Below are 60,948 nucleotides of genomic sequence, written 5' to 3' on the forward strand. Positions count from 1 at the left end.
AGAAGGCAGATTTAGCTGCCGAAACAGTTGAGGTGAAGTTAGAGAGGAGGTGGTGGTAGTGAGCAAGGTCCTTGTGCTGGCCCGATTTCTTCCATTTTCTCTCTGACGCTCGCAACAATGATCTGTTGGTTCGCAGAGGTTCAGACAGCCAGGGAGGGGATGGAGATGATCGCGCAGGTCGTGAGATTGGGGGACAGAGAGTGTCCAAAGAAGAGGAGAGTGAGGACATCAGGATGGAGGAGGCTTCCTCAGTAGGCATTAAGGAGAACTGTTCTGTGGATGGTAGCGAGGAGATAACAGTTGAGGAGAGAGCGGAGGGAGTGAGGGATTTCAGGTTGCGGCGGCTGGTGACCATTCGAGGCGTAGAGGAGAGGGATGTGGTGGGCTCCATGGGGAGGGAGAATATATATATATATATATATATATATATATATATATATATATCTTCCCAATAATATATTTATATCTATCTCTGACTTCTTTAAACTTGATTTTGCTAAACAGTCCGCTATTTCATTTCATTTACCCAGCAGAACTTGACATTTCCACCAATCTCTGTAATTCTAAATAAAACAGCTAGAATTTCATTTATAATATCAGGATGGGCTTTTGATTTACCTCCTTTCAAGGCCATCACGGCAGCTGCAGAATCAGAGCAGATTAAGGTTTCACTGATTTTCACATCCTCAACCCACCACAAAGCCCAAAGAATTGCCAGTAGCTCTGTTGTAAATACAGAGCTTCCGTTTGCAATTCTTTGACTGATCCGAAGGTCCAGATGATTTATATATACCCCAAAACCTGCTTTACCACTCTCTGATTCCCTAGCACCATCTGTAAAAAATTTCAGATATGATCCCATACCACTGTTCAGATTTTGTTCCAATGTTAAAGCAATCTCATGTTTATTCTTCTCTTGTAATAAAGTTAAATCAATATTCAATACTTGCATTAACCAATAAGGAATAGGTAATCGGATTGTGTAGAGTGCCGTGTTTTCCTGCTCCACATTCAATTTCCTTGTCCACTTATTTATAGATTCAAAAAATGGTTTATTTCTTATCTTTCTATAAGAATCTAGTGTCCCTTGCATAAGACACCTTGCTGGGAAAGCTAAATTAGATCCACTCAATTTTACCCAATACTGCATTCCCAACTTAAACATAAGGGCATTTCACCCATTTCAATGAGCAGAGCTGGGATTGGTGATGTCCTGAAAGCTCCACAACAGAGTCTCAATGCCTTAGCCTGCAGTGTCTAACTTCCTTAACACCGACTGGGCTGCAGAACCATAAACAAAGCACCCATAAACAATTGAAGGTCTTATCATTGCCTGATATACTAAATGCATAGACCCCCTCTCAGCCCCCCAGTCACAACCGGCCAGACTTCTCATTATATTTAACACCTTGTCACACTTTAGCAAAATGTTCTTAACATGAACAGCCCAAGTCATTCGTTCTTCAAACCAGATCCCCCAAAATTTGAATTATTTTACTCTCTCTAGGGGGGAACCATACATACATAATCCAAAATCAGGTGCCTTTCTCTTGTATCCAAATATCAGAAATTTAGACTTTGCCGCTGAAACTTTAAATCCCCATTTATCTGCCCAGTCCTCCACATTAACTAAAGCAGGTGCGGATCTAGGATTATGGGAGATCCAAGGTTTAGCCCAGAGGGACGAAAGATGTATGCGCAAAGTTCTGGCTTATATTCTGCGTATGCTAACTGTTATTACAACTGATGGTAATGAGAACCATCTAGTAAAAACTGTAACTTTAAATATTTTTTTAAAATATTTTTTCTAGCATAGATGCCTTTTATTAGCAGTGGACAGATAGGAAACACAGCAGAGAGAGGGGGTGTTACATGCAGCAAAAAAACTCCAGCCTGGATTCAAACCAGGGTCAACTGCGTATGCGCGTAAACATGGCATGTGCTCTAACCACTCAGCCACATGCACACTTAAAAGCTACTACTTTGTCAGTTACTAACTTCTCACACACAGAGTGTTAATCTTAATATTCACAGCAGTGTTGCCAGGTGTACGATAATTATCGTATTTGTACGATAATTTTGCCCTCTGTACGATGTACGATCAATAATCCCCAAAGAGACCAAATATACGATAATTTGACCATACAGTGAATGTGTGGTTTTAATTGGTTGTAATCAGCCTGTCGCAACTGTCTGTCAGAGTTTTTTTGTGAATCTGAAGGCATCTGTTTCATGATTGGCTGGAAATTCCAGCCAATACTGCTTTTCTAAATGTGAGCTACGAGTGACGTGTATTCTTTTGCCTCAGAACAACGGCCATGATTGGCTGAATAGTCCGCTTTGCCCGCCCCATGAGTGTGGAAAAGAAAAAAAAAAAGAAATGAAGAAGAAGCAGAGCCAGTCTGAGCTGAAAATGAGTGAACATGTTAGACGCTATTCAACACTAGAGTGACTACAGCGCATCGATAGACATAATTTTATGTCTCTGGTACGATAATCCTACATTTGTCACCTGGCAACACTGATTCACAGATCTAAAACATCGGTTCCGACGTTGGTCGTTGATTGCTGGTCGTTGCGCCTCCGCTGAGAAAAACTTTCTTCTGTCCATCATGTAGCTACGTCCATCTGACAGATGTCGATTTGAACCCGCGGATGGTATCAACACAGGAAAGAGAGAGAGGACACACTTCTTCTCGGCAGGGCAGGCTATGAACGCAGGTTACTTTCCCGCTGCTGCTGCCTCTCTGTTGGACTCCAGCACTGCAGGAAGGCTACACTTCAGACTCCGGTGCGGTCAGGGGAGGGAGACTGACATAAACCGCGCTTTTTTCCCCCTACTGTAAACATTCGGGGCTTTGGCAAAAACATCCCTACTTGAGCCCAAGTAGCCATCCCCTAACCCCGCCCCTGAACTAAAGCCTTTGACTTTGTTATAAAATAAACTCTGTATTTCTACCTCATTTCCAAATAGCCCCATCATCTGCAAATAAAGACTGCCCCATCCCTCTTCCAATATTACTAAATATTTCATTTATCATTATGTTAAATAAAAGGCTGCACGATGGTGTAGTGGGTAGCACTCTCGCCTCACAGCAAGAGGGTCCTGGGTTCGATTCCTGGGTCGGCCCGGGTTCCTTCTGTGTGGAGTTTGCATGTTCTCCCCATGTAAGTGTGGGTTCTCTCCGGGTTCTCCGGCTTCCCACAGTCCAAAGACATGCATGGGGATAGGTTAATTGATGACTCTAAATTGCCCGTAGGTGTGAATGTGAGCGTGAATGGTTGTCTGTCGCCCTGCGATAGACTGGCGACCTGTCCAGGGTGTACCCTGCCTTCGCCCAATGACAGCTGGGATCGGCTCCAGCCCCCCCGCGACCCTGAATACAGGATAAGCGGTAGACAATGGATGGATGGATGGATTATATTAAATAAGACTGGACTTATGACACTTCCTTGAGGGATACCATTTTCTATTCTAACACATCTACACACATTTTGATCTACAGCTACTCAACCTGGTGAATGTTGCGGTTAATATTACTAGGGACATCTTCAATTTGCAAATGTTCATTGACATTAACCGCCATTTTGGGGCAGGTGCACCTCTGAGTTTAGTTTGGGAAAGGAGACACAGTTTAAAGCCGTTTACAAGCACAGGTCGGTCTGTTAATTAGGTTTTTAATTGCTTGCTGACGGTGGTTTGTTTTAACGGTACTTTAGTGTGGTTTCTGAATTGCTGCTAGTTACCTCCCTGACGTTAATGTCAGCTCTTTTCTCAGCGTTAGCGTTAGCATTAGCGCTAACACAGTTTAAAGCCGTTAAGCTTACAAGCACAGGTCGGTCTGTTAATTAGGTTTTGAATTGCTTGCTTTGCGTTGGCTGACGGTGGTTTGTTTTAACGGAACCTGTGTGTAGTTCTAACGGTGCGTTAACTGCCTTTTCTCCGCTGTTTTGAATTGCTGCTGGTTATCTCCCTGGCGTTAGCGTTAGCAATTGCTGCTAGTTACCTCCCTGACGTTAATGTCAGCTCTCCCCGACACAGGGTTGGGGTGGGGGGGCTCGGTAACGCTGTTAGTGGTGTGTGTAGTTCTAACGGTGCGTTAACTGCCTTTTCTCCGCTGTTTTGAATTGTTATCTCCCTGGCGTTAGCGTTAGCATTAGCGCTAATTAAGCATTATACAACAGTTAGTTCCGACCGGTTCCGATCCAGTAATTTGATTGGACAACGAGACATTCCATAGTGCCGATATACAGTATAACAGCACGGGGACTTTTTACAGACATGATCACTCCGCTGTTCAGCTGGACAGGAGCTAAGTCAGAGCTTGATATTAGCGTTAGCTGTTGTTAGCCACGTAGCTCAGCTACTTAGCTCCAATTGTGTTTATATTGATTACATAGCAGATTAACAACTTTAATACGGTATCGATAACGTCTCTGTATATCCTCACGCTGGTGAGGCACCGGAGCAACAGGACCAGCGTGAGGATATACAGAGACGCTTCTGCTATGTAATCAATATAAACACAATTGGAGCTAAGTAGCTGAGCTACGTGGCTAAAAACAGCTAACGCTAATATCAAAACACATTGCTGTCAAAACGTAGTCGCCGCCGCAGCGATTTTTTTTTTTTTCAGTCGGGTTTAGGCTGACAATTATCTCCAATGAGACGGACCACGTCAGGTCCGGGTTTTAATGTTTCATGTCCATTTACAACTGTAGTAGCAGCAGATAGATGGGGCAGCTCCTGTATGGAGAGCATGGCTCTGACTGAGCTCCTGTCCGGCTGAACAGCGGAATGATCATGTCACAGTGCTGTTATACTGTATATCAGCACTATGGAATGTCTCGTTGTCCAATCAAATTACTGGATCGGAACCGGTCGGAACTAACTGTTGTATAACACAGTTTAAAGCCGTTAAGCTTACACAGGTCGGTCTGTTAATTAGGTTTTGACTTGCTTGCTTTGCGTTGGGTGGTTTGTTTTTACTGCCTTTTCTCCGGATAGTTTTGTGCGCGGTTTTGGGGAGAGGGACGTGGGGCTGGCAGTTTTGTGCTTTTCATGCTTGTAGGCTGTGTTGATGGTTCAAATGATCTTATTGTAGTTATGTATTCCTCTTTTTCCAGAACACACGGGACAACCGAACCAACAAAGTCCTTTTAACCACTTCTATGGATAACAAAGACATTTCTAAAAAAATTGTCCATGTTAAAAAAACCAAGGATGTCATCGATCAAAGCCTGGCCGAGCAAACTGGCTGCGTGCTTGACAGGCTTTTAAAATTTGAATCTGATTTCATGGAATATGTGGACTTTGACATAAATGAGGATGAACCGAAGGATCTGGACAAATATCACATCTTCCTGTCAGCGCGAGGGACCCAGGTTGAATGTGTGGAGAAAAATCAGGAGCAGGTACACTTTCTTACTGTATTTCCAAAGACAACATTGCGCTTTAACAGTTGATTAGTAATCAGAATTAGAGCTTACATCCGGCCCGAACCAATCTGAGCCCGTGCAGCCTGAGTTTGAGTCGGAAATTGGGCCGGGCTCAGGCAGAGAATTTAAATTCTAATCAAAATCAGATTTACTTGCCTAGTAGAAAGTACAAGGATATCAATTTCATTCAGTTTCTGAATTGTAATCATGTTGTTAAGATTTTGCGCCAGGTCAATTGGTAATATTATTTTCTTTTTAAGGCTCAACCCTACACCGAAGATGCAGGTGGTCCAAGTGGTCAGTGGGAGGTATGTGTTTCAGAGATGCATGCATGCATATATATATATATATATATATATATATATATAGAGAGAGAGAGAGAGAGAGAGAGCCTTTTAATTGTTGTTGTTATTTTTCCCCAATTGCAATGACATTATTTTCTTTTAAAGACTGAACCATTGAGTGTTGGTGAAGATTGTCAAAGTGGTCTACTGGAGGTATTTACAATATGTATTGGTTACAGATATTGGGCTGATATCATGGTAAAATGTAGGGCTGGGCGATATGAGGAAAAAGTCCTATCATGATAAGTGTTTTTCATGTCAGTCGATATTGATGTATTCCACAAGATTGGTTTGGCACAGCACACCTCTCATTATCATTGGCTCATTGTATTGTCTGTCAAAACATGGATAACCACATCTCACATTTTTATTGAAGAAAAGTTATTCATACACATCTTTATCGTTTTATCGCCCAACCCTAGTAAAATGTGTAGTGACCTAATGTTATGGGTTTTTTGGGGGGGGGGGGGGGGGGGGGGGGTGCATGTATATAATGGAATATGTGCTTTGTAATCTGCTTTCACAGAAGTGTCAAGGACAAATTGATAGTGTCCACAGATTTGATGCAGCCAGTCTGGTGGCGCTAATTAAGAACAAAGCTCCAAGTGTACTCTCCGAATATGAAAAATGTGGAACGCTCTCTGAGACATCCAGAAAACTCCTTGTGAGAACAGGTGTCAGCGATCTGGTTGAGCGACGGGGATTGTGAGTTGATTCTGAGTCATTTATCTAGACTACCATTTTCTCCAAGTACTGCGCTCCAAAATGAATTTTTTTGCATAATAAAAGCTCTGTCCAGTAACATGGAACTTTTCTTTAGATTGAGTCAGAGGTCCCGTAACCTTGTGCAGTTATGGGGAAAAAATGTAAAAGTTACTTAATAGTTATTACAAAGTAATTATATAATATGAAAACACAGTTGAGTTTTCCATTTAGTAAGTAACCAAATTAATTACATTTGTATGCTGTCAATTATACTTTAATGCTGCCAGCTCATATATGATGTATTCTCTGTTAAAAGCCTTGCTGTTTCCATTTTTTTTCTGGGCTCAAAATCCTCCATTTTGCTTTCAGTTACCCCTCAAATGCTGACAAACTGATGTTGGCTAAAAGCATAACAACAGTCTTCCCATCACTCAAGATCAAGATACAAGAAGAGAACGAAGGATTTGTGAGTGTGAACAGAGGTCTTTCAGTAGATTTTGCTTGTAATAAAGCCATTGTTAGAGTTTAGTTAAGATTAGATATCTTGGTTTTAGTGGTAATGGAGATTAACTCCATTGTTTTCGCCATGTTATTTCTCCCTTGATATTTGATTCTAATTGTTTATCTTTCTGTTGAATTTTAAAATGAAATGTAACTCTGGGATTAGATTCAGAGTTACTAATGTGTAACATGTGTACATGCATGTTTTTCCACAATTTTAAACAAATTTATTAGCATCAAGTGGTCAGCATCAAGCAAATTATTCATTGATGTAATTGGTATTGGAAAACATTGTCTGAAATTAGCTTATAATGGAAACAATAGCATGAGACTCGCATAGAAATGGTGGAAATATCCTTTATTAAACCATTTCCTCTGTTTTAAATGTGTTCCAGGAGCACTTTTATGATCCAGTGTCCCACTGTGGATTCATCGAGTTGAAACTGAGGAACCTGCGGAGAAACCTACATGATGATCAGAGACGCTATCGCAAGCGAGGGAGGTCCAGTGAGCCTTCTGGAGTAGCTGTAACATTACAAGTGATTGCAGAAGGGGAAGACGAGTGCGTCAGGGATTGGATAACGGCCACCAAAAGGATGAGACCATCTCCTGAGAACCTTGCATCTATCAAAATGGGCATGGAGAAAACCTTCAACAACCGAAGGTTCTGGATCACAAGCCAGTCACCAACGGTAGAAGAGATTTTCCAGCAGTACCCTCGCTTTGTAGACCTGCCATATTTGGTAAGTATTCAGCATATTGTTATGTAGAATGCACATCAAGAGTCTAGAAAATGGGCATAAATATACTGTTGTATGCTTTAATGATGCATTTAGCTGTACCTCATTTCAATATGAAAGGGGAACACCACATTAGATGAAGAATTCCAATATTTATTACCATGGCCTTGAAAAGTTTAATCAATATTTGTGATCATGAGCCACCATGATTTGCTCCTCTTCAGTTTGATGCTGAGTTTGCAAGAATGTTTCCGGGCAAGGAAGACCTCTTCTTTCGGAAATGGGAAGGACATATTGTTCCAAAACTCCTGAAAGTGGCTACACTTGAAAATGAAAATGACCCTTGTGTCCTGTCAGCTGGTGAGGAGAGCGATGGTAAGTTCAGCTAACCTCCATGTATACTAGATACAATCAGAGTGCGAATCATACAATGACAATTGGGGGGGTCAACACAGTCTTCGTTTTCTCCCTCCATCCCTCCCTCCCGGGTTCTTTTTTTGCACGTGCCAACTTTGATTTGAGCTAGGCATGAGCTGTATTTTTTTTTTTTTTTTTAGACATGGTGTCTGAGGGGAATCCAATGGCCTGCTTTTTCTGTTATGGTGGTTTGGTGGACGACTTATGTCAGAGGTGAAAGTACTTACTCTGCCAATTTGTTTTTGTGCTCTTTGCAGAGTCACTTTGCTTCAGAGCCCTTACGTTACTCACCCGTTACCTACCTCCAACTGCATCAGGGAGGAACAAAGGGTGGACAAAATGCAGTGTCAAAACCGCCCTGTCCTACATCTTGGAAGTGAAACCGGTAAGAAAACTGACGAACGACTGTCAGCAGTACCTAAGAACATTCTTTTTTTCCCCTATGGTTCTGCACTTTCAGCTTAGTTATTATCTTAGTTCACACATAATAAATGTTAAACATCACAATTAAACACAATTAAATCATGTTAAACTTAACCTTTTAACTGTAAAGGTTAACTTGAAACTATTTGAATATAAATCATGAAATATAATGGTAATGGTAATTTAATAGTCATAATGAACAAAGGATACACCAGTATTTGCTTTGGTGTGGAAAACCACATTTTGATATTGATTTAATTCATATGAGTGCATGTGGTGGAGTAATGTGTGACATGCAGTGTTTGATGTATGGATTTATTAATAAATGAATACATAAATATCAAAATAAATTACTTTTTGCATCTTAGATTTCATGACATACTAAATAACTATTTACATACTAAAATACTTTTAAAAATAACATTTGATATTTGTGTTTTCTCAGTCTGGAACGAGCATCCCAAGCCTTCTACAAGGATCGTTAGAAGCAGAAGTGGGACTCAACCAGCCCAAGCTTGTGTGTTTAGGACATCCCAGTACAACAGCTCAGTACATCATTGTGGCAAAGAATGACAAAGTTGCTGTTCCGCTTCCAAATGAAGGGTTGACATGCGCCCTGGACAAACTGTTCAAAATGTTGTGGGTTTGCAACGTAGCCTATCCAGTCCCACTTGAGTCGGTGTATTCTTTTTTCGAGCATGTTTATGACATGCCAAGCTCGGCTGCAAAGAGATCAAAAGTTCTTGAGTTAATTTCTAAGCTTCAGGCAGTGGTTTAAGTTGGCATGTACACATGTCCCAAGTGCAAGAAGGCCATTTCAAACAGAGTTAGGACGCTAATAGGACATCTTAGGCAAGTTCATGGAATTTCAGATGGACAGGACTATACAATTGTATGTAGTCAAAACTACTGTCAAAGAACGTACAATAACTTAAATTATTATGCCAGACATCTCAATAGGGAACACACTCCAGTTGCAAACCCACAACATTTTGAACAAGTCAATTTCAGTGATGTGTTGGAGGATGATTCTATGCCATCTTGCTCTCATGCTATGGATACTTCTGAAAGTAATTTGAACGCTAATTTGGACACTCCTATGGATTTTTCAAACCACCGTGACTGTGCAGCATTGTTTGTTGCGAAAATGTACTCCTCATCAAATTCCACCTTAACTGATGTACAGAAAAGCATTACGTGCACCAAAGAGCTACTGGAAAAGACATTGGACACTTTAAAAAGGAAAACTGCCTCTGTGATTAGTAGCTACTCAAATGATGAAGCTGTCAAGTCTTTGATGCAGGATTTTGAAAATGCACAAAATATGTTTTCAGTGGTGGATACGTACGGAGCCCCTAAAGGGACATGGGGGAAGAAAAAAAAACTGAAACGTTTCTCGTGCGCACCAGATACTTTCTCGTGCTCACCAGATACTTTCTCGTGCTCACCAGATACTTTCTCGTGCGCACCAGATACTTTCTCGTGCGCACCAGATACTTTCTCGTGCGCACCAGATACTTTCTTGTGCGCACCAGATACTTTTCTCGTGCTCACAAGATACTTTCTCGTGAGCACCAGATACATTAGAAAGTATCGCATGCCCGTATGATGTCTGGGAGACCATCCACTGCATTTGGTTTGTGTTTTATGTGTGAAAATGACAGTACAGGAGTTAGTTCGGCTATATTTTAACTTGGGACTTCATTATAAGGACATTTCTGCTTTGCTTGCAAGTCGTCACCGCTATGTTGTGTCTGAAAGACATTTAAAACAAATTTTAAAGTCTTGTAATCTGTTTCGGCGCAAGGGATACGCCGCGTTGGATCGCGTAGTTAATTTCATTAACGAACAGTTACAAACATCTGGCCAACTCTGTGGATATAGGTGGATGTACACAAAATGCAAGGAGAGTGGACTTCACGTAAAGAAAGAAGAGGTTCGCTTAATTCTAAAAGAACTTGACCCGAGGGGTGTTGAACTCAGAGGAAGGAGACGGCTCCATCGCCGAAGCTATTTTGCAAAGGGGCCCAATTATATCTGGCACTTGGACTCTTATGACAAACTCAAGCCATTTGGTATCTGTATCAATGGCTGCATTGATGGGTTTTCCCGGAAAATTATCTGGATGAATGCATTTACTACCAGCAGTGATCCAAAAATCATCGGAGGCTACTACATGGAGGTTCTCCAAGGATTGTCAGAGGCGACCGGGGCACAGAGAATGTTAAAGTCAGAGACTTTCAGCGTTTTCTCCGTCGCAACATTCAAGACGGCTCCAGCATTGACAGCTACATCGAAGGGGCAAGCACAGCAAATCAGCGAATAGAGAGTTGGTGGGGCTTCCTCAGAAGGGAATCAATGGAATTCTACATCTCTCTGTTTAATGATCTGAAGGACCGTGGCTTGTTCGATGGTGCATATTTGGACAGAAATCTAATTCAGTTCTGCTTCATGGCTATCATTCAGGTAAGCTACACATGTATTATATTATTATGTAAAACCTACTTTCATCTTAAATTGTGGCCCATAATTGTTTTTGTTACATTCTCCAATTTGCAGCTGTCCACCTGTCTTAATCACTGTCATCCATGCGGTGTCCTACAATAATAATTCATAATAAAAAGCGAAAATAGCTCTTTTTTGTGCACGTCGTTCACCGGTCTGCCAGACCGTCACATCATTTCATTGTTTGTGTTTACGAGCACAACAATAGGCCTAATGCTTTTTTTAAAAAAAATATTTTACCAGAAATGTATGTAAATAAACAAAATATCGTATAGCAGAAAGCAGGATCAACATTCTCCTTGTTAAATGTGACGTTTTTCCTGCTCTGGATAAGCGCAGACGCGCCACGGCTTCTTCATCATGAGTTATTTTTGCTTACTCTGAACTGCAATTTTACTCGAAGATAAACTTCCAAAGAATACTCAAATGATTGCTCTTTCTTCAATTAATCCAAAAGGCCTTCTTATTCTTTCTGATAGCTTTTCATTTCCTTCAGCCGTCTTCTCAATTTAACATGATGCGATCATGCAAAACACAAAAGAAGTACCATGGAAGGCTGCTCATCCATCTCTCTGCTCTTCGATATTTTGTTTATTTCCTATCATTTCTCCTAACTTCATCAGAAATTCAACATTTAACATGATTTATTTCAAATCATGTCATATCTTATCTAAGGCCCACACCTCATGAGAATAACAAATTGCATATCAATTCACTTGTTTTCTTACTTTCTAATATATAATTTTTTCCAGGACGAATTAGATGAGACCATCCATGTGTGGGATTCACATGTCATCAGACCATCGAAGAATGACAGGGTACCCAGTGGTCGACCTCAAATCATGTACATGTTCCCAGAACTCTACACAAGTGATGACTGCATTTCCCCAGTGGACAGAGCTGATGTACAGTTGTGTCAGAGTAACTGCACATTTCGACCAGCAGTGCCATGTGACACAGACATCTACAGCATCTGCAACATTCTGATGGTGGAGTCACAGCTGCATCTTCCAGCTGATGCTCATCAAGCATTGGATTTGTACCTACATTTGAGGAATGAGATAAGATCTGCTCTCTAATTTGAGATGGTACTACATTTGTATCCATCTAAACTGAACACATGATCAGACAATTCTTCTGCAGTCAACCATGCTTTATTCACCAAACATTCTCAGTTGTAAAGTTTTTCCAGGAACTCTGTAGAGGCTATATTTGGAATTTTGGATTATTTCTCCTGGAAAAAGGATTGATCTGTCACTATGTGCTCACTGACTACACTAGACACACACACAGACATTAAGAACATTTGCAGCAATATTGTGCACACAGTATTTCAAGGTACTTGGCAGATAACTTTCAGCAGATCGTGTGTGGATTTAGGCTGTCTCAGTTGCTTTTGTCTCTTCAGGTAATCCCAGACTGATTCAATGAAGCACAGAACTGTAAATTTTTCAAATGACAGAGTATTAGCTCTTATCAGTCATTTGTGCTAGAAATAGACTTCAATTTGTTGCACAGCATATAGGAGTATTGTCAAAGATGTTTTACTTTGCCATCAGTCATGAACAGGAAACAAACAAAATCACAACAAAGAAAAACACCAAGGCAGGACATGAAAGTGGAATTTCATTTTTAATCAACAATATTGTGCTCCTGACAGTTACTGTCAGTATGTTTAACATATGAGGCTGCAACAAAACAGCCATGGGTAGCCATTTGAAATGTATGTGCCTCGAACAGGTATTACTATTTTGTTGAATGCTGAACTTCCTTCTGAATAACAATTGCAAAAAACATGCACATGAAAATGTGAAAATGATACAGGCCTGAAAAAAAGGGATGTTCACCTATGAGAGCAGACCTTTCTGACTTATCATATTAAGTGTAATAAAGAAATGTCATCAGATAATGCATCTGATCTCATCTCCATTCCTTGTATGAACAAATAAAGTGTTTTAAATATAAATAAATGTAAATCTGTAGAAACAGTTTATTTCAGACAAATGCTATAACAATGTCAGTAGAAAAGGAACATGTGTAAGATCCCTTACATTCACTATACAATATCCATTGTAAAGCAATCGCCAGACAGGACATTGTCAAACTCCTGACGAAACTCTGGGTATGAGCTGTAGGTGCATGGTAACTCAAGAACTGCTCCACATGTGTGTGCTACAGGCCTGCGACTTAAACCACACAATCTATTAAAAGTTACTTCAATTGTGCCTGTGCACAGCACAGTGGACCCTGTGCAGAAGCGTAAGAAGATCTCCAGTTTTCTTTGGTCGATGCTTCTCACATACTGTAGCAGGTGGTTAAGAGCTGTCTGCTCTTGTGGATTTGGGATTTCAGTTGATGGCTTTATCATCTGTGTCACTTTCTTGTTAGTTGGCCGCTTAGATTCGTAAAGCTCCATTATGTTTTCTCTGGTTATGAGTGTTGGCACAGCATTGTGAATACTGGAGTGGAAACAGTCAATTATGAACTTCGGCTCTTGAAGAAGAGCTTTGTGTGCCATTGTTAAAATGGCAGCCCGTACGTTGTCTTTAGAGGGCAGGCAGTGTGAGCCCATTCTTGAGAAGATGTCGAGTAAGTCCTCCTCAACAGTTTCATCAATGTTGCCCTGTAGTGCTTTTTCAAGTGATGCACGCTCATTCCCTGATAGAAATCTGGCAAATGACATCATCAAGAGTTCTTCATCCACTGAACTAAGTCCTTGACAACAGGCAAGAACAAAAGCTGGTGACAGTCTGATTGGTATGATTTTGTGGTCCAGGTATCCTTTCAACCACACTCTTCCAAGAGCTTGCCATGCCTTCTCAGAATAATCTGGTCGTAGTCTGGGTACTCGTTCATCTTCCCCCTCACACTGTTCCAAGAAATGTTCCCAGAACGCGGAGTATACCTCTCTTGACACACCATCACTGTCCACAGCTTTCTCATTTGTAAACTCCATTTTAAGATTAGCATTCAGTACTTTTGGGTCCATGAAGATATTAAGGACATCATCAACTATGTTTACTCGTCTTAATTTCACAAGGAGGAGTTCTTTTTCAAATGGGTCTGGTGATGCTGGAAGACTGCTTGATGGTCCGTCATTCAGTGTAGAGTGCTGCAAGATTTTTTAAAAATGGAATTAGGTGTGATTATTAATAGATTATTCAACCGGTGAACAGAAAATTAATCAACAACTTTGACAATCAATATATCAATTAGCATGCAAAAATGAATTATGCTGTGGTTCTAGATTTGCTGCTTTTCTATTTATCTTTTGGTTTTGGAATGTTTGGATGAAAAAGTAATGAATAGTGAAAACTCTTGAAATTAATCTTCGATATTTTGTTTATTTCCTATCATTTCTCCTAACTTCATCAGAAATTCAACATTTAACATGATTTATTTCAAATCATGTCATATCTTATCTAAGGCCCACACCTCATGAGAATAACAAATTGCATATCAATTCACTTGTTTTCTTACTTTCTAATATATAATTTTTTCCAGGACGAATTAGATGAGACCATCCATGTGTGGGATTCACATGTCATCAGACCATCGAAGAATGACAGGGTACCCAGTGGTCGACCTCAAATCATGTACATGTTCCCAGAACTCTACACAAGTGATGACTGCATTTCCCCAGTGGACAGAGCTGATGTACAGTTGTGTCAGAGTAACTGCACATTTCGACCAGCAGTGCCATGTGACACAGACATCTACAGCATCTGCAACATTCTGATGGTGGAGTCACAGCTGCATCAGACTTCAGGTTCCAAGATGGCCACGAGCAGCAAAAAGCCAGCGTCTCTGCGCTCTCAAGCTAATAAAGAGGATAAAGAGGATGACTCTAATAAACATGAAGACATCCTACAAGCGATTGAGACAATGGAAAACAGAATCTCCAATAATATTAAAAGTTTGGAGGAGACGATCGCCGAAAAAGTTGCGGCTGCTGTTCGGGAAAAAATGGAGATAATCCGACAAGAATTCAAGGAGGATATTGTGGATCTTTACTGCCGTGTTAACAACCTGGAGGCGACCGTGAAGGATAACCCCCTTTTTGATTTTAGTGCACGTTTGAAAGTGTTGGAAGACGCCGCGGCTGCTACACCGGGCCCGAGCGCACCTGGAGTGAGGAGCAGTGATTTAGCGCTCAACGTGGTGATCAGAAATCTTCCACACAGAGTGAATGAAGTCACGCTGAACTCCGTGAACTGTTTAATTAAAGACGGACTTAAAATCAAAGACATTGAGTGCGTGTCCGCAGAAAGGAAACAGTCACGTAACAACAAACCGGGGGTTATAATCGCCAAGTTTGGTTGTCATGAACACAAGAAATCTGTAATGAGCAAAAAAGCAACATTACAGAAACATTCGGAGTACAAGACGGTGTATATTAATCATGACATTGCCTTTGAACAGCGGGCTATTGAGTCCAGCTTCCATGCGATTTTAAAGGAAATCGGCACGGACAAACTCGCTGTCCGAGGCGGGCGTGTAGTTAACACGTCGGTCTGGTCAACACGCAGTAACACCGCAGCGGGGGGAGCAGCCCAGCGCTAGGTTTCATGCGGGTTTTGGAATGTACAAAGCTGGAACATCGATACATCATCAGAAAACAATAAAACACGTTCACAGTGTATTAAGCATCTGGGCTTGGATCTAATGGGAGTGGCAAAAACTCATCTGACTGGTGTGCAAGCTGCATCTGTTGCTGGATACAGGTGGTTTGGGCAGAACAGAACTAGACTGCATCATCGCGCTCGCTCTGGATCAGGGGGAGTGGGACTTTTTTATTAGTGACAGAATGTGTACGGACTACAACTGTGAAATCCTTGATGACTCTGTGGAAGGTATATTATGGCTGAAGCTGACTGCTAAGCCCCACCTCAGTATAAACCATGTGTTTTCTGTTGCTGTTTGCTATTTACCACCAGCTAATTCCAGCAGGCAGGTTGATGCAGCAGACTTTTATGAGACCCTTCTTTCAAATGTATTTAGATTTCAGAAACTTGGTCCCTTTTGCATTATGGGTGATTTCAACAGCCGTTGTGCAAATGTACAGGATTATATTGAGGGGGTGGATGCAGTAGAAGAACGAAATATAGTGGATACAGTATCTAACTCTTATGGGGAATTATTTATTCAGTTTCTTATCAGTGCAAATTGTTGTATTTTAAACGGGAGGAATTACCTCAATAATGATTTTACAATCATCAAAAGGGTTATCAGTTGTTGATTATATAATAGTGCCTTATGAAATTTTGCACTGGTTTAGTGAATTTAGTGTAAATAGGAGTGAGGACCTCTTCACAGAGGCGGGCTGTGTCTCCACTATTGACACATCCAGAACTATTCCTGACCACTCTTGCCTTACATGCTCTATGGTTCTCCCTGCTGGACTAATATCTCCTTCCATGTGTACCACCCAGAGGAATGAGGATATGGTCTCATTCACTGTTTTTGATCTACCCAGCATTCCTGATCATTTTCTATCAAGTGCCTCATGTCAAACAGCACTGAGGGACTGTGCAGCACAGTTGGGGGATGTCACCGCTTGCCAGCTTGCCGTGGATGCTGTGTATACACAGTTCTGTGAAATTTTGAAAAAGGAGATGCAAGATCAGATCCCTCACAGAGATGTTGTTATTCAACATGGCTGTTCTAACAAAAAGAGGAGGAGTAAAAAAGTTTGGTGGACAGATCATCACTCCTCACTATGGAAGGCTTTATGCTCAGCGGAGAAGGAATGGATACTGTGCCCCCCTGGTCCAGCTAAGGCGCAGGCTAAAGCTGTAATGAAGGACATTCAGAAGCAGTTTGATCGTTCAGTCCAAGCTGCTAAAAGACGATACTGGAGATTACAGCAGGAAAACATCCAAGAACTAGTGAGTAACGACCCAAGGACCTTCTGGCAGCAGGTTAATCAGCTTGGTGTTGGCAGTGAACGCCGCCCAGAGATTCCCTGGGAGGTACTGAGGCCTGATGGGACTGTACAGACTGATAAATATGCTGTTTTAGAGACCTGGAGGTGTGAGTTTGCCGGTCTGTTTCAATCTAATAACCATTGTGACTCTTGTATCAGAGGTAGAGTTACTGCATATGGACATAACCAGGGCTCCTTCATGAATCAGCAAATTACAGAGCATGAAATCATAAAAGCTCTACAAGCAGCTAAAAAGGGTAAAGCTTATGGATATGACGGGGTGCCAGTTGATGTATTGAAAAATGGTAACACACTGAATATTTTAAATAGGCTCTTTAATTATTGTTTTTCAAATGGTGTGGTACCAGAGTTTTGGAAATATGGTATTATTAACCCCATCCCCAAAGCTGGGGGAAAAGACAACAGAATACCTCTAAACTATCGGGGAATCACTTTGACATCTTCTGTGTATAAACTGTTCTGTTCTGTGCTGTATAATCGTGTTGCCGAATGGGCAGAAGCTAAAGATATTATAGCAGACGAGCAAAACGGGTTTAGAAAGAAACGGAGCTGCCTTGACCATATTGCTACTTTAACTACAATCATAGACACAAGGAAAAAGTTGAAGAAAGCTACTTTTTGTTCTTTTATAGATTTTTCTAAAGCTTTTGATCACATAGACCGAAACATGCTCTGGAATAAGTTGTCCGCATTAGGCCTACATGGCAACATGTTGAATTGTCTCATTGCTTTGTATGAAAATGTCAAATGTTGTGTTCGAGTTAATGGACAGATTGGTTTCCAGTTGATATTGGAGTTAAACAAGGATGTATTCTATCTCCTATTCTGTTTGCCATGTATATAAACGATCTGTCTCTAGCAATTAAGGCCTTAGATAAAGGTGTCTCTATTGGTAACGAAAAAATATCCATTCTGTTATATGCAGATGACATTGTTTTGATTTCTGAAACTGAGGAGGGGCTTCAGGAGATGCTTAATTTTGTTCATAGTTGGTGTCAGGACTGGAAATTGAATGTAAATCCTGATAAAACCAAGGTGGTGCACTTTAGAAATCCATCAATGCCCCTGTCTGAGTTTAGTTTCTCCTGCAGCTCGTTTACTTTGGCAACAGCTAAAGAGTATAAATATCTGGGTTTGATGTTAACAGAATTTCTAGATTATAATGAAACTGTCAAGAATTTAGCAATGCATGCGAATAGAGCCCTAGGTGCAATCATAGCTAAGTGTAAATGTATGGGTGGTTTTCCTTTTAAATGCTATACTAAATTGTTTGAATCCTTGGTCCTGCCTATTTTGACCTATGCTGCTGCTGTCTGGGGATACAAAGGTTATTCTCCTATTAATGCTGTGTTTAATAGAGCATGTAGATTCTATCTAGGTGTGGGTAAATACACCCCAAATGCTGCTATACAAGGTGACATGGGCTGGAAAACCCCATGGCAACATCAGTGGTCCTGTATTTTTAAAAACTGGCAAAGACTCTGTGGAATGTCTGACAGTCGATTATGTAAACGTGTTTTTCAGTGGGCGGCTCATTTGACAAATGTAAAAAATTATATGCAAACGGTAAAAACCTTTTTCAGTACTATGAATTTACCTCATCTTGCTTGTACAGATATGGTTTATTCTAGTAACGACCTTAAATGTTTTGATGTGGCTGTGTCAAAGGCAGATGAGGACTCATGGCTACAGTTAATAAATAAACCAGAAGGGAATAAATTACGCACCTACTGCCTATTTAAGGGTACATTTGAGACAGAGCATTATGTAAAGAATATACTTTCAAGACAACATAGAAGTTCCCTTGCTAAATTTAGATGTGGAGTCGCTCCTTTAGCGATAGAAACCGGTAGATACACAAACACCCCATTGGAGAGACGTTACTGTATTTTATGTGATTCTGGCTCCATTGAATCAGAAGCCCATGTTCTTTTGCACTGTGTTACTTATACGGACATTCGTGCTGATCTATTTAGTACACTTTCGAAGTTTTATTTTAATTTGAATGATTTTGATGATATGAATAAATTGTGTGTCATTTTAGCTGGTAAACATTGTATTAATGAATGTGCCAAAGCCTGCCACCTCATCCTCAATAGAAGACTGTCTCTTATGAGTTCCAGTTCATAAAATAATTGTTTTGCTTTGTTTTAGTTTTTTTTGTATGGTACCATAATGTGCGTTTCTATTCATGTTTTTATTAGTTGGTGTCTCACAACTCTCTTTTTGAGTGGTCCCCAACACTTTTAATTTTGTCAAGGGGGAACGGGTCATTTTGTAATCAATACTGTATTTTTATATTGTCTCTGGATTTTTATTGTGTGTTGTGGAGTGACACCGAAATAAAGCTTATCTATCTATCTATCTATCTATCTATCTATCCATGCGGTGTCCTACAATAATAATTCATAATAAAAAGCGAAAATAGCTCTTTTTTGTGCACGTCGTTCACCGGTCTGCCAGACCGTCACATCATTTCATTGTTTGTGTTTACGAGCACAACAATAGGCCTAATGCTTTTTAAAAAAAATATATTTTACCAGAAATGTATGTAAATAAACAAAATATCGTATAGCAGAAAGCAGGATCAACATTCTCCTTGTTAAATGTGACGTTTTTCCTGCTCTGGATAAGCGCAGACGCGCCACGGCTTCTTCATCATGAGTTATTTTTGCTTACTCTGAACTGCAATTTTACTCGAAGATAAACTTCCAAAGAATACTCAAATGATTGCTCTTTCTTCAATTAATCCAAAAGGCCTTCTTATTCTTTCTGATAGCTTTTCATTTCCTTCAGCCGTCTTCTCAATTTAACATGATGCGATCATGCAAAACACAAAAGAAGTACCATGGAAGGCTGCTCATCCATCTCTCTGCTCTTCGATATTTTGTTTATTTCCTATCATTTCTCCTAACTTCATCAGAAATTCAACATTTAACATGATTTATTTCAAATCATGTCATATCTTATCTAAGGCCCACACCTCATGAGAATAACAAATTGCATATCAATTCACTTGTTTTCTTACTTTCTAATATATAATTTTTTCCAGGACGAATTAGATGAGACCATCCATGTGTGGGATTCACATGTCATCAGACCATCGAAGAATGACAGGGTACCCAGTGGTCGACCTCAAATCATGTACATGTTCCCAGAACTCTACACAAGTGATGACTGCATTTCCCCAGTGGACAGAGCTGATGTACAGTTGTGTCAGAGTAACTGCACATTTCGACCAGCAGTGCCATGTGACACAGACATCTACAGCATCTGCAACATTCTGATGGTGGAGTCACAGCTGCATCTTCCAGCTGATGCTCATCAAGCATTGGATTTGTACCTACATTTGAGGAATGAGATAAGATCTGCTCTCTAATTTGAGATGGTACTACATTTGTATCCATCTAAACTGAACACATGATCAGACAATTCTTCTGCAGTCAACCATGCTTTATTCACCAAACATTCTCAGTTGTAAAGTTTTTCCAGGAACTCTGTAGAGGCTATATTTGGAATTTTGGATTATTTCTCCTGGAAAAAGGATTGATCTGTCACTATGTGCTCACTGACTACACTAGACACACACACAGACATTAAGAACATTTGCAGCAATATTGTGCACACAGTATTTCAAGGTACTTGGCAGATAACTTTCAGCAGATCGTGTGTGGATTTAGGCTGTCTCAGTTGCTTTTGTCTCTTCAGGTAATCCCAGACTGATTCAATGAAGCACAGAACTGTAAATTTTTCAAATGACAGAGTATTAGCTCTTATCAGTCATTTGTGCTAGAAATAGACTTCAATTTGTTGCACAGCATATAGGAGTATTGTCAAAGATGTTTTACTTTGCCATCAGTCATGAACAGGAAACAAACAAAATCACAACAAAGAAAAACACCAAGGCAGGACATGAAAGTGGAATTTCATTTTTAATCAACAATATTGTGCTCCTGACAGTTACTGTCAGTATGTTTAACATATGAGGCTGCAACAAAACAGCCATGGGTAGCCATTTGAAATGTATGTGCCTCGAACAGGTATTACTATTTTGTTGAATGCTGAACTTCCTTCTGAATAACAATTGCAAAAAACATGCACATGAAAATGTGAAAATGATACAGGCCTGAAAAAAAGGGATGTTCACCTATGAGAGCAGACCTTTCTGACTTATCATATTAAGTGTAATAAAGAAATGTCATCAGATAATGCATCTGATCTCATCTCCATTCCTTGTATGAACAAATAAAGTGTTTTAAATATAAATAAATGTAAATCTGTAGAAACAGTTTATTTCAGACAAATGCTATAACAATGTCAGTAGAAAAGGAACATGTGTAAGATCCCTTACATTCACTATACAATATCCATTGTAAAGCAATCGCCAGACAGGACATTGTCAAACTCCTGACGAAACTCTGGGTATGAGCTGTAGGTGCATGGTAACTCAAGAACTGCTCCACATGTGTGTGCTACAGGCCTGCGACTTAAACCACACAATCTATTAAAAGTTACTTCAATTGTGCCTGTGCACAGCACAGTGGACCCTGTGCAGAAGCGTAAGAAGATCTCCAGTTTTCTTTGGTCGATGCTTCTCACATACTGTAGCAGGTGGTTAAGAGCTGTCTGCTCTTGTGGATTTGGGATTTCAGTTGATGGCTTTATCATCTGTGTCACTTTCTTGTTAGTTGGCCGCTTAGATTCGTAAAGCTCCATTATGTTTTCTCTGGTTATGAGTGTTGGCACAGCATTGTGAATACTGGAGTGGAAACAGTCAATTATGAACTTCGGCTCTTGAAGAAGAGCTTTGTGTGCCATTGTTAAAATGGCAGCCCGTACGTTGTCTTTAGAGGGCAGGCAGTGTGAGCCCATTCTTGAGAAGATGTCGAGTAAGTCCTCCTCAACAGTTTCATCAATGTTGCCCTGTAGTGCTTTTTCAAGTGATGCACGCTCATTCCCTGATAGAAATCTGGCAAATGACATCATCAAGAGTTCTTCATCCACTGAACTAAGTCCTTGACAACAGGCAAGAACAAAAGCTGGTGACAGTCTGATTGGTATGATTTTGTGGTCCAGGTATCCTTTCAACCACACTCTTCCAAGAGCTTGCCATGCCTTCTCAGAATAATCTGGTCGTAGTCTGGGTACTCGTTCATCTTCCCCCTCACACTGTTCCAAGAAATGTTCCCAGAACGCGGAGTATACCTCTCTTGACACACCATCACTGTCCACAGCTTTCTCATTTGTAAACTCCATTTTAAGATTAGCATTCAGTACTTTTGGGTCCATGAAGATATTAAGGACATCATCAACTATGTTTACTCGTCTTAATTTCACAAGGAGGAGTTCTTTTTCAAATGGGTCTGGTGATGCTGGAAGACTGCTTGATGGTCCGTCATTCAGTGTAGAGTGCTGCAAGATTTTTTAAAAATGGAATTAGGTGTGATTATTAATAGATTATTCAACCGGTGAACAGAAAATTAATCAACAACTTTGACAATCAATATATCAATTAGCATGCAAAAATGAATTATGCTGTGGTTCTAGATTTGCTGCTTTTCTATTTATCTTTTGGTTTTGGAATGTTTGGATGAAAAAGTAATGAATAGTGAAAACTCTTGAAATTAATCTTCGATATTTTGTTTATTTCCTATCATTTCTCCTAACTTCATCAGAAATTCAACATTTAACATGATTTATTTCAAATCATGTCATATCTTATCTAAGGCCCACACCTCATGAGAATAACAAATTGCATATCAATTCACTTGTTTTCTTACTTTCTAATATATAATTTTTTCCAGGACGAATTAGATGAGACCATCCATGTGTGGGATTCACATGTCATCAGACCATCGAAGAATGACAGGGTACCCAGTGGTCGACCTCAAATCATGTACATGTTCCCAGAACTCTACACAAGTGATGACTGCATTTCCCCAGTGGACAGAGCTGATGTACAGTTGTGTCAGAGTAACTGCACATTTCGACCAGCAGTGCCATGTGACACAGACATCTACAGCATCTGCAACATTCTGATGGTGGAGTCACAGCTGCATCAGACTTCAGGTTCCAAGATGGCCACGAGCAGCAAAAAGCCAGCGTCTCTGCGCTCTCAAGCTAATAAAGAGGATAAAGAGGATGACTCTAATAAACATGAAGACATCCTACAAGCGATTGAGACAATGGAAAACAGAATCTCCAATAATATTAAAAGTTTGGAGGAGACGATCGCCGAAAAAGTTGCGGCTGCTGTTCGGGAAAAAATGGAGATAATCCGACAAGAATTCAAGGAGGATATTGTGGATCTTTACTGCCGTGTTAACAACCTGGAGGCGACCGTGAAGGATAACCCCCTTTTTGATTTTAGTGCACGTTTGAAAGTGTTGGAAGACGCCGCGGCTGCTACACCGGGCCCGAGCGCACCTGGAGTGAGGAGCAGTGATTTAGCGCTCAACGTGGTGATCAGAAATCTTCCACACAGAGTGAATGAAGTCACGCTGAACTCCGTGAACTGTTTAATTAAAGACGGACTTAAAATCAAAGACATTGAGTGCGTGTCCGCAGAAAGGAAACAGTCACGTAACAACAAACCGGGGGTTATAATCGCCAAGTTTGGTTGTCATGAACACAAGAAATCTGTAATGAGCAAAAAAGCAACATTACAGAAACATTCGGAGTACAAGACGGTGTATATTAATCATGACATTGCCTTTGAACAGCGGGCTATTGAGTCCAGCTTCCATGCGATTTTAAAGGAAATCGGCACGGACAAACTCGCTGTCCGAGGCGGGCGTGTAGTTAACACGTCGGTCTGGTCAACACGCAGTAACACCGCAGCGGGGGGAGCAGCCCAGCGCTAGGTTTCATGCGGGTTTTGGAATGTACAAAGCTGGAACATCGATACATCATCAGAAAACAATAAAACACGTTCACAGTGTATTAAGCATCTGGGCTTGGATCTAATGGGAGTGGCAAAAACTCATCTGACTGGTGTGCAAGCTGCATCTGTTGCTGGATACAGGTGGTTTGGGCAGAACAGAACTAGACTGCATCATCGCGCTCGCTCTGGATCAGGGGGAGTGGGACTTTTTTATTAGTGACAGAATGTGTACGGACTACAACTGTGAAATCCTTGATGACTCTGTGGAAGGTATATTATGGCTGAAGCTGACTGCTAAGCCCCACCTCAGTATAAACCATGTGTTTTCTGTTGCTGTTTGCTATTTACCACCAGCTAATTCCAGCAGGCAGGTTGATGCAGCAGACTTTTATGAGACCCTTCTTTCAAATGTATTTAGATTTCAGAAACTTGGTCCCTTTTGCATTATGGGTGATTTCAACAGCCGTTGTGCAAATGTACAGGATTATATTGAGGGGGTGGATGCAGTAGAAGAACGAAATATAGTGGATACAGTATCTAACTCTTATGGGGAATTATTTATTCAGTTTCTTATCAGTGCAAATTGTTGTATTTTAAACGGGAGGAATTACCTCAATAATGATTTTACATGTGTATCATCAAAAGGGTTATCAGTTGTTGATTATATAATAGTGCCTTATGAAATTTTGCACTGGTTTAGTGAATTTAGTGTAAATAGGAGTGAGGACCTCTTCACAGAGGCGGGCTGTGTCTCCACTATTGACACATCCAGAACTATTCCTGACCACTCTTGCCTTACATGCTCTATGGTTCTCCCTGCTGGACTAATATCTCCTTCCATGTGTACCACCCAGAGGAATGAGGATATGGTCTCATTCACTGTTTTTGATCTACCCAGCATTCCTGATCATTTTCTATCAAGTGCCTCATGTCAAACAGCACTGAGGGACTGTGCAGCACAGTTGGGGGATGTCACCGCTTGCCAGCTTGCCGTGGATGCTGTGTATACACAGTTCTGTGAAATTTTGAAAAAGGAGATGCAAGATCAGATCCCTCACAGAGATGTTGTTATTCAACATGGCTGTTCTAACAAAAAGAGGAGGAGTAAAAAAGTTTGGTGGACAGATCATCACTCCTCACTATGGAAGGCTTTATGCTCAGCGGAGAAGGAATGGATACTGTGCCCCCCTGGTCCAGCTAAGGCGCAGGCTAAAGCTGTAATGAAGGACATTCAGAAGCAGTTTGATCGTTCAGTCCAAGCTGCTAAAAGACGATACTGGAGATTACAGCAGGAAAACATCCAAGAACTAGTGAGTAACGACCCAAGGACCTTCTGGCAGCAGGTTAATCAGCTTGGTGTTGGCAGTGAACGCCGCCCAGAGATTCCCTGGGAGGTACTGAGGCCTGATGGGACTGTACAGACTGATAAATATGCTGTTTTAGAGACCTGGAGGTGTGAGTTTGCCGGTCTGTTTCAATCTAATAACCATTGTGACTCTTGTATCAGAGGTAGAGTTACTGCATATGCACATAACCAGGGCTCCTTCATGAATCAGCAAATTACAGAGCATGAAATCATAAAAGCTCTACAAGCAGCTAAAAAGGGTAAAGCTTATGGATATGACGGGGTGCCAGTTGATGTATTGAAAAATGGTAACACACTGAATATTTTAAATAGGCTCTTTAATTATTGTTTTTCAAATGGTGTGGTACCAGAGTTTTGGAAATATGGTATTATTAACCCCATCCCCAAAGCTGGGGGAAAAGACAACAGAATACCTCTAAACTATCGGGGAATCACTTTGACATCTTCTGTGTATAAACTGTTCTGTTCTGTGCTGTATAATCGTGTTGCCGAATGGGCAGAAGCTAAAGATATTATAGCAGACGAGCAAAACGGGTTTAGAAAGAAACGGAGCTGCCTTGACCATATTGCTACTTTAACTACAATCATAGACACAAGGAAAAAGTTGAAGAAAGCTACTTTTTGTTCTTTTATAGATTTTTCTAAAGCTTTTGATCACATAGACCGAAACATGCTCTGGAATAAGTTGTCCGCATTAGGCCTACATGGCAACATGTTGAATTGTCTCATTGCTTTGTATGAAAATGTCAAATGTTGTGTTCGAGTTAATGGACAGATTGGTTTCCAGTTGATATTGGAGTTAAACAAGGATGTATTCTATCTCCTATTCTGTTTGCCATGTATATAAACGATCTGTCTCTAGCAATTAAGGCCTTAGATAAAGGTGTCTCTATTGGTAACGAAAAAATATCCATTCTGTTATATGCAGATGACATTGTTTTGATTTCTGAAACTGAGGAGGGGCTTCAGGAGATGCTTAATTTTGTTCATAGTTGGTGTCAGGACTGGAAATTGAATGTAAATCCTGATAAAACCAAGGTGGTGCACTTTAGAAATCCATCAATGCCCCTGTCTGAGTTTAGTTTCTCCTGCAGCTCGTTTACTTTGGCAACAGCTAAAGAGTATAAATATCTGGGTTTGATGTTAACAGAATTTCTAGATTATAATGAAACTGTCAAGAATTTAGCAATGCATGCGAATAGAGCCCTAGGTGCAATCATAGCTAAGTGTAAATGTATGGGTGGTTTTCCTTTTAAATGCTATACTAAATTGTTTGAATCCTTGGTCCTGCCTATTTTGACCTATGCTGCTGCTGTCTGGGGATACAAAAGTTATTCTCCTATTAATGCTGTGTTTAATAGAGCATGTAGATTCTATCTAGGTGTGGGTAAATACACCCCAAATGCTGCTATACAAGGTGACATGGGCTGGAAAACCCCATGGCAACATCAGTGGTCCTGTATTTTTAAAAACTGGCAAAGACTCTGTGGAATGTCTGACAGTCGATTATGTAAACGTGTTTTTCAGTGGGCGGCTCATTTGACAAATGTAAAAAATTATATGCAAACGGTAAAAACCTTTTTCAGTACTATGAATTTACCTCATCTTGCTTGTACAGATATGGTTTATTCTAGTAACGACCTTAAATGTTTTGATGTGGCTGTGTCAAAGGCAGATGAGGACTCATGGCTACAGTTAATAAATAAACCAGAAGGGAATAAATTACGCACCTACTGCCTATTTAAGGGTACATTTGAGACAGAGCATTATGTAAAGAATATACTTTCAAGACAACATAGAAGTTCCCTTGCTAAATTTAGATGTGGAGTCGCTCCTTTAGCGATAGAAACCGGTAGATACACAAACACCCCATTGGAGAGACGTTACTGTATTTTATGTGATTCTGGCTCCATTGAATCAGAAGCCCATGTTCTTTTGCACTGTGTTACTTATACGGACATTCGTGCTGATCTATTTAGTACACTTTCGAAGTTTTATTTTAATTTGAATGATTTTGATGATATGAATAAATTGTGTGTCATTTTAGCTGGTAAACATTGTATTAATGAATGTGCCAAAGCCTGCCACCTCATCCTCAATAGAAGACTGTCTCTTATGAGTTCCAGTTCATAAAATAATTGTTTTGCTTTGTTTTTGTTTTTTTTGTATGGTACCATAATGTGCGTTTCTATTCATGTTTTTATTAGTTGGTGTCTCACAACTCTCTTTTTGAGTGGTCCCCAACACTTTTAATTTTGTCAAGGGGGAACGGGTCATTTTGTAATCAATACTGTATTTTTATATTGTCTCTGGATTTTTATTGTGTGTTGTGGAGTGACACCGAAATAAAGCTTATCTATCTATCTATCTATCTATCTATCTATCTATCTATCTATCTATCTATCTATCCATGCGGTGTCCTACAATAATAATTCATAATAAAAAGCGAAAATAGCTCTTTTTTGTGCACGTCGTTCACCGGTCTGCCAGACCGTCACATCATTTCATTGTTTGTGTTTACGAGCACAACAATAGGCCTAATGCTTTTTAAAAAAAATATATTTTACCAGAAATGTATGTAAATAAACAAAATATCGTATAGCAGAAAGCAGGATCAACATTCTCCTTGTTAAATGTGACGTTTTTCCTGCTCTGGATAAGCGCAGACGCGCCACGGCTTCTTCATCATGAGTTATTTTTGCTTACTCTGAACTGCAATTTTACTCGAAGATAAACTTCCAAAGAATACTCAAATGATTGCTCTTTCTTCAATTAATCCAAAAGGCCTTCTTATTCTTTCTGATAGCTTTTCATTTCCTTCAGCCGTCTTCTCAATTTAACATGATGCGATCATGCAAAACACAAAAGAAGTACCATGGAAGGCTGCTCATCCATCTCTCTGCTCTTCGATATTTTGTTTATTTCCTATCATTTCTCCTAACTTCATCAGAAATTCAACATTTAACATGATTTATTTCAAATCATGTCATATCTTATCTAAGGCCCACACCTCATGAGAATAACAAATTGCATATCAATTCACTTGTTTTCTTACTTTCTAATATATAATTTTTTCCAGGACGAATTAGATGAGACCATCCATGTGTGGGATTCACATGTCATCAGACCATCGAAGAATGACAGGGTACCCAGTGGTCGACCTCAAATCATGTACATGTTCCCAGAACTCTACACAAGTGATGACTGCATTTCCCCAGTGGACAGAGCTGATGTACAGTTGTGTCAGAGTAACTGCACATTTCGACCAGCAGTGCCATGTGACACAGACATCTACAGCATCTGCAACATTCTGATGGTGGAGTCACAGCTGCATCTTCCAGCTGATGCTCATCAAGCATTGGATTTGTACCTACATTTGAGGAATGAGATAAGATCTGCTCTCTAATTTGAGATGGTACTACATTTGTATCCATCTAAACTGAACACATGATCAGACAATTCTTCTGCAGTCAACCATGCTTTATTCACCAAACATTCTCAGTTGTAAAGTTTTTCCAGGAACTCTGTAGAGGCTATATTTGGAATTTTGGATTATTTCTCCTGGAAAAAGGATTGATCTGTCACTATGTGCTCACTGACTACACTAGACACACACACAGACATTAAGAACATTTGCAGCAATATTGTGCACACAGTATTTCAAGGTACTTGGCAGATAACTTTCAGCAGATCGTGTGTGGATTTAGGCTGTCTCAGTTGCTTTTGTCTCTTCAGGTAATCCCAGACTGATTCAATGAAGCACAGAACTGTAAATTTTTCAAATGACAGAGTATTAGCTCTTATCAGTCATTTGTGCTAGAAATAGACTTCAATTTGTTGCACAGCATATAGGAGTATTGTCAAAGATGTTTTACTTTGCCATCAGTCATGAACAGGAAACAAACAAAATCACAACAAAGAAAAACACCAAGGCAGGACATGAAAGTGGAATTTCATTTTTAATCAACAATATTGTGCTCCTGACAGTTACTGTCAGTATGTTTAACATATGAGGCTGCAACAAAACAGCCATGGGTAGCCATTTGAAATGTATGTGCCTCGAACAGGTATTACTATTTTGTTGAATGCTGAACTTCCTTCTGAATAACAATTGCAAAAAACATGCACATGAAAATGTGAAAATGATACAGGCCTGAAAAAAAGGGATGTTCACCTATGAGAGCAGACCTTTCTGACTTATCATATTAAGTGTAATAAAGAAATGTCATCAGATAATGCATCTGATCTCATCTCCATTCCTTGTATGAACAAATAAAGTGTTTTAAATATAAATAAATGTAAATCTGTAGAAACAGTTTATTTCAGACAAATGCTATAACAATGTCAGTAGAAAAGGAACATGTGTAAGATCCCTTACATTCACTATACAATATCCATTGTAAAGCAATCGCCAGACAGGACATTGTCAAACTCCTGACGAAACTCTGGGTATGAGCTGTAGGTGCATGGTAACTCAAGAACTGCTCCACATGTGTGTGCTACAGGCCTGCGACTTAAACCACACAATCTATTAAAAGTTACTTCAATTGTGCCTGTGCACAGCACAGTGGACCCTGTGCAGAAGCGTAAGAAGATCTCCAGTTTTCTTTGGTCGATGCTTCTCACATACTGTAGCAGGTGGTTAAGAGCTGTCTGCTCTTGTGGATTTGGGATTTCAGTTGATGGCTTTATCATCTGTGTCACTTTCTTGTTAGTTGGCCGCTTAGATTCGTAAAGCTCCATTATGTTTTCTCTGGTTATGAGTGTTGGCACAGCATTGTGAATACTGGAGTGGAAACAGTCAATTATGAACTTCGGCTCTTGAAGAAGAGCTTTGTGTGCCATTGTTAAAATGGCAGCCCGTACGTTGTCTTTAGAGGGCAAGCAGTGTGAGCCCATTCTTGAGAAGATGTCGAGTAAGTCCTCCTCAACAGTTTCATCAATGTTGCCCTGTAGTGCTTTTTCAAGTGATGCACGCTCATTCCCTGATAGAAATCTGGCAAATGACATCATCAAGAGTTCTTCATCCACTGAACTAAGTCCTTGACAACAGGCAAGAACAAAAGCTGGTGACAGTCTGATTGGTATGATTTTGTGGTCCAGGTATCCTTTCAACCACACTCTTCCAAGAGCTTGCCATGCCTTCTCAGAATAATCTGGTCGTAGTCTGGGTACTCGTTCATCTTCTCCCTCGCACTGTTCCAAGAAATGTTCCCAGAACGCGGAGTATACCTCTCTTGACACACCATCACTGTCCACAGCTTTCTCATTTGTAAACTCCATTTTAAGATTAGCATTCAGTACTTTTGGGTCCATGAAGATATTAAGGACATCATCAACTATGTTTACTCGTCTTAATTTCACAAGGAGGAGTTCTTTTTCAAATGGGTCTGGTGATGCTGGAAGACTGCTTGATGGTCCGTCATTCAGTGTAGAGTGCTGCAAGATTTTTTAAAAATGGAATTAGGTGTGATTATTAATAGATTATTCAACCGGTGAACAGAAAATTAATCAACAACTTTGACAATCAATATATCAATTAGCATGCAAAAATGAATTATGCTGTGGTTCTAGATTTGCTGCTTTTCTATTTATCTTTTGGTTTTGGAATGTTTGGATGAAAAAGTAATGAATAGTGAAAACTCTTGAAATTAATCAATGATGGCAGTAATATTTTTTGCAGCACTGTTAGAAAATAACTTAGTTCTACACTATACCTGCATACTGTTGAAGTCATGTGGATTCCAGGGAAGGGTGGAGTCTTGATTATCACCATCATCATCACAAACAGGTCCAAAGTCAACTTCAAAGTCCTCAAGAGATGCTTGGATGGCAAGGGCAAGAGGGTAATCCGACTTGTCACTTAACAACTGGTCTGCATCTTGATTTGACACAGGCATTAAACTGTCGTCTTCAGATCCATGCCTGCTTGTTGACTGCCGAGTATGATTGCCAACATCATCGGAAGATGGTGGATACAGGACCTCTGAGTCACTCATCTCAGGAGTTGCTGGTCCTGATTGGCTGATTGGTTCTCCTCTCTGTTTATAATTAAAGGAACTTAGGGCAGGATTTGTGAAAAAATAAACATTCACTTTAAGTCTTTTAATGCTAATGAGTGATGAAGCGTTCAAAACCAAAAAGAATGAGACCACACACATATCTCCCCATTGCCTTGAACAGGCTGTGTGCTGCATGATGTACTGCAATTCGTGGTCCGAATTTCCCGCGCAGTCCGGCGGATGTGACGTCAAATGACGCTGAATGCGCGTACTCGACGGCTTGGAAACCGGAAAAAGACAAGCGCGGTGGATTCAAGTACTGTATGTGTAGTAATGGACTCTGCTTCGGCCGGAAAATGACCCACCACCACACAAAGTCCACTAAAAAGTAATACCAAGAAGAAAACGAAGGTTTTATCAGCGGCAAGTCGTGAGTCCAAACGAAGTTATGACCAAAGCCGGGCTGGCACCTGTATTGACGAGACGTACTCACACCGTGTAGTTCAACATCGAAGTTTACTTGCAACTGCACTTCCTTGTTACATACACTTCAGTAAGCAACTGGTGCCAACTAGTGGTAGCGTTGATCATTACATCTCAATACATCTCCCTTTTTTTCAAGTAAAGTATTCTTGTACCACTTAAACTTAAATCAGTTTTTCAGTAAATGAATCAATTCTTGTTAACGTGCTTTCACAGCTTAACTGAAATATTTTCCAGAATTAAATTCCTTTAAATTCAAATTCACATTTTACTAGCATTTACCACTTTATCTTAACACAGTTTCCTCTTTGGCACTTTAACTGTTCAGAACTTAACACTTAACAACTTTTCCTCTCATCATTTCCATTTTTTTTTTAATTTTTTTTTATATCTCTTCAATCAGTCTCTTTGGTTTCACAATCAGTCTTTTTGGTCTTTGACCCTGTGTGACATCAGTTGGTGTGTCTTTGTCTGTCTCAGAACAGGATTGGTCTGAGATGACTGGCATGTCAGTTGTGTCATTGTCCATGAGTTCTTTCTGAGGCACTTTGAGCAGATGCCTTCTGTTCCGCCTCAGTGGTGTCCCATACTCCGTGATGACTTCATATGATCTAGGTGTTGTCTCCTTGACCACCTTAGCTAGTGGTCCCCACTGTCCATCACATCTCACCCTCACAATGTCCTCCTGTGAGAGTGGGCCTAGAGCCTTGGTTGCTCTGTCGTACAGTCCTATCTGTCTCATGTTTGGACGTGTTGTCACATACTTTTCCTTCCTGTATGTGGCTGCTGGAAGCCTGGTCCTGAGCTTTCTACTCATGAGCATTTCTGCTGGCGAAAGTCCATTCTCCAGTGGTGATGCTCTGTAGTTCAGGATAGCAAGGTACGGATCCTCCTCTGCATTTTCTGCAGCTTTTTTCAGAATACGTTTCACTATTTGTACTCCCTTCTCCGCTAATCCATTGGATTGCGGGTAGTGAGGACTCAAAGTCACATGTTCAAAACCGTACTTTTCTGCAAAGTTTTTAAAACATTGGCTCGAGAATTGTGGTCCATTGTCACTTATCACAGTCACAGGGATCCCATGACGTGCAAAGATCGCTTTTGTGTGCGTCACAACTCTCTCAGCAGTCGTATCACTCAAACACGTGAATTCTGGGTAGTTGGAATGATAATCTATAACTAACAGGTAGTCCTTGCCTTTAAGATGAAAAAGATCCATCCCAACCTTTCTCCACGGTTCCCTTGGCTTGTCATGTGGCCTCATCGGTTCCTTGGCCTGCTGATATCTGTGGCGCTGGCAAGTGTCACAGCGCTGGATGTAGGTCTCAATATCTCTGTTCATGTACGGCCAGTACAATACTTCTCGTGCACGTCTCTTGCATTTTTCTATTCCTAGATGTCCTTCGTGCACTAATCTGACCATTTGCTGTCTTATTGAGTTAGGAATAACAATCCTGGTGCCTTTTAGAAGAACACCATCTAACACTGACAGTTCTCCTTTAAAGTGTTGGTATGGCTTAGACAGTTTAACCTGGCCTGGTAGGTTTATCTGTTCCATGACTCGTTTCAATGTTTCATCCTTTTGTGTTTGTTTGGCTATCTCTGACCATTTTAAGTCTGACACTGGCATGTGTGCTCTGACACAGTCTATATGGATTTGCACGATTTCTTCAGTTGTGCTCTTTAAATCCTGCAGGCTGGCCCTGCTCAACGTATCTGCCACCACTAGGTGTTTTCCTGGCTTAAACTCAAAGTCCACGTCATATTTCTGAAGTCTTAGCATTAGGCGTTGAATGCGTGGTGGTGCATCACCCAGTGGCTTCTGTGAAATTGCTATTAGCGGCTTATGGTCAGTTTCTAGTGTTACTGTTCTTCCATAAACATATTCATGAAACTTTTCACAGCCATAAACAGCCCCTAATGTCTCTTTCTCAATTTGTGCGTAATTTCTTTCTGCACTGGTCATAGTGCGAGATGCGTACGCGACAGGATACCATTCTGTGTCATGCTTTTGAAGAAGCACAGCTCCTAGGCCGGCTTTGGATGCAGCAGTTGACACCTTTAACGGTTTGTCCTGATCGTAGAATGTTAAGACGGGCTCTCTGATCAGACTATTCTTTAGCCACTCCCATTCTTTTGCATGCTCTGGCATCCACTGCCACATTGTTTTATTCTCTAGCAAGCTTCTCAGTGCTTTAGTGTTAGCTGAAAGGTTCGGGACAAATTTTCCCAAGTAGTTAACTAAGCCTAAAGCTCTCTGTAGGTCATTTTTGTCCTGTTGTACAGGCATTTCCGCAATCGCCCTGACCTTCTCTGGATCTGGTTGGACCCCTGCCTCTGAAAGTTTCTCTCCCAGGTAGGTTATTTCTCTAACCCCGAATTGGCATTTGCTTTTGTTTAGTTTTAGTCCTGACTTTTGCGCCTTAGTGAGAACTATGCGCAGCCTCGCATCATGCTCCTCTTTTGTTTTGCCCCAGACTACGACATCATCAATAAAAACACCCACCCCTTCTATTCCATCAAAGAGCTGCTGTACTGTCCTATGAAATACCTCAGGGGCGGAGCTTATTCCAAATGGAAGTCTCAAGAAGCAATGTCGACCAAAAGGAGTGTTAAATGTGCACAACCTAGAACTTTCCTCTTCAAGCACAATCTGGTAAAACCCAGATGAAGCGTCTAGTTTAGAGAAGTAGCATGCTCCACTCATTGCGCTAGTTATGTCTGATTTAGTTGGAAGCCTGTAGTGTTCACGCTGGATTGCCTTATTTAAATCTTTGGGATCTATGCACAATCTCAGATCTCCATTAGGTTTCTCAACAATGACTAGGGAGTTAACCCATTCGGTGGGCTCTTCAATTTTCCTGATGACCCCTTCAGTTATCAAAGAGTCTAGCTTTTCCCTGAGTCTCTTCTTAAGTGCGACAGGTACTTTTCGTGCTGGGTGTATGACTGGTTCTGCATTATCTTTCAACCTGATTTTGTGTTTGCCTGGCAGACGTCCTATACCTTTAAACACATCTGCGTATTCTTTCACCCAGTCAGCATGTGTAGCTCTTGTTGCAGTAGTCGCTGTTTTCTTAGTTTGTTTGTTTTCTGTCATTTTGTCAGCATCAATGACATTTATTCTCTTTATTAGCCCTAGCTGCTCACAGGTTTTTAAACCTAGAATAGCTTGTCTATTCCCCTCAACAAGCACGAATAGAGCATTCACTTTCTTATCATTTCTAGTCAGACTAACTCTACACACCCCTTTAGTGGGTATAGGAGTGTCATCATATGTCCTTAGATTTATCTTTTTGTCTCTCACCTTGGGCTTGTTTTTCAGTCTTTTATAGTCTGTTATTGGCAGTATGTTCACCTGCGCCCCCGTGTCCAGTTTCAGTGGGATGTCGGTGCCATTCACATCCAGGTGAGCTATCCACTCATCCTTTGAAGCCGTCGGTGCCTCCTCTATTGCACCCACAAAGAACGCCATCTCCTCATCGTCCTCGGTGTCGCTCTGCTTTTCCACGAGCTGCACTTTCTTCTTGGTGAAACAGCATTTGGCGAAGTGATTTCTTCCACCGCATTTCCTGCAGTCCTTCCCGAATGCTGGACACTGTTTCGGCGCGTGTCTCAGCCCGCACCTCTCGCAGTTCCCCCTGTCCTGCTGCGGCTGTTGCCTCGGCTCTCTTTTCCTTGCCGACGTCCTCGGTCTCCCACGCTGGACCGCGTCCACTTCCGCAGCTTCACCCTCGTTGTTGAATGTCTTTATCTGCGCCTTTGCGCTATCTGAAGCTTGGCATATTTTAATAGCTTTTTCAAGCGTGAGATCTGTCTCTTTCAATAAGTGCATTCTCACTTTATTGTCCAGTACACCGATAACTATCTGGTCACGTATCATTGAATCACATAACGTGCCGAAGTTGCATGACTGACTTTTCAGCCGTAGGTCTGTGACATACTTTTCTATCGCCTCGGACTCTTTCTGAACACGGTTTCTGAAAACATATCTCTCATATGTCTCATTCTTTCTCGGCGTGCAGTACTCCTCGAACTTTGCCATGACCACATCGAACTTATCTTTTTGGTCGTCTGTGAAGACAAACGTGTTGTACACGTCCAGTGCGCTGCGGCCTGCTACTGTTAGCAACAGTGCTATCTTCCGCTTGTCGTCGCCTTCCGGTCCGATGGCAAGCACATATAGTTCAAAACTTTGTTTGAATACTTTCCAGTTTTCGTTGACGTTTCCTGTCAACTTCAACTCCTCTGGTTGACGTATAAAGTTCATTTTCCAGTTGAGATATTTCTCCTGGTACCATGTATTGACGAGACGTACTCACACCGTGTAGTTCAACATCGAAGTTTACTTGCAACTGCACTTCCTTGTTACATACACTTCAGTAAGCAACTGGTGCCAACTAGTGGTAGCTTTGATCATTACATCTCAATACAGCACCCGGATAAACATTGGATATGCGTTCGACTCATGGAGGCTGCTTCAATTTGAACTCGGACTGAAAACAGATGCTGACATGGCTAGTAACCAGGTAAGAATACATTACAGGTCATGTTTACGGCTTGATTTGAAAATCTTATGAGATCACAGAGGACTCGGAATGAGCTAAAGTCCAAAGTAGCGTTAGCTGCTAACATGTAACTTAGTCCAACGCTGTGTAACACTTAAGCATTATTACACGAGAGGGTGTGCTTTACCGTCATTATTGTCACGACAGTGATGCGGTCAGGAACGAGGCGCTTGCGTCAAGTTCCGTTAGCATCACTGAAGTGACAATAATGACAGTAAAGCACACCCTCTCGTGTAATAATGCGATTATACAACGACCAACAATAAAAATAAAATATATTAGAAAATGATGTGGAACAATACGCTCTCAAAGTATAAGTGTTTTGCTAGTGTTTGTCCCCGTTTCAATGGAAATACATGACGTCTGGCGTTAACTAGTCCCTGTCAGCTGACAGCCAACGTCTGCAGCTGTCTCGAAAGCATAACCTGAAGCTTATGCTTTCGAGACATCGCAATTTCCCAAAACTGAATAAATACCACACAAAGCAACACACAACTGCTTTGCTAGCTCAATCATGTTGTAACTAAGATATCCACTGGTAAAAATATTTTTTTCATGGACTGATATAGTTATTACGTCTGCTGACTTTACAGTCATTTTAAGCTAGTAGCCTAACGTTACGGTAGCAGTTGCCATGTCAACGACTCATCAGCACAGCTGATCTTTATCTACAATGATTAACGGTTATACTGCTTTCATTAATCAGCAATTTGATAGTTTATATGATCAATTTTTAGGCGACATTTACTACATCGTCTCTTACATCTCAGTATTTATTACTTCTGCTTATTCTGCATATAGGCTACAATAGCTATATTAATCTTAATGTTCTTCTACTGTACTGATATACCAGGTGAAAATTAGCCAGGTAACATCCAGACTGTTAAACCACACAACACTTTTATTTTCTACTTTATTATGTAGCTACACACATCTCATTCCTGTATGCAACTTCACTATTTTATGTTATCTCATTTTTACACACCACGTAGTATCCAGTAACTCATCAAGGAGTTATTTGTAGAAATTGAACTGCAGACTGCCATTAAAAGAACAGTTGGTGAAACAGTTATCCATAAAGTCCATACTGGATCTCAGCCGTTTTGCAGGTGATGCTGTAGAGGTGTTTGAGGGGCTGGTCTCCGCTGGCGTGACGTTTCCACGGCTGGTGCACAGCATATTGCTCCACAGTTTTCTATTATCCAGAGAAGGTGCCCAGTAGCTGTGCAATGAACTCTCGGACTTGTGTCCGCTAACGGCCATTATTTCTCTCGTTTCCAGTCCGCACTCGGCCAGTTTCTGGATGGTAGTGCTCCTGATGCTGTGGTTTGTGTAAATCACTGATGTGCCTGCATCTTTAGAGATGCGCGATAGCATGGAGCCTAGGTAATTTACACCCATCGGTTCCAAAGAGTACCACACCTCCCCTAACTTTTCTCCTCTTTTTGGATGGAGGTAAAAAGCTTTAGCCTCTTTTGGGATTTTAGACAGGTACTTTTCAAATGATGAAACTGGGCACAATTCACTCCCTGGATCTTCAAACATAAACCCCCGTCTACTTTGACGATCCCTGTCATGATGTTCTTTGTGGTTTTTTGTATCCTCATTGAATGTGAGCGTCACATATTTGTTGCCTTAAGACAGAAATAAAACAGTAATCAGACACATTTAACCACGTTTCTTCTTAACAGTGTTATTATATCACTGTGCCATTAATGGCACTTTGCAAGTCCTTTAGGCTATTTGATTAACCCACCTGTTGAATCCCGTTTTATTGCGAAAGACTGTGGTGTAAGTTTTCGCAGACCCTCTTTTCCTCTCCTCCCAAAATGTAGCTGGATGTCGAACCAGACTTTGTTCACCAAGCCCCGTGGTGTGTTTGGGTTCATTGCCTCCGAGTTCCTCAATATTATCAAGTCCTCTTCGGTGATGGCGGGATGATGTTGAGTTTTGTCGTGGCCTGCTTTCCTGAGAGACTTTATGAGCCCACTAAACACATTGTTTGACATAGTGAACTCACTGTCTTTCATGATAGACCATGCGCGACTAAGAGGAGGGTCGTTAAAAAAACGGTTAATGCCAGCTCTCAACCCGACGAAGCTACTAATGGAGTAATACTGACCCTGGTTATTTCTAACCGAACCATAAAAGTCACGGAGAATCTTGGTGAGATCTTCTTTTGTTACAGTTGCAAAATCCACAGCTTGTTTCCTGCTTTTTAAATAGTCCTTGAAACATTTGACAGCCCAAGATGTTGATCGGTATGTACTCTCTTCATTCCTCGACTTCTCTAACTGATTGAGCTCTTCACCCGACAAAGTAGCAAATCTCTCGTTTCTTGGTGTTATGTTCTCCTTTTCATCTTCTTCCAGCCATTCCTCAAAACTAAGTCCGCCATAAAGATCAAAATTAACAGCAAACCGATCCATTTTCTGTCAGGTCAATACAGCCGTTTTAGCTCTACCGTTAGATAGGTAGGCTACCTGTGTTGCTTGGTAACTGCTCCTGCGTAATTACTAATAAGGCGGAGTGATATTTACAGTGATGAGGCATTTTTCATTTGAGCACGGCTAGCTGTGCTTTAACGCTCATTTGAGCACATTCTAAAATGTCTGATTGACCAATCAGATTGCTCGGTCGGATCTACGTGTTGTATAATGAATAATTACAGACTGCGCATTGTCCACGGTCCTTTAGTCTGAAACCGAATAGTTATAAATATGTCCCTTTATATATGGGACCGAAAGCCCAACTGTTATCCGGGAGGTGACGTTAGCAGCTGGCTGTAGCAACAGGCTAACGATTTGTTCGTGTCTGTGTAGTCATATTAGCCGCTAGCTACACACAGCGAGCCGGCTCCCCGGCTGCTTCGTGAGTGTAGGGGATAAAGCTATATCATACACACAGCACCGGCTCCCGTCTCGTTCCCGTCCCTGGGAAATACAGTATTTAGGGGGTACAGTAACGGTATTTACAGGCTGCGTGTTAGGGGCTATTGTGTTGACGTGTTGATGATACTGTTGTGATGTAGCTGAATAAAAGGCATTTAGAGCTAACCGTGAAGTGCACAATCGCATAAACAAGCTCAGAGAGAGAGCTTTTAGCATTTATTTTTTTTTGACTTGTGTTGTACCTTCCACACAAGATTGCTCCAGACATTATACATTGCGTTGTATGTAAAGCAGAATAAATTGTTTGTAAAAGTGAAGCGCACAATATTACCGAACGACTGAGACGCGTATTTTCATATTATTATTGTTGCAGGCAAACATTGTATGGCCATAGTTGTTCTGGCCAAAGAGAAAAGACACCAAGGTAGCAAAGTCACAGCCAGCTTGCTGACTCAGACTGTAACTTTTTAAAATATTGCTGTTTTCCAGCTACCAGAAGAAGCAAACTCCTGAAGCAGCTACTCAGGGAAGTAAGGAGATGAGAACATCAACACCCAGCAAGCGGGCAGGTGCTAAAATCTCTCAACGATTATCACCAATCGAACCAGTGTCTGAGGGGTTGGTATGTTTTCAGGAATTTCAATCTTTTCAGAATATAGACAAAACATTGAAACATATTATAATATAAAATAACATGAATTGCTGACATGTATTTAGCCACACTTCCCAACTACACACACACCACTGATTACACTGGTGACATTATCTTGACAGGGAAGATATTCTAATGGCTGGAGTTGGAGCATTGGTATGTGTTCTAACGCTACTGTTCTCTTCTCTCCATAAAGGCCTCAGCTACATGATCCAGAGATGTGAGCAAGAGAAGAGAGAAGACAAGACCGTCTTGTTTACCAGACATTTATTTTATTATAAACATATAAAAAATAAATACAAAATAAAACTATGTACATACTGCAAATTTGAAAAATACTTTGTTTTTCTGTAAACTTTGAAAATAAATATAAAAATATAGAATGTACATAAATGGTTTTTATTTTTGGATGAAATCTTTGGCTGAAAAATGTTATTTTTTGAGGTATTGTAGAAATTGTCAGTCCGGCACCCTAAATGGAGCTTCCTGGTAACCTGTGTAATTCGCAAAAGGGTCAGGCTCCAGATGGGCACTCCTGCTCAGACACTGGTCCGGAGCCTGCCGACAGCACAAGTTCTCCATTTGGGTTGGCATGCGTCGGCAGTTCAGGCAGGTGCACCAAGCAGGCTGCCCTCTATCTGGAACATGTGTGCCACTCCTTCCAGAGTCAATTCCAAATCCTGAAACAAAAACATTGAGAACAATAATAATAAGAATAACTTTAGTAATCCTCAAAGGGATGTTATGATTTTATTTGATGTTATTTTTATTCTGATTCAACTTAGTATAATACCAGTTATGACATATTGACATTTCTGTTTTTCTTGTATTTACTTTGTTTTCATCAGTGCTATTCATACCATATTGTCTTATAATGGAAATGGTTTCACAAATTATTTCAGTGACACTGGCACATAACACTTGGCTTGAGACATTGAATCATACTACTGCTGTTACATGATAATGACTGTACACTTATGTCAGCTTGTTAGCAAGCTTTATCCAATGTTATAAATATTAGCTATGTTGGTAATTACCACAGTCAGAAATTAGCTGCAGCCACAAAGCCAAATGCTCTTCAAATACCATAACGTTGGTGGCAGGCACATTAGCTTCACTCACCAGTCACAAAACAATGGTTATCGCTAGCTCGTTATTCACCGTGGCTGGTGAAGTTTGAACTTTAGTAACCATTTGGCCAGTGTAAGGTAAACGTACTTTACATTACAACTGTCATTTTGCTGAATGAATGCGCTAATGTTGTCAAAGAAACATCCTAAAGTTACACTAAAATAAACACTTGTTTACTTACTTCGTCGCTTGACATGATGCTGTTCGCAGATGTATGCTACCAACGTAGTTCCGCGGAGGCATGTGCGGAGGTCTTGTAGTAAACAGTCACGTGAACAGCGAGTAAATAAATAACCGTGTCACAGCATCAGCTGCACTGAAGAGTTCATGCGCGCTCCCGCGCCGGCTTGGCGGATGGCTGCAGTTACCCTAACGGCCGTCGTGTCACTGTTGAGTCTTATTTCTTGATCCTGCCCTAAGTTCCTTTAAGTTTTTTGGTTAATTTGGCGGCTTTTATGATTTAAGCAATTTTGCAGTTTGCATTTGTTTTGTTATGTTTTGTTATGTAAAATATGTGTTGTATCTTGATAATCTCAGTTAATCAATAAAAAAATTTGATCACAAAAAAAAGTGTGTGCAGCAAAGGAGGTTTTCATTTGAACAAATGGATCAGTAATCATCGCTCCATTCTTGCCATGATCCCTGAGGAAGAAAAAGCTAAAGAGGTCAAGACTCTAAATCTCGACAGAGATAAACTTCCCATGGAACGGGCCCTCGGAACTCAGTGGGATGTCGAAAGTGATGCCTTCACCTTCAGCACAGTGCTGAAACCGCAGCCAACAACAAGACGTGGCATCCTGTCAGTTGTGAGTTCAGTCTATGACCCTCTAGGGTTCTTGGCACCGGTCGTGCTAACTGCCAAGCAGATCCTTCAGGAGTTATGTAAAGCCAAGCTGGGGTGGGATGACAAAATTCCACAAGAACATGCCAACAGGTGGCTAAGATGGTTAAGACAACTGACGCTGTTGGATGAATTCTCCGTGAGCAGATGTATCACGCCCCAAGGCTTTGGTGAGATCTCATCCACACAGCTGCACCACTTTTGTGACGGAAGTGAAGTCGGCCTAGGTACAGTATCATACCTCAGGCTCACTAACTGCAAAGATGAAGTGCACATTGTTTTCATCATGGGCAAGGCAAAAGTAGCACCCCTCAAGCAGACCACCATCCCCAGAATGGAGCTTGCAGCGGCAGTCTTGGCGGTGCGTATGGACCGCATGCTGAAAACAGAGCTGCAAATTCCATTGGAGGAGTACTGGACCGACAGCACATCCGTTTTAAAGTACATTGCAAGCACAACAGCAAGGTTCAAAACCTTTGTGGCGAACAGAGTTGCTATCATACGGACACTGTCCAAAGTCCCTCAATGGAACTACGTCAGCTCCAAGCTAAATCCTGCAGACGTAGCGTCACGTGGGATACGGACAGACGCCTTTCTTCAGTCCAAAACGTGGATCCATGGCCCTGAGTTTCTAAAAGCACATCCATGCAAATGGCCAGGGCACGATGAAGATCCAGGAGTGATCTCTGTAGAGGATCCAGAAGTAAGGAATGTGGTACCGGTCTATGCGGCAGTGCTACAGCCCAGTGACTCTCCCACTGCTATCCTCCTAAGTTACTTCTCCAGCTGGATTGACTTAAAAAGAGCAGTGGGATGGATCCTCAAATATAAAGAGCTGCTTAAACAACTGCGTCAGGAACGAGCCAAGGCGATTGCCATGCACCAAGGCTCCAGCAAGCACGATGACACAGTAGCCAAGCACATGCAGCAGTTCAAAGCCAGCCTTAAGACACAAAGGCTCGCTGTTGAAGACATGGCTGAAGCAGAAAATGCCATTATATGCTTTGTGCAAAAACAAAGCTTCCCAGAGGAACTGGCTTCATTGGTAAAAGGCACAGTCAAGAAGACAAGTTCTTTGGTCCAGCTTGACCCAGTTATAGTAGATGGTGTCTTGAGAGTTGGTGGGAGGCTGAGCAGAACAGCTCTTCCAGAAGAAACAAAGCACCCAGCCATACTGCCCAAATCCAGCCATGTTTCTAAGATCATTCTTCGTCACACACATGAAATGGTCGGCCACAGTTGGAGGAATCACATGCTTTCCACTCTCCGTCGTAAATTTTGGATACTCCACGCCAATGCAGCAGCCAGAGCAGTCATAAGGGAATGCTTAGCCTGCAAGCTTTGATGCCAAAGTGCTGGAAACCAAAAAATGGCAGACCTTCCTGTTGACCGCGTCTCGCCAGAGCTCCCTCCGTTTACACACGTCGGAGTGGACTACTTTGGGCCCATTGATGTTAAACGCGGCAGAAGTACAGTAAAAAGATACGGGGTAATATTTACCTGTCTGGCATCGCGTGCAGTCCACCTGGAGGTAGCACACAGTCTCGACACAGACGCATGTATAAATGCTCTCAGGAGATTTATATGTCGAAGAGGACAAGTGAAGGAGATAAGGTCGGACAATGGAACTAACTTTGTGAGCTCTAATCGAGAACTGAAAGAGGCCCTTCGGGAGCTCAACCAAGGGAAGATCCAGAAAGCTCTTTTGCAAGAGGAAATAAAGTGGACCTTTAATCCTCCCCACGGAGCGCACCATGGAGGTGTCTGGGAGCGCCTCATACAACAGGTCAAGAGAGCGCTCTATTCAGTGCTTAAACAGCAAACTCTTAATGATGAGACCCTTCAAACGGCTATGTGTGAGGCAGAGGCTATACTAAACGATCGTCCCATTACCCCATCCAGTGACGATCCCAACGACATCGAAGCACTAACGCCCAATCACATCCTCCAGCTCAAAGGTAAACCAATAATGCCACGCGGTTTGTTCAGGAAGGAGGACTCATACACTCGTAAAAGATGGAGGCAGGTGCAATACATCACAGACATGTTCTGGAAAAGGTGGGTCAAGGAATACCTCACAATGATGCAGAAGTGCCAAAAGTGGCACAAACCACGGAGGAACTTTACAGCTGGGGACCTCGTTCTTGTAGTGGAGGATGCATCACCCAGGAACTCCTGGCTCATGGGGCGCATCACAGAGACAATGGCCGACTCTAAAGGACATGTTCGCCGTGTTCGACTCAAGACATGAACATCCGTCTTGGAGCGGCCCGTCACCCGGCTGTGTCTGCTGTTGGAGGCAGAGTAAAGTCCCCATGTTCTGGAGCCTGCCCCGGCTCTACACTTACCCTGATACGGCCTTGCACACACCTGCACCCACATGCACACACAAGACATTGCGACGCTGCATCGTGGCAGCGTGAAGAAACCTTTTTTCACATAAGAGACATTTGACCTTTTTGAATGAACTGTTCATGCAAGTAAGCTTTTAGGCTTCCCCTTTTTTTGTCTCATGGACAAGTACGTTTTGCTCAACTGGATTTTGAATAACCAACAAGGGTCTATGGAATGTAAAAAAAAAAAAGGAAATAAAATAAAAATTGTTTTGTTAGTGTTATAACGGCTTCTTAAAGATAATTGATAATTGGTAATAGAGTATTACAATTAGGGGCCGGAATGTCGCAGCCGTTTTAATGAGGCTATTGATTTTCTGTTCACATATGTCTGACATGTTTATTGTTTATGGAAATAGGAATGTTTTAAATGAAAGCTACATTTTGAATTAGTTTAGCATATAAATACTGTTTATGCCTAGGCTGATTTGTTTTGTGATTACCTGTAGAGGTCTGTGGGCGGGTCTTACGCACCGCTCAGGTACTTAGGACAGGTGTGTGTATTGTCTTGATGAGAAAAACGAAGTGTCATGGGAAAGAGGCTGCGGTGTAAAAAAGTCTTTCGACCGCTTATTTTAGTTCACTCGTAGCTTTCAGTGATTTATTCGTTTGCCAGCATATTTTCCTTTATTTAGATGAAAGTTGTGTTCTTTTTTGAGCTGTAAAAATAAATATAATCATTTTTTGAAATCGCGAGTGCTTTGAATTGTTTGGAAGCGAGTCGAGCTGATCCTCGCCTTATACCCACGGCTGAACGAAGAACAGCCGAGACACACCCAGTTAGAAGCAAACAATGAGGAGCTTGAACGAAGAGTGAGTGTGACACAACCACCCAATAACCTGACCTCTGAACAGCAGCGGCTGCTGCAAAATGCGATGGATGGAGCAGCAGACCTAAAGGAAAGGTATATGGTGTGTACAAGAGAAATTCAAAACGTTGTTCTAATAACATAATACAACCACACAAACCAACAAAGGCAATCAGTTACCCAACATTTTTGTAGGTAACCTCATTCATACCATCATTATCTATGATTGTTGCATTCCTAATGTTGTGAACTAAACCTTTCCAAATCCCAATGAGTCTCTTGTGGCCTGGAAAAGCATCTCGTGCAGTTTGTCCTCCTCTGTGATACCTCTCGGGAGGTAAAGGCACATTGCACAGGTAGATGCGTAGGGCAAACGACGCTGGCCTGCTTCCTGTTCATAGAAGTCGATGCAGGGCTTCCTGGGAAAGCCGAGGGCAGGGACTTCATCTGCTCCAGTGACAAAAATCAGAAGATCTTCAAATCTCAGTTCTGTCACTTTGTCTGCGAACAACGAAGTAAATATAAGTTAACATTTGCATTAATTTCTAAAATCAAATCTCTAACTTGTACACTTTAACATGTGAAGCATGCAAATTTAACAGATGACATCAACATTTCTATGTTATGTCAATCATCAAACGATTAGTCAATATGTTGTTGCAGCTCTAACAATTAAAGAGGTGTCCTCCTCTGCCTCACAATGGTTGGATCCTCTTCTGCTGTAGTTGTAACTGAAGATGGCCTTGAAAGCTGCCTTTTACAAAGGTTCCTGCATGTTGGTGAACAAAGGCAGGAAGGCAATCCAGTTGTCCATGACCAGGTCCCACAGCTTCCCATATGCATTCATTCCATCTGTGAACTGGTGTATCATCTTGGCTGTTCTATAGACCAACACAGATCAAACATGTGCATTACTGTGCAGAAGTTTGGAGGTATTTTGTAAATTTAATATTTTTGGGGGGAGAGACTGAATAATTGGAATCAAAAATTATGATAATGTCACAAATTATTCTTACTTTATGCAATGACAGTTTCTTAATTATAAATTCACAAGAGTTTGCCAATTGCAGCAGCCATGAGCAGGAAAGAAAGAGAAGAGAAAGCCCAGACAAGTACATCTGTCTCTAGTTTGACAAACTGATCCTCAGCTAGAAGCTTCTCTTTTTTTCCTGGTAATTTGTAACATTATCATTATTATTTATGATCAATTTGATGCTACCTTGGAGAATAAAAGTATACATCTCTGTCCAATACAAACAATCCAAACTTTGTTAGCATGTCAAAATTCCTTGAAGATACAAAATCATGCAAATATTTTTACACTAAAATGTAAATTACTAGATACATATTAAGTTTGATATTTTCCATATTTACATTTTCTAATAATGTCTTAGCATAGAAAGTAATGTTTTCATATTGACAGTAGTTACAACTGTAAAGCTTATTTCATGTATTTACCTGAGAAATATGTAGTGCTTCACTACATATGCATAGATTTTCGGCATGTCTTCCACTGTAGCATTAAATAGGCCTGGGATGCCACACTCAGCAATCCAGTCCCCCAAGTCTTGCTGGAGTGCAGTCAGGTCCTCTGCAGTCTTGCACTGCTGGATCTTAGAGAGAGATCTGAGTGAGAACAATGTAGCTTGCCCTGTTATGGTTTACTATAAATTAAATGCTATTTCATACTTTTGTATACTTTGACCAGAAGTAATAAATTGTTTGTTTGTTCAAAATCCCAATAAATATTAACATGATTATTAAGTACTTACTTGTTTGACTTTGCTTTGCACATCTGGGTCAGGCAGCACATGCAAGTCAAACTGCTCCAGTTGTGGCTCCTGGCCGCACATCAGCTGAAAGAGGCTGGGATCCAGGGCTCTGATACATGGACCTCCGTGTGCAATTGACCACGCAATAAGGTTGCCACCTTTGAAGTATTTGCGCTGCTCTAATGCTGCTTGGTCATAAGTAAGAAAGACCTGGCCAGTCGTTCCCTCGAAGATGCCAAGAGAGGTCTGTAGTTCTATCATCAAGAGTCTAGAACAAATCAACAGAAAAGACCATTTGTATTACTGTGCTGTTCACCAGAAAAAAAATCACAGTTGTTATAAAACATTTCATAAATTACTTGCGGTATTCAGACCTGAAAAACTCTCGCTGTGGTCCCCCCATATCATCTGCATCTTCTCCTACAAACTCTATCTGTGGCAAATCAGTCCAGGAAAACGTGGCCCTGGAGATGGCCTTAACGGCACTCTCCAGAAGCTTTCTCCTCCTGATGCAAATGATGGATATCTGGTCGTCAGAAATGTGTTCCTCTTTAAAAGTCCTAAGAATTGTGCAAAGATCCCCTTCTTCCTAAAGGATACAACATGTATAAAGAACATCATTCAATATCCAATATCCAATTAATTTCATTTAGAGTATGCGAAATGCATAGTCACGAGCAACTCTTGACAAAAATATTCTCCCAGTGTTCTTCAATGAAGCAAAAATAAAAACCTACCAATGGAAGAACCCCATTTTCTAAAGAAACGTCAAACATGTCGTCCTCCTCCCCATCGTCAGAATCATCAATGATAAAGTCATTGTCAGGAACCCTAAAAAAAACAAACAGATTTTTTTCTTTTTACGTTAAGTTTTAAATATAACATGTCAAACTATTTTGAAATCAAACTATTTTTTTGCATCATACTAGTACTGTACTGGGATTAATCTACTGATGTATTCTGACATTCAGTGTAAAGTCGATGTAATAGTTGGGTATTGAGACTGTTCATGGGTGTAAAAAGTGGTGTCACAAATTCCTGCTGTTTGTAAACCCCAAAAATACCTGTTAAGTGGTTCCACACGTGACCTTCTGTAGAAGACCTTAAAAGTACAAATGTTGCATGAGATGATAATGTGTAAATATACAAATATTTACAAAACATACTCAATACTACATGACAAAAACACACAACTTAATGTCATGCTAAACTTTACCTCTGGGGTGCCTGCATTCAGCCACTGTGTAGAATCCAAACTTGCCTCCTGTTGATTGACAAGAGATACCATTTAAATCCAGCTGTCTTTTACTGAGCTTAGCTTTTAAACTTGAAAGAGTGACTTTTTAATTAAGATTACTCCACATTAAGATTTTTCTTTAGTTTTCACTTCAGTCTGAATGATCAAAAGTACATACTAAAATGCGTTATTGTTTTATAACTTACGAGTGACGGGTTCAAGTCTATCACTGGTGATATTACATCAGTGTCCATCACTGAAGAGATGGAAGTAGCAGTGAGAGGAGAGGACTGGGGACTTGCATGACTGTTGGTGTAGGTGTGCACTGGGGGACAGCAGGTGAGGGCAGAATTATGCAGGCTGATGATGCACCTGACTGGGATGGACCTGACAAAATGGCTGGGGGGGCAATGGGTGAGGGTGCAGCTCTGATGGCTGACGATGAGGCAATGGGTGTGCCCATCAGTGATGTGGACGATGAAGAAGCGGGTGGAGACTGTGGAACTGTCTCACATCCATCTGAAGTACATGTTTCTGGGAGGGCTAACTCAGGGACAAACTGCCTGAATTGTAACTGTTATCCATGTGGTAATATTCAAATTATTCTGAATTTTAGCCAGAACCCTGGACTTATTAGCTCTTGCTAGATAAAATCCAATGACATTAAGGCTAATCATGGGAAAGCTCTGGCAGATGTAATTATTAAATTCTGGAAGAGTCCAAGACATTTGTACGTAACATCTGTCTGAGACATTCCCTGGCACATCATAACTCGGGATCCCTGGAAAATAATAAGAAAAAAAGGTGTTATCAATATACTGACTTAATAATTTATTCAATTTTACTGACAAGTGGCTGAGATTCAAAGCTTTATTGTGTCTTAAAGGCCATGACCGACATACATTGCTGTACTGGTAATGTATTAATCATACAATGTCAATATTTTTGCAACATGCATGTTACCTCATTAAAAAAAACACAGACTTTTGGATTACACCATGTTGTCTTGACCAATTTAGGATGAATCCTGCTCACAACACATGTAACGGCGTTCAGATCAGTCTAACAGTTGATTTTAAAATGTGTTTAAGCCTTTGATGTCCCCCTGTTGTCCCATGCAGGCTGCAGCCCCATTTTTTTTATCTGACTCAACATGATCAACTTTATAAAATCTTTTCAGTGACATGCACCCCTCCTCAATCTCCTCCTTTGGCAGCCCACACTCCTTTCTTTTCCCCCTCCTCTCTCTGTGAGTTCACAGTTGACTGAGGTGGATCACTGCTTGCAGTTTCAATTTGTCTTGTTTTCCACATTGCACAGTGGCATACAGATATAGACAAATGTTCATAAAACTCAAGTGCATGCTCACATTCAAAAAAATACAGTGTGTACATTACCTAAGCCTTTTCTGCTTAGTTTAGAGCATTCTCCACTGGGTGGAAGGGTAATTTGATCAGCATTTGGCAACAGGAAGAGCTTTACTCTCCAAACTGAAGTTGTCCGATATTCAGGTTGTTGTGTTCCTGTACAAAAACAGAAGACATGCAGACATTACATATTGTAATGCAAATGGCTCGTTGGCTCCTCCTCCTCCAAAAAAATGTTTTTTTATTTCACTGTTACTTCACTGTTACAGTCTGACTAAGAGGGAGAAAACTGGCCATTTAGTTGCAGTCATTGTTATTAACTGGGCATCTTTTTTTATTATTATTATTATTGCTTATATAGACACACCTGATTAACAACTCGCGTGACTATTGCTTGTTTGGCCCGTTGCCATAGTGACAGCTGTAGTCCAGCGGAAGTCCGATCCAAACCGCAACAGTTACAACTCGATATCTTTATATTACGTCACTTAGTGTAATCTGTTTGTCTGTTTACGGTGAGTGACATTAATAAATTCCATAACACCTGGAATAAAAGAATCCTATTCGAAGTGTGTTACATAATACGTGTTAAGTGTCCAACACTAACCTAGTCCTTTTTGAGTAACATTAAAGCGGCTTTTGGCGGACTCCCTTTTTGGCAGGCAGAGGTGGGTAGAGTAGCCAAAAATCTTACTCAAGTAAAAGTACTGTTACTTTAGAATAGAGTTCTCAACGGGTCTGAAAATTAAAACCCGACCCGACCCGGCCCACGGGTTTTCAAGGCCGGACATACCCCCCATTCCCAATCCCCATCCCTGACCCACGTTGGCACGACCCAACTCTGCTTGGACATGAAATAAAAAAAAAAAAAAACCCACACACGATCATTTTGACAGCCCCGAGCGAGTTAAAAGTGACAGGCAAATGAAATTAACTCAGTATACTTTGTTATACATGCTAATGCTAATTTCAGAATCCCAGACAGACTGCGGTCACGCCAGCCGCCGATTGAAATCTGTTGCGCATCTATGTCTGCACTTACGGTACGGGTGCCCGACGTGGCCAAAATGGATGGGAAAGCAGTTTTTATACCTGGTGCAAAAGTTAAACATGAGGATAATTATAGGTTTGCTAATATTTTCAATGTGAAAAAATCAATAAATTTTACTGTATGAATTTTTAATAAATTAAATTCAAAATCCCTCCCACTGTCAAAGTGCATCAAGGCGAATGGATAATTTCCTGTTTTCAGAAATTGATTAAAATTATTCCTTAAGAGGTTTGCTAATATTTTCAATGGATTCTTCTTCAGAGTGACCCCGAATATTATTGCACAAAAATATTAAGTCATTTTACTGTATGAATTTTTAATAAATACAATTCAAAATCTCTCCCACTGTCAACGTGCATCAAGGCGAATGAATAATTTCCTGATTTCAGAAATTGATTAAAATTATTCCTGAAGAGGTTTGCTAATATTTTCAACCGATTCTTGTTCAGAGTGACCCCGACTATTATTGTACAAAATATCAAGTCATTTTACTGTATGGTTTCATAATAAATTCAATTCAAAATCACTCCCACTGTCAAAGTGCATCAAGGCGAATGGATAAATTCCTGATTTCAGAAATTGATCAAAATTATTCCAGAAGAGGTTTGCTAATATTTTCAACCGATTCTTGTTCAGAGTGACCCCGACTATTATTGTACAAAATATCAAGTCATTTTACTGTATGGTTTCATAATAAATTCAATTCAAAATCACTCCCACTGTCAAAGTGCATCAAGGCGAATGGATAATTTCCTGATTTCAATAAATTGATTAAAATTATTCCAGAAGAGGTTTGCTAATATTTTCAACCGATTCTTGTTCAGAGTGACCCCGACTATTATTGTACAAAATATCAAGTCATTTTTCTGTATGGTTTCATAATAAATTCAATTCAAAATCACTCCCACTGTCAGTGCATCAAGGCGAATGGATAAATTCCTGATTTCAGAAATTGATTAAAATTATTCCAGAAGAGGTTTGCTAATATTTTCAATGGATTCTTGTTCAGAGTGACCCCGACTATTATTACTGCAAATATCAAGACATTTTACTGTATGGTTTTATAATAAATTCAATTCAAAATCACTTCCAGTGTCAAAGCGCATCAAGGCGAATGAATAATTTCCTGATTTCAGAAATTGATTAAAATGATTCCTTAAGAGGTTTGCTAATATTTTCAACCGATTCTTGTTCAGAGTGACCCCGACTATTATTGTACAAAATATCAAGTCATTTTACTGTATGGTTTCATAATAAATTCAATTCAAAATCACTCCCACTGTCAAAGTGCATCAAGGCGAATGGATAATTTCCTGATTTCAGAAATTGATTGAAATTATTCCAGAAGAGGTTTGCTAATATTTTCAACCGATTCTTCTTCAGAGTGACCCCGACTATTATTGTACAAAATATCAAGTCATTTTACTGTATGGTTTCATAATAAATTCAATTCAAAATCACTCCCACTGTCAAAGTGCATCAAGGCGAATGGATAATTTCCTGATTTCAGAAATTGATTAAAATTATTCCAGAAGAGGTTTGCTAATATTTTCAACCGATTCTTGTTCAGAGTGACCCCGACTATTATTGTACAAAATATCAAGTCATTTTACTGTATGGTTTCATAATAAATTCAATTCAAAATCACTCCCACTGTCAAAGTGCATCAAGGCGAATGGATAATTTCCTGATTTCAGAAATTGATTAAAATTATTCCAGAAGAGGTTTGCTAATATTTTCAACCGATTCTTGTTCAGAGTGACCCCGACTATTATTGTACAAAATATCAAGTCATTTTACTGTATGGTTTCATAATAAATTCAATTCAAAATCACTTCCAGTGTCAAAGTGCATCAAGGCGAATGAATAATTTCCTGATTTCAGAAATTGATTAAAATTATTCCTGAAGAGGTTTGCTAATATTTTCAATGTATTCTTCAGAGTGACCCTGACTATTATTGTACAAAATATCAAGTAATTTTACTGTATTGTTTCATAATAAATTCAATTCAAAATCACTCCCACTGTCAAAGTGCATCAAGGCGAATGGATAATTTCCTGATTTCAGAAATTGATTAAAATTATTCCAGAAGAGGTTTGCTAATATTTTCAATGGATTCTTGTTCAGAGTGACCCCGACTATTATTACTGCAAATATCAAGACATTTTACTGTATGGTTTTATAATAAATTCAATTCAAAATCACTTCCAGTGTCAAAGCGCATCAAGGCGAATGAATAATTTCCTGATTTCAGAAATTGATCAAAATGATTCCTTAAGAGGTTTGCTAATATTTTCAATGGAATCTTGTTCAGAGTGACCCTGACTATCATTATAAAAAATATCAAGACATTCTACTGTATGGTTTTATAATAAATTCAATTCAAAATCACTTCCAGTGTCAAAGCGCATCAAGGCGAATGAATAATTTCCTGATTTCAGAAATTGATTAAAATGATTCCTTAAGAGGTTTGCTAATATTTTCAACCGATTCTTGTTCAGAGTGACCCCGACTATTATTGTACAAAATATCAAGTCATTTTACTGTATGGTTTCATAATAAATTCAATTCAAAATCACTCCCACTGTCAAAGTGCATCAAGGCGAATGGATAATTTCCTGATTTCAGAAATTGATTAAAATTATTCCAGAAGAGGTTTGCTAATATTTTCAACCGATTCTTCTTCAGAGTGACCCCGACTATTATTGTACAAAATATCAAGTCATTTTACTGTATGGTTTCATAATAAATTCAATTCAAAATCACTCCCACTGTCAAAGTGCATCAAGGCGAATGGATAATTTCCTGATTTCAGAAATTGATTAAAATTATTCCAGAAGAGGTTTGCTAATATTTTCAACCGATTCTTGTTCAGAGTGACCCCGACTATTATTGTACAAAATATCAAGTCATTTTACTGTATGGTTTCATAATAAATTCAATTCAAAATCACTCCCACTGTCAAAGTGCATCAAGGCGAATGGATAATTTCCTGATTTCAGAAATTGATTTAAATTATTCCAGAAGAGGTTTGCTAATATTTTCAACCGATTCTTGTTCAGAGTGACCCCGACTATTATTGTACAAAATATCAAGTCATTTTACTGTATGGTTTCATAATAAATTCAATTCAAAATCACTTCCAGTGTCAAAGTGCATCAAGGCGAATGAATAATTTCCTGATTTCAGAAATTGATTAAAATTATTCCTGAAGAGGTTTGCTAATATTTTCAATGTATTCTTCAGAGTGACCCTGACTATTATTGTACAAAATATCAAGTAATTTTACTGTATTGTTTCATAATAAATTCAATTCAAAATCACTCCCACTGTCAAAGTGCATCAAGGCGAATGGATAATTTCCTGATTTCAGAAATTGATTAAAATTATTCCAGAAGAGGTTTGCTAATATTTTCAATGGATTCTTGTTCAGAGTGACCCCGACTATTATTACTGCAAATATCAAGACATTTTACTGTATGGTTTTATAATAAATTCAATTCAAAATCACTTCCAGTGTCAAAGCGCATCAAGGCGAATGAATAATTTCCTGATTTCAGAAATTGATCAAAATGATTCCTTAAGAGGTTTGCTAATATTTTCAATGGAATCTTGTTCAGAGTGACCCTGACTATCATTATAAAAAATATCAAGACATTCTACTGTATGGTTTTATAATAAATTCAATTAAAAATCCCTCCCACTGTCAAAGTGCATATTGGCTGGATACTTTCCTCATGATTTAAGACAGAGGTTTGCACATTTGTTTTCTTTATTGAAAACCCAAGAAAGTCTTTAGTAGCCAAAAAAATAAAATCCAACTTTCAAAACAAATTTACATAAATATATTTCTGAAAAATCACATAGGTCTCGTGTTTTTTAATATCTCCTGCACTAACAAAGAAGAATGTATTGTTTTTAATATTTTCTTTGGACCATTGAAACATCTCCATTGGTGTCAGAATATGGTTTGCATCAGTGGCCTGCAGACTTACTCGTGCTGCAAGTCGCTTGTCACAGGCGGGTCTCTTTCATCAGGGATAAGGGGTTAATTTGTGATTTTCAGGAAATGAATGGCCAGCAGTCTAAATATTTCATTGTTTGCCATCACTGAGTACTAAGTTATTTCCACTATTTTCATGCTTTATCATCACTAGATTCTCCCTGATCTACATTCCAGACTTCTGGAAAAAATGTCCAAAATAGTGCATTTTGACGAATAAAATTCATATTAAGGCGCTTCATAGTCAAAGGTTTGATTTCATTAAAAGAAAGAACAAATATGTATCTTTATCTGGTATAAATCCCATTAGGATCATCAAGTGCCCACGTGGTCATTTGGGGGTCCAAATATGGGGTTCCAAAAGAGTCACCTCTGCCCGGGAGGGTGTTTGGACCCCCATAAAACCCCCACCAGTGGTACCACACCCTTCAAATTCATTTTGGCAAGAGCAAAGGTCCCAAATATAACAAATAATCCTGTTTAGAATAAATATGATCATTAATCATGGTGCTAGGAGCACCCAAAAAGTGAAAATAATTAAAAGTGAATAATAAATAAAAGTGAAAATAATCAAAATTGTGTAGTACAAACTACAATGAACTAACTGACCAATTTTCAGCCTTCTATCACTATGAGAACAGAAGTTATGGGCCTCCAAAAATGCCAACAAATGAAATGTGAAATTCCAATGTGTAAAAAGGGGTGTGGCACTTGAAATTCAAATGGACGCCATGGGCAAACTGTCTGAGATATTGACCTGAAACTTCAGATTCCCTCCTTTGGTAACATAAGGCATATTTTCACCGCTTTTCAGCGAAAGAGGTGTCATGTACATGGTACCCCAATATTGGCTGTTTTCACATGCCATGACCCAATAACTGTCAAAGTGTCAACGTGTCATTCACTTTTGAGCACTTTGTGCTTCACCAACGTGGTCTCCCTGAATATAACGTTCCACCTTAAGTGCTATTGGCTTGTTCGCATTTGGAACACTGCCAGATGTCATCATTCCCGATCACAGCTCTCGGGATAGTGACGCATGTGGGATGATACCACTCTTTGCACTGTGAACACTGAACCATCAGCTCTTTATAATGAGCTGTTCTGCAAACACAGTATACTGGTACTGGAGTTTTTGCAATCTTTGACTGAGTTTCTCTGTCTACGACATGTGATGTCATTCGAAATGTGATGGTGTTTCTTGTGAATGATTTGTACAGCTGTGCCCTCATCCTGCTTTCATTGAATATGCACTGTTGTGGTTGACGACCCTTGCATAATTCATATGCAAAGGCTATTGCAAACACCCCACAGTTACTAAAATTTGTTTGCTGCTGCACTGCTGGTTGCAAAACGTCAAAAGTGTCAGACTGTGGCCTTAGCAGCCAGGACAGTGCCTGCAGTGTTCTTGGGTCCAGAGGGCTACGTTGGCTGTCATAAACGGCGAGTTGAGTGTCATCGCAAAACACATTGCTGACTGTTATCCAGTGGTTCTGTCTGATGTTCAACATCTGAACAAATTTCAGGAGTCCCCACAATCCCTCCTTGTCCAATTGCGCTAAACGGTAAAACAGATTGAAATCCGTCAAGGTGGTCATGATCCTTGGCCATGAGGTAGCTGGCTTGATCCATGGCATCACTGGTCAACCAGTAGTCATGGTGAAGGATTTGTTGTAGTGTATTCATCTTTACTGGTCGGGAGAGCCTTATTGGAATTGTTTTTCCCGTAGCACTGGAGTTTTTCCAAATAGGCCCTTCAACATTGGATTATTTCTACATAACCACAAAATGTTACTGTTCTTTCATTTTGCGTGATATTTCAGAGTGCTAAGTGTCGTTTTCATGGGATATGAGAGAGATAAATAAATGTCACCTGAGGGTTGACCATGGCTGTTGTTGCCTTTTGCACCTCCTTTGGTTTTGTCTCCTTGTGCACTGGTGGACCACTCAGTATTAACTTGCAGGCCCTTTCCATTTCTTTTGTTGTTTTTTCATCAATATTTACTAGATGAATTTTGAAGGGTGGACATGTTTCCTTCTTGAGAATGTACTGGTTTATGGTGGTGGCTATTGTGTCTGCACATAGTGGCAGAGGAAAATTGAAAATTCCAGAGCTAATAGCCGGAATGGCGACGGAAAATAGATTTTGTTCTTCTGCCTTCTCCAGTACATTCCAAATGGCCTTTTCCAGCATTGGCTTTGCAACAGAAATCATTTGTGGTGTTGGGTGCCTCCTTAGGCATGGCCTCACTGCATGGATGATTTTGGAGCATGGCAGGTTTCCTGAGTCAGTAACAACAGCTTCTCCCGTTTGTAATTGGCCATGGTTTGCAACGTGGTGGTTGCTGTTTCCTGTACCTGTGGGCCACCTGCATCACATAAGGCTTTTGCAAGTCCACCATGATGCTGAAGTTGCATATTTGCAGCATTTACCACTGCGTCCACCTTGAAGTTAGTCAGATCAGCTTTGACAACTGAAACTGTGACCCCTTTGGACAACTTCAAAAACAATCTTTCTGATTTGGTGGCAGTGTCTGCAGCTTCCAAATCATCCTAGAAGAAAAGAATTGTTGTTAGTCCTCATTCTACAAATTTGCCTTGTGTATGACATGACTGCTAATAGAAGTAGCAGGATGAACTCTGAAGTATATAGTTCGATGCTATCTGCTCAGATTCAGCCAAATGCTGTGGAACTGATAGGATGGTGCTTCATAGTACAGATAAGGGATAAGATAATGATCCAAAATATACTGCGAAAGCAACACAAGAGCTTCTCGACACAAAGATACAGAATATTATTCAACTTCCAAATCAGTCACCTGATCTAAACTCAACCAAGTCTTATTGCAACAAAGATTAATTTATTCAACAGACATTTTAATCTTCGTGCCACTGGCTGACGGTGTCTTGATAGGATACACTGCTGATATAATCACAGGAGGTCAGTATGCACATTCCTTATAATTATGCACTGTAGAGTGTGTCATGGTGTCCTTTGACTCTACTTTCTCTATTCTGACTCAATCCTCTGTTACCACAATATTTTTTTCACTGTTTGTCTTTCCAGATAGATTGCAGTTCTCCACCCGGCCAGCTGCTCTTACTGCTGAGCCTTCTTGCCATCACCATCTATAGATCAGCCCTCCACTTGAGTATTGTTCTGTAGCAGTCATTATTCCCAGTATTTCTACCTCACAATATTGTATAACTAGTACACAACTTTCATTTTTGTTTTATGTAGTATGTTTTTATTTGTAATCTACTTGGATGTATTGCCTGCCAACCAACTTAACAAGTATAGTCTCTTATCTAAAATTCCTGCCTGTCAATAGCTGTGTTGTGATGTTTAACAGGTAATTTGGTAATCAACCCCTAGCCTAATAATTTAATTTTATGAATGCAGCTTAAAACCACTAATTGTTTTCATACAGCATATTGTAATATTAATGTTCCATTTGTATACTGAGAATAGAATGTTATTCATGAATGATATTAAAAAAAACCACCTGTGGTGAGATCACAGCTTCAGGTTTTACTTTGGGTGCATTGGTGGCTGCCTTTGGAGACTTCTTCTGACCAAAAAGGACAGACCAAAAAAATAAATAAAAATGATAAGAATTAAAATATTAGAGTACCTTGCTTCTCACGTCTTTGAATGGGAGACTCTTCACTAGTGGGGAGACGTATACTCCTTTACGCCCCTGACTTTTCTTCTTCCATTGCTCCATTTCGACTCGAAAAGACTAGAGGACATACAATATACACACATGTGATGAAGATCAATGAATGAAATGAAATGTATGATCTGGCACAATTACAAAAACAAAAATACTCCTTACTTTCTTTCTGGATCTTTCTCTGTCTTGGTATTCAATGATCAGTGCATCATGCATTTTTTGGTATGTCTGCACAAAATCATCGAGTCTTGTGAGTCGCCTTCTCTGGAATCTTATTCTCTTGAGGTCCCACTGACTTTTCTCCATAATGCCTTGTGTCCGGTTGTCTTGTGTAAAGTTCTGAAAAGATTTTATTTTTTTCAATATTTCTGCAGTCATTTTAAGGAAAACCATTATTAAAAATTGCAGCTATTGATAAACAAAATGTTAAACTTTATCTGAACAGTATTTACCTGTTTATTGGACTGACTGACTTCTTTGTGGATCTTGCTGAAATGCTGGTATGCTGGGCCTGTACCATGACGGCCAATATCACCTGTAAATATAATGAGAACGTAAAAGAAGATGACAATGACATTTAATATATTGTTAACATGTTGTTTTTAAAAATTACTACACTTTTAAAACAGAATTTGTAAACACTACCTAGCATCAGACCAGACCACAGAGTGGCATGTGGCAGGAAGTATTTAGCCAACCGGGCAATGAAATTTGGTGCATGATAATTGTTTTCTTCACCGTCATGGTCAAGAGGTGCCCTGTCAATTATTCCTTGGAAGTGATTCTGGATAGGTGTGGCAGTGACATCACACTGAAAAAAAGTAAATAAAATCTGTGTAAGCTTTAAAGAAAAATACAATTTTCTGCAATTTCACACAATTCTAACTAAATGTAAACACCAAGGTCATTATAGTCCATGAAATCCATGTATGCTTTCAACAGTGTACACAATGAATAGAAGTAGAATTTTGTGAATTACCTTGTAGTCCTCAGCAACAATTTTTTCTTCCTCAACTTCAAATGGTCCCATTTGCTGCATAAGGACTTGGAGGTTGCTGTAGTGCTTTGACACATTGTCTCCAGTGCAAGGACTACAGAACAGGACTGTGGCACTGAGAATGACCTCATCCATCTCTTTTAGAGTTGTGGAACATGCAAGTAGCCCAAATATATGCATGGCCAGCTTGTAATGGTTTTGAACACTAAAAATAAAGCCAGAAAAAATAAATTAACATTAAGTTAATTTTTTGATTGTACTATAAAATAGTTAAAATAAAAAAAATACCTACTGCTTTTTGCACAGATCCTTTGCATTCTTCATTATGTGGCTTAAGCATCTGTGCAGAATGGGAAGGTCAAACCTTTCTGCTTGATGTTGGCCAGTGATGACTTCAAACTACTTCTGCAGAAGATCCTCTAGACTTAGTCTGCAGAATGTAAAAGAAATGGACTGCAGAAGCACTAACGAGCCATCACAAATGATCATCACTGGCCTTTTCACTGCCCTTTTCCCATACAACTTCATCATATCCGTTTGGAAAGCCTGCAGAAAGTAGGTGACAGATGCTGTGGTGTGGTCACAAGTCAGGTAGGTTGCAACAGGAAGAGGAGAGGCCCCCTTGGAAGGATTCCGCACAACTAATTCATACACATAGTATGGTGGACTTTTGCCACTTTCTTTTTGAACTATACTTCCTGTTGCATCCAGATACACGATGTCTTCCTTGCATCTTTGGAAAAAAACTGACAGTGTCTTTTTTGACCACAGCATTATTCCTTTTGGGTGCATCATAACCCTCTGCAGGACTTCATTGTCTGTTCCTGTTTTTTGGTCAAGTAGCATTTGGAGACTCAAAAGTTCGTTGGAGTGAGGTCTTTTTAGTTGTCTTTGGGTCCATGCGATGTTCCTTAGAACCTCTTTTGTCGGTGCTTCATCCCTGCAGCCTGATTCTATCACCATCTCAGGAATTTTCTGCATGGAGTCCAAAAAAAGGCTTCTTGGTAACTTAGTTTCAAGGGTTTCTCCAACGGATGAACGTCTGCACGGACTGGCCTTCTTTTGAGTTCAGTGGTACTGTGGCACACCTGATCTCCTGTGAATACCACATCTGCCTTCAGGGTGACCTCATCTCTGACTTCGACAGTAACAGCAATGGGGCAATCTTCAAATCGACAGTATCCATTACATTTGAAGATGGGTGCTTTTCTTTGTGACCGCAGGGTTTTTAATGCATGCCGTTTAAAACCAAAGTTGCAGTACGGGTGAACCGACCTTATTCCACTGGCAATCACATTTGTCCACTGTAACCCTTGAAAACATTTTCCTCTCTGAGATTTCCTCAGGTCTTGCCATTCCTTTTTATCAATAAAAAAGAAACATGGCTGCTGTGGCACACTACATGAGAAAAATGTCTCTTCTGCCTCACTGCTCTCTGTTGACATGTAAGCAGATTCAGCCAGGTCGGATTCCTTGTCATTATCCTGGAACACAGTACATTTTCAGATGTGATATGAAAAGTTTTTTGTGATATGAAATTAAAAAGGTGAAATGAGGTCCTGTATTTTAATATTTTGCCACTATGTATTACTAAAGCTGCCCAGGCTGTTTCATATAATGCTTAATCACCCCAAGAATAGCCCTGAAAATAGTGTCATTATTATTATATTTTAAAGTACACCATTGATAATAACAGAAAATTTAACACCAGATATTTTTAGCTTTTTGTTTAAAAAAATAGACAATTACCTAATTTTTATGGGCTAGATTGATTTGTATTCAAAATTACTCTTGACTTCATCA

The 60,948-nt window shown here is 40.2% G+C and overlaps 1 protein-coding gene and 1 long non-coding RNA gene across 2 annotated transcripts; both read right to left on the bottom strand.

Moving 5' to 3' along the window:
- Positions 1 to 30,163: 30,163 nt before the first annotated feature.
- On the bottom strand, positions 30,164 to 31,292 carry LOC311026107. Its single transcript, XR_014598446.1, has 3 exons — positions 31,250 to 31,292; positions 30,988 to 31,198; positions 30,164 to 30,709 (listed from the first exon to the last, which is right to left on the bottom strand). It is a non-coding gene; the product is annotated as an uncharacterized lncRNA (long non-coding RNA).
- Positions 31,293 to 45,797: 14,505 nt separating this feature from the next.
- On the bottom strand, positions 45,798 to 59,294 carry LOC311025287 (uncharacterized protein; the record flags this gene model as incomplete). The annotated part of the gene is made up of 11 exons (XM_084028138.1): positions 59,128 to 59,294; positions 58,887 to 58,959; positions 58,601 to 58,683; positions 58,311 to 58,487; positions 58,107 to 58,214; positions 57,978 to 58,040; positions 56,830 to 57,024; positions 47,187 to 47,401; positions 46,813 to 47,080; positions 46,499 to 46,647; positions 45,798 to 45,921 (listed from the first exon to the last, which is right to left on the bottom strand). The coding sequence occupies exons 1-11, from the start codon at positions 59,278 to 59,280 to the stop codon at positions 45,798 to 45,800; spliced, it is 1,608 nt and encodes a 535-aa protein (XP_083884264.1). The 5' UTR covers positions 59,281 to 59,294.
- Between the last annotated feature and the right edge of the window lie 1,654 nt (positions 59,295 to 60,948).

The sequence above is a fragment of the Eutrigla gurnardus genome, assembly GCF_963514095.1.
Source record: "Eutrigla gurnardus genome assembly, chromosome: 15".
In the NCBI taxonomy this organism is placed as follows: Eukaryota; Metazoa; Chordata; class Actinopteri; order Perciformes; family Triglidae; genus Eutrigla; species Eutrigla gurnardus.